The sequence below is a fragment of the Gossypium hirsutum genome, chromosome D08 (assembly GCF_007990345.1).
Source record: "Gossypium hirsutum isolate 1008001.06 chromosome D08, Gossypium_hirsutum_v2.1, whole genome shotgun sequence".
In the NCBI taxonomy this organism is placed as follows: Eukaryota; Viridiplantae; Streptophyta; class Magnoliopsida; order Malvales; family Malvaceae; genus Gossypium; species Gossypium hirsutum.
In genome coordinates, this window is record NC_053444.1 from 6,179,550 (window position 1) to 6,251,638 (window position 72,089).

The 72,089-nt window shown below is 33.0% G+C and overlaps 3 protein-coding genes and 1 long non-coding RNA gene across 7 annotated transcripts in view; 3 read left to right on the forward strand and 1 right to left on the reverse strand.

Moving 5' to 3' along the window:
* Positions 1-12,229: 12,229 nt before the first annotated feature.
* On the forward strand, positions 12,230-19,702 carry LOC107916386 (uncharacterized). Its single transcript, XM_016845658.2, has 7 exons — positions 12,230-12,760; positions 13,914-14,013; positions 14,845-14,907; positions 16,106-16,223; positions 16,517-16,599; positions 16,998-17,059; positions 18,966-19,702. Exons 1-7 carry the CDS (start codon positions 12,519-12,521, stop codon positions 19,075-19,077), a joined length of 780 nt encoding a protein of 259 aa, XP_016701147.1. The 5' UTR covers positions 12,230-12,518; the 3' UTR covers positions 19,078-19,702.
* Positions 19,703-20,409: 707 nt separating this feature from the next.
* Positions 20,410-28,229, reverse strand: LOC107916377 (flowering time control protein FPA). Its single transcript, XM_016845646.2, has 4 exons — positions 28,070-28,229; positions 27,675-27,974; positions 22,360-23,576; positions 20,410-21,933 (listed from the first exon to the last, which is right to left on the reverse strand). Exons 1-4 carry the CDS (start codon positions 28,070-28,072, stop codon positions 20,724-20,726), a joined length of 2,730 nt encoding a protein of 909 aa, XP_016701135.1. The 5' UTR covers positions 28,073-28,229; the 3' UTR covers positions 20,410-20,723.
* A 24,286-nt stretch (positions 28,230-52,515) lies between these two features.
* LOC121220240 (uncharacterized) lies at positions 52,516-56,341 on the forward strand. Of its 2 annotated transcripts, none has more exons than XR_005917401.1 (3): positions 52,516-52,597; positions 52,715-52,873; positions 53,027-56,341. It is a non-coding gene; the product is annotated as an uncharacterized lncRNA (long non-coding RNA). The 2 variants fall into 2 exon arrangements; XR_005917402.1 differs by lacking the exon at positions 52,516-52,597 and having other exon boundaries at positions 52,657-52,873; positions 53,027-53,531; positions 53,648-56,341.
* Positions 56,342-58,541: 2,200 nt separating this feature from the next.
* Positions 58,542-72,089, forward strand: part of LOC107916355 (uncharacterized) — a 13,570-nt gene continuing 22 nt past the window's right edge. Inside the window, exons 1-4 of one of the 3 annotated variants that reach the window (XR_005917403.1) lie at positions 58,542-59,212; positions 59,299-59,429; positions 59,632-59,721; positions 65,369-65,526. Coding sequence is in view for 2 of the 3 variants with exons in the window: in XM_016845617.2 (XP_016701106.1) it covers positions 70,889-71,836 (948 nt within the window). In the remaining variant the exon portion in view is untranslated. Of the gene's footprint in view, positions 59,213-59,298; positions 59,430-59,631; positions 59,722-65,364; positions 65,527-69,304 lie in introns of those variants that run through there. The other 2 variants (XM_016845617.2, XM_016845633.2) reach the window with 2 other exon arrangements.

The following is a 72,089-nucleotide window of genomic DNA, read 5'->3' on the forward strand; positions in this document are numbered from 1 at the left end:
TTTCAACCTTTAACTTGATTTTCTCTCTCCTCCAGCTTCAATTTCTTGAATCCAAATTGATATTCTAGCTCCCCATAGTCTCCTTGTTATCTTTCTCTCTTGATGGCTATGGAAATTCTTTTGATTTCTAATTGAAAATGGTGAATTTTTTTGGTGGAAGGACCAAATTGTTAAGAAAGCAAAACTTTCTTTCTTTTCTTCTCTTCTCTTCTAACGTGATTGCATGGAAAAAATGGTGGGTTGGTTCCTTTTCATCTTTCTTTCCACTTATATATACTAAATAATAAAATAATAAAATATCATTTAAAAATCAAATTAAAATATTAATAAACTAATATTTATTTATTTAATTAATCTAAATATCTCCAACATCATCATTATCTTCTAGATTTATCTCTTCTCTAAATGACCATTTTGCCCTTTATGATCTTTTAAAATTCCATCATTGAGTCATTACTTAATTTGGTAAAATTACGATTTAGTCCCTCATAATTCTTCACCTATTCAATTTGGTCCTAATTCATCCATTTTCCTTAGTTTCTAGATTATTCCAACCTTAAAATATTTGCACTATTGGTCCTTTAACTTTTTCTTATTTTCACTTTAACCCCTCAAATTTTGAGTATTTACCCTTGGGCAACAAAACTTTTCTCACTTTTACGATTTAATCCTTTCTTGAATTAATATGTCATAATTTACTTCTGAATGGTGACAACTCCAAATTACCCTTTTTATCACTTTATTTCCTTATTTTACTATATCAGGAATATTATCTTACTTTCTTACTGTAGTAATTTTCGGGGTATTACACTTTTGGGGCAAAATTTAACTATGACGAAAATCTTTGGATCTTTTTCTTCAATTAGGATAAGATCCAACAAAAATTCAAATAGATGACAACTCGACTTCAATGGGCAAAGCTATGATAAGTCAAAGAGAAGGCATTGCCCCGGCAAAGAATTTTCACTGCATCATTCATGATGTTAATCTTGGACATACTGTAAATTTCTAATATCGTGCTTTTGTTCAGATTACAATGTCAGTGCTTAACCTGGGCATATCCTGGTATGCTCATGTGAAGACGTCTTTGAACTCTTGAGGTAACTCAACAAGGTCTTGTTTTATTTCTCTGGTTATGCATGTTCCCTTAAGGTCACAATCTCCATTGTCTCCTCAGGAGGTAAAATTTTCTTCCTGCTCTACCATCCTCAACAAGTCTGGAGATATGCTACAATCTATGTCATTTTCAAAGTCATGAGATCCCTCTAAACACATGCCTCGCTCAAAAAGAAATTCTGAGTCTATAGTAGCGTCACTCATGTTATTGATATCTTGGGACCTATAGTAAGTACCAAAGAATATACAAAAGAATGTATGAATTTATGAATAATTATTTGTAAAATATGATGATAAATGAATAAAATAATGATGTGGAAGAAAATCCAAAAGAATGAAAGAATAATTAGTCGAAAAGAATGAAAGCATATTGGCTCAAAAACAAATGCAAAGATGTATTTTATTAGAATTACGACGTTCAGACATGAGCCTATTTCATAAAGGAATTATTATTTTCTCTAGGCTAATAGCAACAAGTGTGTTCTGAACATTACTCTAAGTAAGCTCTAGATGCTACAGAGATTTCTTCTACAATCCGATTATTTAGAACACTCCCAAGTTTATAAGGGTGGATATCTAACAAGGTCCCTTTTCAAGTGTATCTTCATATATGGCATTGATGTGAACATTTCCCAACATTGTATGTATATTTTTCTCTTCTTTAATTTCCTTATAGAACTCCATCTCTTTGTTGTCCATCCTGCCCTGAACCAAGGTCTTGAATTCCACGCCCTCTTGGGTCTCGTGCCCCTTCTCGTATGGAACTCACAGTGGTTCCTTGTCTTTCCATGGTTTCCTCATGAATTAGAAATAACTAATCCCCTTCTTGCCATCACGTTTACCCCATTATCAACATGATTGGGTAGCAGATTAGATGAGTCATCGAACTTGATGGTACCCCTATTGATGAGCCTTTCAACTAGCTTTTTGAAAGCGGTGCAGTTTTCTATCAAATGGCCCGTGATTCCTGCATGATATTTGCACTGGGTGTTTGCGTCGTATCCTTTAGAAAATAGGGGCTGCATGGGTTTCAAGTAGAAAGGGGATACCACATATGCATCAAATAAGCCCTGATATAGCTCTCTATATGACATTGGTATAGGCGTGAACTGAAGCCTTCCTATATTTGTCCTCATGTAAGGTTTTTGCTTTAAAGGGCCCTGATGGCGGGTGGTTTTTGTCTTTGGCTGCCCCACAGTGATTGGTTTTGAGTAGCCTTTGTTGTACCTACTTACATTATCCACCTTATTCCCCTTCTTCCTTGGGGCTTTTACAGTATCTGGGTGCTCTATTATCGCATGCTTTGTTTCTGCTGGATCATCAAGGGCAACAGGATTTGTTAGAAGATTTCCTCTTAGATTAGAACCTGGGCCTGTCGAGTAATTCGTCGACTTCGATGTACCAGTCTGATATTGTTGGGGCCTGATAGTAAAGAGTGCCCCTTGTGGACATGTATCTGGCTGAACCTGGACACTTATCGGGGTAAAACCTAGAGAATAGGCAAGATCCTCATTATCAACCCCAAAGTGGCCCACTAAGTATTTCCCTTTTTCTAACTCTCTAGCCAATAACTGGGTTAACTGGTTTATCATATTTCTTTGAAACTCTATCATCTGGTCTTTCATATCCTATTGAAATTTGGTCAATTGCTCTAGCATCTGTATTTGCATCTGCTCTAATCTCTCCAACCTTTGGTCCATTCCTTTAGTCTTTGCTTGGGTACCGTAAGGGTGTTGGTTTTCCAAATTAACTGAAATAATTTTACTCAATTAGGCTATTTCAATATATTTTAATGCATATGATGTCATGTAATGCAAATGCATGAAATGAATGCATAAAGAGGCTTTGATTTTGATTCAATTCCATTTAGAAGACTTTACTAGAAAACAAACTTCCTTACATAAAACGGATGCATGTACGGCCTCACCCTTATACTCCAAGAAACATCGATCTCTTTCTTTATTCGTATGTTTAAGATAAATCTCGCAAATTTCCAATGGATGCCACTGCTAGCTCCTTTTTCTTGATCCTGGTCACGATCCATCGTTTGCCCATCCTCGTAATTCTCATCAGCTACTTTAAGGAAGTTGGAATGTCAGCGGCTCTTGAATAATTCGCTTGAATCCTCGGGCCACCAAGTAACGTTATGTACTCCTTTATCACACTTCTTTTGTTGTGTTTTTTGAAATATATTCGGGCAGCCATATTATCTTCCACTTTATCAAGAAATTCGTTTTCCATGACAAGCCCTCTAATTTAGTAATCAAACTTGAATCAACACCTTTTTTTATGATGAAAATGCAATGTAATCAAAATTCCATGCAAACACAACAAAACACAACCAATCAGTATCAGGTATAAAAACAAACAGAACATAATCAAATACCTACTCGGGTAGCTACTAAGGGTTTGGTGTAGTTCTACCTAAAGCAAGTTCCTAAGGTTCACTATATGAGGTTCGGCTTCTAGGGAAAAGGTACCCGAACCAGCAGATTCCTCGATCCTCACCCATTATAGGCTCATATGGATCGAGTTCAGTTCAGGGGAATACATTTCCCTATGGCTGCACAGAGATGAAAATCTCATGAAGACATAGGTACGGATGTATCCCGAGATCTACTATTCTGCACGGAGGTGAAAACCTCACGAAGGACTAGTTTCTCACTCCCACTTAGAGGGGTAAAATTGACAAACCTATGCAATGCCAAAATGCAAATACACATTAACATATTTGGACCAACCAAACAAACATATTATGATCAAAATCATGAAAATAATGCAAAAGGAGGAATCGTGATTTTAAAACAAAATTTGACTTCTCGACCAAAAGACAAAAATTAATCAATTTATGGCTCGACTCTCTAACCATTCTCCAGTGGAGTCGTCAAGCTGTCGGAACTATTTTTTATTTGTTTTTAAAAATGAGAGTCGACTTTGAAAAACGAAAATAGAATCGCCACCGATCTTTTATTGAGGTGTGATCGGATCACCTTGAAAACGCTTTTGGTCTACGAGTTTCAAAAAAATGAATTCGGGAGTCAGTTACGTACGAGGAAAGGTTAGCACCCTCGTAACGCCCAAAATTGGTACCTAATTGATTAATTAATATCTTATAGTCGAATGATAAAAATCCAAGATTTTAAAAAATAACTCCCCCTTTTATTAATACTGTATATTTTTTAAGGAAAAAACATTTGGATAAATTTGAACGAGTGTAAAAGGCTTTCTCGCCTCGAGACAACAAAATGTTGTACCCCGTAAGTTAGGATGCAACATTTGAATTTCCAAGAATAAGCTAACCTTCAAAAACTTTATTGAAATTTATCGATTTTGAAAAATAAGAAATGTTTAGCCATTTTAGTTCGACGAGAAAATCGAAATCCCGTAAGTTAGAGTACGATCCCTCGAAGTTCCAAAGACGACATGAAGTTTGCTTTTAATTTTATTAAAAACATATGTTCTTGAATATAAAAAAAGGTCATTTCGAGTTAACAAGAAAACCGAGACCCCGTAAGTTAGGGTACGATTTCTCGAAACTTCGAAACGCATTATAAAGCCGACTCAAAACGTAATTAGTTAATTAGCTTGACATATAGGGAAAAAAATGATCACATACATTTGAATTTGGCTCACGACACGATAGCGAGAAATACGAGTGTAATTGTATGCATGGCATAATAATACATAGCAATAATATAAATAACAATGTAAATACAAAAGAACAAATTACATATATATAGCAATAGTCTCACATCATATACTATGCCAACATACACAGGTTAATGAATTAAAAGTCGATCAAGGCACCAAGCAAATTAACACACATGAAATTATACAAGTTTTAAAATAACTAAAAACGAATAGCATGAAAGAAAGGAAATTACAATCGATAAACCATGTGTTAAAATAAATTTAAAACAAATAATATATACATATGAGAATTTGAAAAAATAAAAAAAATAAAAAAATAGTTAAAAATAAATACTACATAAAATAATAGTATTTAAATAAATTTTAAAATAAATATTATATAAGAAGAAAATCAAAATACATAAAATAATATACATATATTAATTTAAATAAATAATATATACGGAATGAAAAACTTCATATAATAGTATATATAGTAACATGTATAAAAAGCTTAGAAAAATAATACATATAAAATTAAAATGGTAATACAATAAATTTAAACAATGTTAATAATAAATTTAAAATAATATTAAGCTTAATCATTAAAATAATATTAATTTTAAAATTAAATACATTAAAAATAAGGGAATAAAATTTAAAAAAAATCAAGCACATTAGATTAATAGGGATTAAATTGAACTCAAAACAGAATTAAAGGGAAAAAACGAAAAAAACAAAATGAAGGGCCAGTGCATAATGCGCGAATAACATGAGGGCCAAATGGGATATATTCCTTTCCCTCAAAACGCTGCGTTTTGGTATGGACCGAAATGAGACAAAAATAAAATGTCAGGCAAAATTTAAAAAGTCGTGAAAGGATTAATTTGAATACGTCATAAACGCAGGGGACCATTTGCGCAAAATTCCCCATGCGCTATAACACACGTGGATCTGGGACCAGCGGGTCGGGTCATCGGGTCCATGGCCACCAAACGGCATCGTTTTGAGGCCATTGAAGCGGCCCCTAAACGATGTCGTTTCTTACATCGTATATAACCCATTTTGAAACCCTAAATCAACAACCATTTATCAGTTTTAAAACAAACTTTAAAAAAAAGCCGCATCCCAAAACGCTGCTCAAAAATCAGGCCATTCTAAGGCCTTTTTAATCTCGCAGAACCCCGATCGCGACGGAGCTGGCAGACTCAATAACACCAGGTAGGGGTGAGCATTCGATCGAATCGAGTCGAATCGAATCGAAAATTTTCGAGTTAATCGAGTTTTCGAATCTCATTTTATCATCCTAACTTTATTTGAAGTTTTCTCGAATCGAGTCGAGTGAGATGGAATTGGAATCGAATCGAATCGAATATATTTGTTCGAGTTAAATTTTAAAAAATAATTTTGGGTCCTTGTAACCATTGTCACCCATCGTAATAAAATTTGTCCACCTTAATCAAATTTTTTATTAACTTTCATCACTTCATAATTTATTTATTAATTTTTTATATATTGGTTAGCTTCTTTGCTTGCTTAGTTGTTTCAATTATCTTCAGATTCTTGTCACTATATATTTTAGAATTAAAAAATATATTAAATGTAAAAATATGATTTTTTTAATAAAAGTTATTTTAAAAATAAAATGTGAAATTGATACCAATATAAAATTTTAACACGAATATTTTATGGCATAATTAATAATTCAATTTAATATAAATATTCAATATGATTAAACAATTCAATAATATAAATAATATAAAATGTGAAATTAATTTAATAATATAAATAGTAGATATAAATAAAATTATTACTATTTATGTTTAGTGATTTTTTTGGGATAATTTTGATTTTTTATTTGAGAGTAAAGGGTGAGAAGTAAAAGTTTAGGGGAAAAATAAAAAGTTTTGGGGAATAAAAGTTTGAGGGAAAGTAATTAGGGGGGAGTAAAATTTTGGAGGGAAAATATTAAAAAAAATTGGAGGGGGGAGGGTTTGGGATAGATGGGAGGTGGGATGGGAAGGGAATAAAAGTTTTAGGGGAAAAGTGGAAGGGAATAAAAATTTTGGGGGGAAAATAAAAGGTTTTGAGGGTTTTTGGGAGTAAAATTTAGAGAAAAAAATAAATGGGAGAGTAAATTTTGGTGGGAAATAGATTTTGGGTAGATTGGGGGGTTGGGAGGGGAGAGGAGTAAAAGTTTTGGGGGGAAAGTGGGAAGGAGTAAAAGTTTTAAGGGAAAAGTAAAAAGGTTTGGGAGTTTGGGGTAAAATGTAAAATATTCGAATTATTCGAATTATTCGAGTTATTCGAATTCGAAAACTCAACTCGATTCGAACTCGAAATTCAAAAAAAATATTCGAGTTGATTCGAATAACTCGATTAACTCGAATAACTCGATTCGTTTAACTCGAAATTCGATTTTTTTTCGATTTTTTCGAGTCGAATCGAGTTTTGCTCACCCCTAACACCAGGTAATTTCTATCTTTTAACTCTTCCTCCTCCCCTTTTCTCTCTTCCTTTTTCACGATTAATAAAATAAAGAAAAACATATAAGAACATTCAGAGAAAAACAGAAGGAAAAGAGAGAAAAAAAAAACCTTCTCTCAAAATTTTTCTTTCGAATTCATTTCATTCCACCATTTACAAATTTAAATAGACCTTATATAGCCGAAAATAAGAGAGAAAAACAATCAAAATCAAATCTATATCTTTTCCGTTATTCCCCCGTATATTCATATTATTTTTCTATATCTTTCTTGTTGCGTGGTTGTTTCAGCTGCTGTTGTTTGTTGCAGGAGCCAGTTGGAGGCGAGACGCACGCGGGGGAGGCCGATGCGTGCGCGGAGAGGAGCCTGGCTCGACTGCGGCGCAAATTGGGGTTTCTGGATGCTTCAAGCAAATGGGCCAGTTCGAGTTGGGCTAGGGTTTGGGTCTGGTGTTAGGTTATTCAGGTTTGGGTATTAGGCCTGCTATTGGGTTTGTAAAAAAAACTGAATTGTTTTCGGACTTTTAATTTTTTTTACAGGCCCAGGCCAAAATTGGGTATTACATAAATAATTTTAAAATTGAGGGTAACATAAGGCAAAAATTAAAAATTTATCATACTTCTAAATAATGAAAAATATAAGGAAAAAAGAGAGGGAGAAAGTGGCCCATTATATATAGGTATGGGTAACATAGGGATTTAAATTAAAATTTTACCATTTTTATATAAGGGAAACAAAAAATAACACTCATAAATAAAGTTTATATACGGGTATATAGATTATATATTATATTTATAATATAATAAATAAATATCATATCATGTTGAGCCGAAAAGTTTGTCCACAACCTGGCCTAAATAAAAAAATTGGTTCAAAATTTTGTTCAAGCTCAAATTTGAGCTTAATATTTATTTCAAATTCTCTCATATTTCAAATATAAGTCTTTGGATTTAGACGGATAATACAACTCATGAACACCTCTAGTTGAAACAAATTCTCACACCAAGTTAGAAAACAAAACAAACCTTTGATTTCAAATCTCCTTAAATAAGGAATAAAGAAAACTCCTTAGGGTCTCGAACCTGATATATTATAACTTTCTTTAACAAATATATTATCTTATTTTTATTAAAATTTACATAATATAATACATGTCAAAAATTGTCAACCATAAATAACATTAAATTGACATAACTTATTGAAACGTTAGTTGCAACTTACGTTGCAACAAGGTCTGACGATAATTGATTGCACTAACAATCTTCTCATTTTGGATATTTACGTAACATTACAACAAAACAACACACTCCCAATACAAATTAAAAGTATAGGAAACTGGACATGTTGAATCGAAACATATTACTTCTGTCACTATACATCCACAAAATTACCATGCATTTTAAGAAAGCAAGAATAAGTCTATTCAAAACAATTACAAGAAACCAAATAGAAAATTGTTAAGACATGTTAGAAGTTGTGTGACCCAAATTTTTACTAAAATAAATACAAGTGGCAAGATAGGGGAATCTACGAGTGCGAAGGTCGAAGTTTACTTCCTCTATTTGATGTTGATTAGAATAAGTTGTTTTAGCCTTATTACACTACTTCTATTTGATTTTGATTAAAATAAGGTTTTAAACCTATAAATAGACACCTCTTGTATCATTCGAATTCGACATAGTGAATTTTTTCTTCTCTACCCGTGGTTTTTCCCGAAAGGACGTCCACGTAAAATTCTTAGTATTCTATTTTTCTTTATTTTCTTTGCAATATATTGCCGTTCTATTTTTTCACAAGACATAACGACATGCTTCCATCCACTAACTCCCACTTACTCAACATTTCTCCCCCCTTTTGTAAAATAACGAAGGGAGAAACTTTTTATTTATCAGCAACCTTTAAATTAATTTTGTATCAAAGAACTTTAATCCTCTCTCTATTAAACAAGTTGAGCTAATTATTGAGGAACTTCAACTAAGCCTTAAGATGTTCAAACATTATTGTCATGTTCATTATTTTCTCGATCATTCTAGAAGTAATAGTCGTTAATGGTACAACATCATCGAACTCACTAGTATGGTTCGATAGGGTTTATAATAGGTTCACTTGTTGCTTTTTTTTATTACAGCTGGAGGTGCAATAACTTTTGCCTATTTCGCAATTGTGATTGTTTCTTCAACTTCAACATTAACATTATGTTATTCTTGTTCTATTACTACATTGATGTCTTTAGTAGACTCTCTAACATGAGAAACAACCTCTGGTTATTATTTGCCAACGAAATTAACTTCAATCATCTCATCAAGCAATTAATATCGTCAAAGTTTTATTGCAAAACAATTGAGGTTTTCAACTCTTTTAAAGTAACAATGACAACCTCTTCTATCTGGTCATCATCATCACTAATAGCGATTAACTTTTTAGTAATAATTTTCTCAAACGTATAATAATTACTAACATAAACTAAACCCATAATATAAGAAACCATCAACACTAGAAAACAACATTATCACTCCTTTTTGACAAATAAGTTAAAGTAATGACTCGTCCTCGTTAAGATACCATTTTCAACTTATAATACCAATAAAAGAATATAAAGTAACATCCACACCAACAAGTAGGTATTACTGTCATCAAAACTTGGATCAATGATACTTTGTGACAATAACAATTTATTGCAACATTAAAAACAAGGTTTGACTATTTCTCTTTATCCTCAGAAATTACAAAAGATATCTGTGTATTCATGTCATTAATGCTTATCATACTTACAATAACATCTAATTTAAATATAAAAGTTTTACTTTATATCATAAAATATTTAAAATAATTATAAAATTGAATATTTGTTTGGAAAAAAAATAAATTAAATACTAATTTAAACATTAAAGCCAAATTTAGATTCTAAAAAGTGTATTTACCCTTTAGTTTACAACTACAACCCTTGCTTAAAAACTATTTGTTTTTTTAACTAACAAGTATGATGAATTATACTCCTTTATTGTCATAAAAATGTCACAATTTAAAATTATCGAGGTAAACTTTTTTAACTTTAACATAACTTATTTTAAATATTTTAATTAATTAAATTTCACCAAAAATAAAAAATAAAAACTATTCCATTGAATTGTTCTTACATCATTGAATATTAAAACAAAAAAAAAAAACAAAGTTAAAATTTAGAATAAATTACATAATTAGTCATTTAATTACAAAAACTTTCAATTTTGTCATTAAAGTCTTCAATCACTTTTGTTCTGGTCATCCTTCGTTGAATTATCAATGAAAAAAAATGATATGACCCTTTTTAAATTGGTATAATAACATATTTAATTTTCAACACTTAAACATTCTATAATTTTAATCCTATAAATAATTCAATAAATTTAGTACTCCATAGTTTTATCAATTTGCTCTTCAAATACATCTATTAGTCAAAATCAACAAGATGATGACAAAATAAATTCAAGGATAATTTTCACATAACAATGGTTAAAACTGACTGTAGGAAGCTAATAGAAAAAGAATGGGATGATATGAATATTGGACTTAAATTTAGTCTTATGAAATGGAATAAAGGTTTGGGGAACATCAACTTGGTTATTGAAGGACTTGAAAAGAAGGTATATGAATTTGATTTTTTTTTTGTTTTCTTCTAAAGATATTTCACTTAAAACATTGTCCAAATCTAGTCTAGATAAAAAATATTAAATTTGAGCTCGGGCCGATTCATCTATATTTTTTTATATAAAATAAATTTTTAAAAAATACAATACATCAAATATATTAAAAATATTAAAATAAATATTTATCAATAAATTAAAAATATACAAAAAAAATTACACTTAAAATAACATTAAAATAATTGCAACTTAGCAAGCAAATACCTCTAAAATAATAGCAAAATTAATAATAAAATAAAAGTTAAACAATATCCAAACAATAATAACAAAATAATTACTCAAAGACCCAATCTATTTAATTTTTTTTTCAAACCCATTCCTCGAAGTTATAATTTTACTTAAAATCTTACTTTTTGAACGGGTTAATATGACATAGGGTGAGTTTGGATGGGCGATTGGGTGTGGTGCGGTACGTTTAGCTTACTTTTTGTCTCACGCTATAGTATCACTACAGTATCTAATCTCACCGCCACCGCTATTTTTACACTAACCGCAGATAAACGCACTGCCTATCCAAACTCACCCGTAATCAGTTATAGTAATAACTAGTGGTAGTTGCGTTAAATGGGTTTGTATTTGGTGGTTGCTGGTGTTTGATCAAAATGAAAAACATATTTTTAATAATTTAAGTAGCAGTTTGCATGCGAGAATTGAAAATGGAGGATAGCTTGTTTTCTGAGTTTTAGGAAAATTGATTTAGGGAAAGGAAATGACAACATTTAAAATTGATTTAGGAAGATATGATTAAGGATTAAATTGATAAGATTTGTAAATATGGAAGGTTTAATTTGTTGAATTATTTAGAATTAGAATTAAATTTATAAAATGTGTTAGAATTGAGAACCAAATGGGATTATACCAGTTTAAAAAGGTCATATATCATTTGATTTAATGGAGCATGATTAAAATAGAAACATCGAAAATATTAGTAGTTAAATAGAAAATTTTTATAATTAAATGATTAAAATAAAAATACACTAATAATTGAGCGACTAATTATATAATTTCTTTAAAGTTTAATTATAACAATTAAAATGGGACAAGTTTAGTGGGAGAGATGATTTCAACCAAACCTCATAATTATTGGCATCCATTTGTCCGTATAATATTTTTCTTTGTCTCTAATGCATAAATAAAAAAAAAGAATAAAAAAATCTATCAGAAATATAAAAATGAAAAAGTTACTTCAGATATTTTGTGAGGGGAGGGCTACGTAAATATATATCTCTTTATTTCTTGCAATTTATTATTACAGCTCGGTAATAAAAGGGCAAGCGGATTAAATATAAAGAATTAAAAAAAAAAGAGCATCTTAAAGCATGCTAAAAAGAGAAAAATCTGTCACTTTCTCGGGAAAAAAGTGAAAAAAAAAGATTCGCATTTTTAGGTTGGCAATTGAAGAACAACTCTCCTCCATTTCTATCCCTTTGCAAGAAGCCACGCTTTCCTTCTCCCTTTTGTTCTCTGATTAATTACAATTGTCCCAGCAGACATTTAACATCACAATTATTCCAAATAATAGATAAATTTCCAATTCATTAGTTCACATCGTTAGAATTCGAGAGAAACAGAAAGGATTTTAGCTTTTTGTTATATATGATTAATGGCTGCGAGTGCGAATCCGACGGGGAATCATCAGGAAGGTTCGTCGAACCAGAACGTAACGCCTTCTCCTCCTCCAACTGCCAATGGTCTTGCCGTCAATTCGAACAATAGTGGGGGCAATACATCGACCGCCGCCGCCGCCGTCTCGGCTGACACGCAGTCCGCGTTGAGGCACAACCCTGGCATCTCCCTAGACTGGACTCCTGAAGAACAAACGATGCTCGAAGATTTGCTCGTCAAGTAAGCTTAAGTTCCCTCTCCGTCTTTAACACTTCATTTTGTACCTCTTTTATCGTTTTGTTCCTTTCGTTTGCTTTTACTTGTGTGGAACTTGTTACTCACTCTTTAATTTAATAAGCTTAAAAAAATCATTGGGAACTGGAAATATCATTTACACATTTATTATTAATTTTCAAATTTTATACATGATTCAAAGATGTACTTGTCTTTTTTGATGTGCGAACTTTTCAGTTTTAGCGACTATTGTTTGTTGCTCAATTATGATTTTGTAGGCTTGAGGGAATTGAAGAGATACTTTTGTTCTTCCTTTATTCCTTTGTTCCCCTTGATGAACTTGCATTGTTTCGTACTTTAAAACCAAGGAGTTCTTTGCACAAAAGACATTTGGCTAACTATAATTGGACATGTCTTCGTTTTGGTAAAACATGCTTCCATATTACCTTGTTTTTCTTCCTTGGTCAAACTTTATGCTAGATACAGTATCATGGACTCTCCGTTTAAGTGATGTGGTTTGAGACAAACCAATAAAATATTGTTCCATAATATTCTTCAGTCTTGGGTTGAAAGATGGTTGGTGAGTACAATAGTGTTGCTTGAGTTGCTATGAATTAGAATACTAGCGTTTGCCAGTTTCAATTCATTACGAGGAGCTTGCTGTCTAACACTATCCAATAATTCGTGGCATTGTGACCACATAAATTTGTGGAGTGGCTTCTTTTTCACCATCTTGATGTTTAGTTCAATAAAAGCTATTTCACTTGTTACTTGCATTTATGTTGTTGTGATATTCTAGAACTAGTAATATTTCCAAGGCATAACTATTAGCATGCTGGTTCCAGTTAAAGTGGCCTGTTTCTTATTTAGTTTATAGTTGATCTGGTGGTCGTCCATCTAAACTCCTCATATAACTGTCCCGTCAGAAATCTAAAGTATGCTTAATTGTGATGCTGGCTTATATAATAGCTTCTGTTATATATGTTACTTGTTTTGGTAATTTACTCTGCCAAAAATTACTAATGTGTTTTCTCTTGGTTGAGTTTTGGGCATATTTGCTTTTTTCCCTGTTTATTTTTTGGGTCCCATATTGTTTTCCTTGTATATTTCTTCACTTGATTTTGATTACTGAAGGCTTGATCAATATCTCTGTTTGCAGGTATACCTCCGATTCAACCATAGTTCGCTATGCTAAGATCGCAATGCAGTTGAAGGACAAAACAGTTCGGGAGGTGGCACTGCGTTGTAGATGGATGACTGTAAGTTGGTTACAACTTGATTTTTTTAAATCAAATGTTTCATTTAATGTGAATGTCAAGAGTTTCTCTTTAGAGCTCTTGTGTAAAGGGATGTATTTGTGCTGATTTTATTGGAGGGAGAACCCAAAATCTGGTATGTTTGACATGTAGTCCTTACCATAGGGTAGAGACAGGACTACTAATAATGAGGTGGGACTTACTATAAGCTTATTGATGCCTAATTTATATTTCTAAAATGCATTAAATTGCAATGACATTAAGCTCAATTCCAGCTTTAAGCTTTGTCCTAGGCTTTTTTAAGAAATGAATTTTAGATTATGTTTCATATCATATTAAAAATTCTACTTATCTAGAGCTATAAGATTCTAATTAAAGTTCAGTGTATTATAGCAGAAAGAAAGATGTCTAACATTCTTCAATGGCATGATAATAATCGTGGATCATTATTCATGGATAAAACAATTAGCTACTGATTGTGTTTATGACTGACTTTTCTTGATTCCTTGTTTAGCTGATTATCTGCCTTCAGAAAACTACTGTATGAGATAGGTTTTCAACTAATTCTTATGTTTTTCTCCTGCTACTTCTTGATGGATGCCTTATCTTTTTCTATTTCGTTTCTCATCTGGAAAAGTTCTATAGCTCATTGGAAAAAAGGTCTATAGCTAGTTTGGCTGCTAGCATTCCTCTTTAAAAAAATTGTTCTATTCTGTAATTTTGTATGGCATAATGTCTGTAGAATGTGTCATAATCATTTTGTTTGTATTTGTAGTAAATATGCATATATTGTATTTGTGTGCCAAAAAATCACCTAGTTGAATATGCTTGCAGAAAAAGGAAAATGGCAAACGAAGGAAGGAGGATCATTCAGCAAGGAAAAATAAAGACCGAAGGGTATTTTTTTTTCAGAATCTTCATGCTAGTACAATTTATATGTTCAATGTACTTATACACTGCTTTATATTTCACAATTGTTCCTTAAAGTATGTCTTCGGAAGAAAGTTCTTTCCCTGTGATCGTTTCCTGACTGAAATTACCTAGCCCGTTGGTAACTTTTGTAGTTTCTTATTCTCTCTATGAATTCTAAATCTGTTTCCTATGGTCACTGAGTTTTTAGTTTCTAAATCTGTTTCTCTATGAATTCTAAAGCCCGTTTGGGCTTTCTTGACATGACAGTTGCTTCAAATATATATATCACTCACTACTCCTGTGATTGTTATACACTCATCATCCTTCATTACACATGCATATTGAAGTTCTTGAAATAAAGGTGTGCCTGAAATGATTCAAGCAGGAGGCAACCAGATAACAAATTAAGGTTACATAAGTAGCTGGTATATGTAACACAATTATGTAATTTCCACTGTGCCTTAGGTGCATGTTTAATTGACTATCTGATAAATAAAGCTTAAAACCTTGGGCATAACTAGATATGGTTGAAAGTTGAAACTTGTGCAGAGAAGGTCTACTCCATAGCGTGTTCAACCCAGATAGATCTTTTGCATGATATTCCACACTAATTCTTTCTTTTGTTTTTTTTTCAAAGAAATTTCTTTATGGTATTAGGAGTTTTTGTCAATGCTCTAGCTTATCATTGTTAAGCTCAGTTGGTGATGGGAGTGGAACTGCTACTCCTTCCCATTAAAAGTTTCCTCAGCCCTACGTGTGTAATTGAGCCGAGCTGAACCCAAATAGTGGCAAGCTCAAGCTCAACTTGAAATTTGGGGATTGATACTCAGCTCGGGGTCGATTGAACATCAATTTCTAAGCTCGAGCTTGGCTTGTGACATAATTGAGCTACTCAAGCTCAAGCTCGATTAAGTTCATTCATAGTTGGATTAGCATTGTGAGCTGTTCAAATAGACTATTGTATAGCTCAAGCTGCTTGAGCTTGAGTTTGGCTCAATAATCACCAAATTGAATTTGAGTTTTTTTTTAGTCAAATTTGAATAGCTTGCGAACACCCGTGTCTCATTTACACCTCTAGTCAGTCCTCTTGTTTATGCATTCATCTATTTGCATCTCAGTTCTTTTCTTAGTAGGCTACTTTTGTTTTTGTAACCTCAAGTTTGATAGCGACATTGTTTCACAGGAGAAGGGTACGGACACTTCGGTGAAGTCTACACCTCATTTAACAACTAGACCTAATGGTCCTTCATATGCTCTACCAATGATCCCTATGGACAACGATGATGGCATCCTATATGAAGGTTTGGTTAAAACATATATTAGAGAGGACTTCACTGTTTTCCAATATAAAAATTACAGCTGGGCAGAAACTTTGAGCTGAAATGCTCAATCAGTGGAAATAAAATAGCCATGTTTTTATTTTAAAAATTATTAATTAGGATGCACGGTAATTCTTTGGAGCTGACTAGAGTCACTGGGCACGTAGAGCATAAACCTTACATTGAGTTTAAAATTTACCAACAGAAAAGTGTATAATCAATTTGCTTTCTTTACACTTTTTTTTTTAAATTAAGAATTTGAATTGTCTTTTCAGCCATTGGTGGTGTGACGGGAGAACTGTTTGAACAAAACGCTCAAATGTTTAATCAGATTTCTGCAAATTTTGCAGCTTTCCAGGTGATGCATGTAGTTTCAATAGAATTTTCTCCATAATTATGTGCTACAGAGACCTGCTATTCTTCTGAGCAAATATGTTCTAATTTTGCATTCATTAGTGCTGCTGTTGCTTCATTTCATTTTATGTGGTTGAGATCTCCCTCTCTCTCTGTTGGTTTTTATCTTGACAAATAAATCATATTTCGTAGGAGTTGAAATCTTTATATTATATTCCTCTAAAACTTAATATATTTTTTTCATCCCTTGCTTATATGTGGTCATTGTTGATTTTGATTGAAAGTGGCAACAGGGTAAAATAATGGAATGAAAGGGGGGGAAATCAACTTCATGTACTTAATCCCCTAATAGCTAATGGCTACTTTATTGATTGATATTATTACCATTTATTTTCCATTCAGGTACATGATAATATAAATCTCTTATGCAAAGCCCGGGACAATATCCTCACGATCATGAATGAGTATGTTACCTCTATGATTTGATTTTTCTGTTTTGTCCAAATTAGAGATTTCTTTAATATTTGTTTTATGCTAATAGGACTTCATCGTAATTGCATTTTTATTGCACGAGTGCAAGTCTATAAACATTCATTTCCATGTGATGTGAAATGGTATTTTTATGGCAATCATGGACTCTTTTTCTTGTCAACAGTACCATTCTATTAATTTATTTAGTTTCCTTCATAGGAAATGATGAACATGAAAAAGCAGCTGGAAGCACTGTTTTTATGGTATTATAGGGGAGGGCATTTCTCATGTTCTAATAGCAAACTAAAACTAATTTCTTAGTAATGAAAATGAGAAAATGATCCTAGTACTTGTCAATCTGAGGCAATAGCCGTAAAATTTTCTGTTGAGAGTATGGTTGGTTGTTTTGGCTTCTCAGCTTCTTTTTGGTAGCTATTTTACTTTCCTGTGCATGCTACTACACATTCATAAAAGTTTTACCTATCATTAAAGGACTAGCTATTTTTCACCATGTGAGATGTTAAAAGTTATATATCACCTGATGCTGATGCAAGATAGGTTTGGCTTGTCGGTCTAATTATCAAGCCACACTTAAGTTTGTTATGTTTTTGCCGAGCAAAGTTAACAGCCACTGATGTACAAAGATAATTCATATTTATCATTATGTAAAGATTCTGAAACCAAAATTGAGCAGCAAGTCAAATTTTTAGCCTTCCTACCTTAATGTCTAGATGCCTATGTCATTGTCATTAATATATTGGGTTTATTGTCTACCCAAAGTCAAGAACTTGGAACAACTTGCGGGATTCAAAATCAAATTGCATGAGCAATAGCTAGACCCATCCAAGGGCTGGGCTACATGTCCGACCGATAGGTTTGGTCGTCCTAAGTTGGGCTAGGACAAGGTGTTTTTATTTAAAACTTTAATGATAATATGGATATTTTTATTTAAATTTATTTATAAATATGAATCTTAATCTAAAATATAGCAAAATGAGTTATTCGGGCTTGTCTGGGTGCAGCCCAAATGAGCTTGGGTAAGAGATTTGAAAATTTTCCAGGCTCCAAGCCCGGCCCATGAGCACCTCTACCAGAAGCCATTTGGGTGATCAGTTTTTTCTCCCAATAGCTGAATTAGAGTGGAAAATGGCGTAAGCAAAACTCCTTGGAGCATGTAAATAGGCTCTGTTCTGTTCTGCCATCTGGTAGAGAACAATTTTGAAATAACATTTTGCTGAGGGGGTGTCAGTCTTGGACCCTCAAACTGTGGATGTATTGTTTCCGAGCAATACCTCAACTATTTGAGGGTCCAAGACTGACCTCCTCTCAACACATTTTGTCCTCCATGTTGATGCGTTCACCTATTATTGTTGCAAGCTATTTTGTTAAAGAAATTGGCACTAGTTTCATTTGACATTTGGTTTGTACAGAATTCATTAAAGCTAAGGTTGTAAGTCGTAATGGTCGAGGAAGTGAAAAGGTTAAGACATTTCCTGCTGTGTGTATATATATTGTTATAGAATTCATACACATCCTCTTCATGGTTTAGGTTTTGACTGAATTATATAAATTATGCAAACGCATGGGGGCTGACCCCCAGCTAAGCCTGATCCTTTATTTCTATTTTGATTTACCCCCGACTGGCTCTGGAGCTGCATAGATGATTAGTTTTTGGAACAAGGATGATGAACCTTGTGAGTGAGGACCATGGATCTTCATCTCTTCCTCTCTCAATCTCCCTATATTTAGTGGAAAGTCGGACAGAGATGATCCTGTTGTGTAGCTTCCTGTTTTGATAGAGGGGAATGATAAGAAAGTTCCATCCCTCATGAATGCATTATTTATTGTCTTATATATATTATCTGCAGTAATTCAACGATTTTTTTCATTTTTTACCAGTTTGAATGATCTGCCAGAGGTAATGAAACAGATGCCTCCGCTTCCGGTTAAGGTGAATGAAGAACTAGCCAACAACATCCTCGGTCATGCATCGCATCAGATGAAATCATGATTCGGGGCTCTTACTGATTTCTGACCATTTGTCTCAGGGCTCGGAATACTCAAGTAAAATCCGAAAGACAAGGTAAAAAAGAAAGAAAAAAGAAAAGAAAAATCTGGCCCCCTTATCATTTTATCAAAATTAAAATGGTTTTCCATGTGTGTTATTTCTGATAAATTAGAATGCAAAAGTTCCATTTTTCACCCCATGATTTATAACTTTGCTTTAACTTTTGATTAATTTTAGGAACTATTATTAGTCAGCGTAGCTTGTGAATATATATGTAGGTGTGTAGAACGAAATCCCTTTCTGTACTATCATCATTGCTTATATTAGTCACTCACCCATGCTTAGAGTTGAGTGCCGGACACCTGTTATGTGTCGACGCAGGTAAACTCATTCTTTATTAAGAATTTTTTTTCATACATTTAAAAGATTTGTGTTTCGCATGCATATCCGAACATACATCGAATGTACCAAATACACAATACGTTAAACCTTGTAAACCTTGTGTAGCTGGAAAGTTTGGAATGGTTGATATCACAGAAATGTTTGGAGGAATTACCAAAATGTAACATTCCTTCCCTACCAAGTATTCTCAAGTTTCGATGTAATAAAAATTTGAATACAGGACTGACATGAATTGCTATGTTAATTTTTATTAATTTAATGCGTGGTTGACGAAATAACTAGACAGCGTGTACATTATGTCAATGCCTAGGGGCTAGTCATTAATAGTAAAATGGATAGAACTTTTAACAAGATCAATTACTTGATTTATACTAATTTATCTATTTTTTTTGAGTAAATAAGATAAAAATACTCTTAACAGACTAATAGACCCAGTAAATTTGAGAATTGGGCTGACCCAATGTGAAATTTGGACTTTAGCACTGGATGGAGGGTGATTTAATTATTGTAAATTCCATATGTAATAGTTTCTCTCTTTTTTCGGGTTTCAGTCTATTTTGAAATTTATTTCCATTTTTGATATAAACAAATGCATGCCTGTCAAGTTCAATATTTCTAATCGAAATCGAATTTTTTGACCGGACCCTATTAAACTCGTTTAATCAAGCTCAATTTCTATGCTTCGGCATAAGTTCAAAGTGAGGTTTTTTTTTAAATATTAATTATAAATAAAAGAGTTCAACAGAAAGCAAACAATAATTAGGCCTACATGTTAGTGAAGTGCAAAGAGATTCTAACTCAGATGAATGAGCTCAAGCTGTTCAAGCTCAACTCGATAACGATTAAATTGAATTCATTTTTCTTTTTAAGCTAAACTTGAATGACTTGAGAGCATAACTATCTCAATTATACCCCTGTTCAAAAGTAATAATTAAAAAAAAAAACCAGTTATTTAGCGGATTGAAGGTAGCTATCAACATGGCAGGATTACAAGTTGTTACTCAAGTAAAACAGGAATACATATTTAAGTAGGCTTCATCACTAACATTTCTAAGAACGTATAGCAATTCAAGTATCTGAGAATGAAATCCCTTCAGCACAGTGCTAAAAACTGAGATGATCAGCTGAATCCTTCGGAAGACTGTGAATCGAACCATAGAATACAAAACAAGGTGAAATTTCATGAAGCTAGTTGTTAAAAAGTAATAAATTTTACCCAACGTATCGAAGTTGAATCCCACAGCAGTTCAAGTCCCTTTCCCTTGTTGAATTTGTTGAAGAAGAGCTGCTGCCAATTGTAATGTTGCTTGCAAGCGTTTCTGCGGATCGCCATCACCTTCTTCCGGTAGGCCGGTACCTTGCAGTTGCTGACTTCTTTGAGGTGCTTGAGAGATTGCTGCAGCTGAATTTGATGTCTGCTGCTGTTGTAACTGTTGCAGTTGAGAATACTGAGATGTTGAAAGCTCCGGAACAGGCTGGTTATTCTGTAAACCGTATCCCTGTGATTGTCTCATCATGTCGGAGTGGTCCATTGTGTTTGCATGTCGAAAACTCTCCCCCATTGATGCATTTGGAGCATTCCCAACCTGTCCTTGTTGCCCAATAAGAGATGATGCTAGTTGTGCTAATTGTTCCGGTTGAAGGGCATTACTCGGCATTGATAAAGGGACTGAAGATTTGAATTCGAGCATAGATGGCTTGCTATTTCCAGGTAAAGGAATACCAGAACTTCCAGCGGTACCAGTATAAGTTTCTTGCACTGCTCTTGGCATAAATGATTGATTCCCTTGAATTGCCGGATCAAAGCTGGGAACTTGAGAGGGAGCATTTCTGGTGACAGAAACTGGATGCTGCTGATCATGAGAAGACCAGCCTGCTCCAAACATAGCGTTTTGCTCGGGTGCATAATCACGCCTCTGTTCATTATACATGTCTGATATATTTCCAACCGAATGAGCAGATGCGGAAAGTGAAACAGGTGGAGTTGATGTGGCCACATTCCCTGGATAGGAGATGTCTTTAATTCCTTGCCTACTTAATTCAGGATATGTCATAGAAGGAAATGACCCTGAAGCTGTTGATGGCTTTGCATAAGATGCATCACCATGAAAAGGTAACGAGTTTGCATCACTTCTTTCATTCAGATGTGCAGAACCGAGAGTGGAACCAGAATGCTCTAATCTCAAAACAACACCTGAAATGCTCAGTTTCCCAGGTACTTTCAGTACTTTCTCGGAAAAATCTGATGGAGGTACAAGAAACAAAGTTGTCATATCATCTAATTTAGCAACAGCCGCTCGCTGCTTCTCTCCCAAGTAATTCATGAATTCGTTATAGAATCCCATATCGGCATCACTTTCAGGAACAAAAAAAACAACCCAAGCACTAGATGCTTGATAATAATGCTTTGCGAGCATGTCTAAACCTGTCCTTGCTGTGCAATCTAAGAATTCAGGCCTGCAGCATCAAGGTAGGGGTAATCAGTAATTCATAGAAGTCCAAAGGATTGGCAGGAAACGGAAATGGACGCCATCAGAAATACCATGTGATGCCCCATGAAGTCGGAAAGATTCATTATTTTTCAAAAGAAAAAAAAAATTCAACTTGATTTTTGGAAGAAATCTAAAAAATATTAAACAACAAATATGTGCATAAATAGTTGCAGAATTCCTCCTTCATATTGTATCAAATTGGACATTAAATAATTAAACCTTTAATCCATCGACTACAAAATGACATTATCTGTCAATTTGCGGCTTGAAACAATGAATTGAATAACGGAAATAACACAGAACAACTCCATTTCAGAGGACCTACTTTAAAGCTAATGGAGGAATTAATAAGAACAAATGTTAACTATGAGAAAGGATTTGTACTACTTACAGCAGTATGTCGAGGACTTTTCCAACAGGAAAGCAGCGAGCACGACAAACGGGTGTTCCACCCTTGGCTATTGTCCCCTCCCATTTCCACTCTTTCAAAGATGGCTGATCCATCTCCTGAGTAAATCTTTTCCTCTCAACTATGTTTGATTGTAGAGAACCAGAATCTACTGGAAAACCATCGTAAGATGGTTTCCAGTGATCATTCCTTTCTCCACGAGTTGGAGTGAAACTTGTTGGACGATCCGGGATCTGTTTACACCCCAAAGCTGCAGGTTCAAAGTTCTTATCGAAGGCTTCAGGTTGAGGAACATCAGAGAGCATCCTTGGAAAAGCACGTTTTTCTTGTTCAAGATCAGATAAAGAGTACTCTGGTAGCTCTTTCTCAGGTGGAAAGGAACCAGTTCTCAATTTCTTGGCTCCATGGACGTGATAATGGTCTTCAGGCATATCCCAAGGCTCTTCATAGAATGCACTTTTCTGAGGTAATTTTGGAGGATAATCATGGTACCTCATTGGACTTTTACTATGTTCATACATATCTTGTGGTACTCGAGGGTCAGGCTCCCCTTCCCCAAACCTCCAGGGTTCATATGTGCTTCCACCACTCCATGAACTACCTTTCCTCTTGAAACTATAGACATCAACATCACCAGAATCGTAACTTGACATATAAGGAGATCTGATACTTGCATCTTCTGTTTCTGCAAAACTCCTGTCATGCAGAAAGTTCTCAGAAGACCCCAAGCGACCATTTGACCTGAAACGTGGAGAGTTGGGGGCATTTACTGAGACCCTTCCACTGTTGGATGATCCACCCTCACTCTTTGCGAAACAAATGTGCACACGAGGATTCCCAAATAACTTCCCCTGAAGAGTTTCTTTTGCCCTGCAAGCTGACGATAAACGCCTAAAGCGAACAAATGCATAACTACGTCCTGGAAACACAGTAATCTTCTCTATCTCACCGAAGGGGGAGAAAGCCTTCCTCAAAATCCCTTCATCCACTTTCAATAAAGCTGGAAATCCTATCCATAGGACCTCACTAGGATCACCACTTCTATCATTCACCTTTGATTTGTCAAGGGAAAAATGTTCAGGACTACCACGACGTGCTCTATTGTCCCTTGGTGAGAAAGGTGACCCTCTTACTTTAGAACGTTGCTCATCTAGTCGTGGCAAGTAGTCCTCATCACGTGATGGTGTTGATGACTTATCCTGTAATTAAGAATATCACCAGGTAAGGGGAAAATCAACCCTTACTAAAGCAATCTCATATCATTTCAATCCAGATTGATCAAGTCCAAAACATAAAGGCTACAGAATCCAGTGGATGGATATGGAGCAAGAAATTAAGTTATGCACCTGCACGAGTAACCATTTCCAGTAGCAAACACATTCTACAGATGTATTGAACTATGGTATTGCAAGCTTCTGAAGCTAATGAAAAATAGCCAGCCACTGCACTAGTTCTACTCAAGATCCTACTGCCACAATAGTTAAGCTAGAAGTAAAAACACCTAATGAGGCATCGTATTGGAGATTTTTGACTAAATTTATTGTAAGACATACCTTTTTGGACGTGTGAAATGCTCTATAGAATAAGCTCTACGGATTTGTAAACTTCATAGTAATTTTCTTTTAACATTCTCATGAATTAATAGTTTTGACTTTTGAAATTTATACTTTTTTTACTATCACTATGCTCCCTTTTCAAAGGATCAACTACTTATGACCTCTAAAAAACAATAATAACCAAGCCTCTAATAGACTAATACAAAATTTGATGGGTGGCGATTTATGTTCATTATGAGCACTTGCTCTATTCAATCACATGCATACTCCAAATGTCCTAACAAATAGTACAAAAGCAACTAAACTTCCATCAAGCAAGCCCCAGTAAAGAAATATGATGCTCATAGTGCTCAGAGTACGGGTCAAAAACATTGGTAAGCTAACAACACTTTTCTTTACACAAAAAGGACATCTCCCTGCCCTAACAACAAAATATTTGCACACCCACACACATCTCATCATAAGTGAAAACTATGCCATGGGTTCACAGCACAGTAACAAACATTATTGCATCATAACTGTGAGTCTGCCACAAGCACATGTATGCCTTAAAGTTTGCTGAAAAGACAAACAAACATATAAACCTGGTTGTGAAACTGAGAGATGCATCATCATAAGTAGAAAACAAAAATCTTGTGAAAATACACGTGTTTTCATCACTTCGATCACTGAGGTTTGTAGAACAGTGAGTCAACGATAGTTCCACAGTCCTGTACACCTTGCCCAAAGAACTCTTACCACGAGATATTTTCATATTGGAGTTTAGAGTTCTGAGAATATTAAATATGGAAAGCAATGGCAGCCTGCTCATTGTATAAATTGACTGATATGCACATTGATTTTGTTTATACTTGGAATAATTCGATTATAATCTTGAAGACATAACAGCTACATTCAGGACTACCTAGAACTTCTGATTTCTTTTCTTTCCTTTTAATTGTCCTTTTTGGCAGGAATCGAATCTTGAAAAACTAGACAGGCATATAAGATAATAACTATGACATTAATGATCATTTCAACACAAAAAAGTTACTTTTCTCTTAGTAGTTAACAATTTGAACTTAACCTAAGGGGTTGTTTTAGATTCCATATAGGTAATAAGTAGAATGAAATATATAGTAAAAGTAATGACTAATTATCATGGAATTCCAAGGTTTACAAACAGCCCTCCCGCCTCACAATGCTAATGTTCACGAGATTAGCAATGTGTCCTGAGGCAAATGAATGGCACGAGGAAGACAGAGTACTCGTTTGTATCTTATGTTGCATGATGCATTGAGTGGATAGTAATTCTGGATTTATGCTGTCCCTGCTAAAATGGAAACATTTCAGAGAAAATACAGATATGAAACCTTAAAGCAAGCTTGACTGTTAGTTGGCACAGACTTTGGAGGCTTTGTAGATCAGGTAATGGCCCTGAATTTATGGCTCTTGTTGGCACTGGTTATGCCATCTGTTCTTACTACTATCTATTATCATAAATCAATGTCAATGATTTTCCTTCTACACCTTCCACTTTCCCATGCAGTGCATGATTAAGTTTTTGAAATTTCAACATAGAATGGTGCTTCTATCCAAAATCTAGTAATCATCAATTCCAGTCGTTTTTATCCATTTCTCTTGGTTCCATCTTTCCCATCAGACTTTATCTTTAAGACATTTAATTATTTCATTATTCTTGATGTGTCCATCAACAAGGGCACATATTAGTACTCAAGTAAGATTTATTGCTAGCAAAGAAAAGGCTAATGCCCCCTGAAACCTGTTAACATTACATTATCATCAGTTATTCACTCCTACTTAAACACAAACGAAGGTATGCTTCAAGATGTTAGCAGACATGGGAGTATTCTAGACCCTGTAGCACAAAAAAGGCCTAGAATAATTATTGGAAAGATAACCTACTTCACCTGAAAACCTATTTTATTTCTTCAAGCATCTGCAGGTGTGAGCATAACTATGGATTGTGGAGGTTAAAAACATATCTTTATGCAGGAGAAATAAAAGAGCTGTCTTGTGTTAGTTTTCTATTATTTCTTGAAGAAAGTTTTCAGATTGCTGCACAGGATACAGTTCCAGTATAAATAGCATTGATGATGACACTGTTATGTACATTGTTCTAGGTCAATAAACTTTATCCATCATATTCAACAATTTAACTTCCAAAAGCTGTTTTCCCAGCGAGATTAAGTGTGATGAATTGATCTAAATAAGTATTGTAGCATCTATTCACAGTACCTGTTTTGCTTGGCAATATGCATGAAACAATTGCACAGGATGGCATCAGACTGAACAACATTGAACGCATTACTAGGTTCCAGAATAAGACACCAATTAATTGGTCTGAAATTGATGAAAATTAACTGCTAATCAAGTTTTCCAAGTCGCTAAAAGCAACAACCTGACATTAAATGGATTGTAACTGTGCAATTTATGCTGAGTGCTTGGAAAGAACGGCAGAGCATATAGCAAAGCAAGGAAGAAAGATGACAAAAGAATGCATCCCTTGTAAGGAGAACCCACTTAGGGTCTTATGGTGAAGGAAATGTCTTTTGAAATCTGAGTGGTGCAATGGAAGTGAATAGCATTGTTCCAAAAACTGCATCTTGGAAGAAAATGCAACCAACACATTGTGATCATGCAAATGGGCAGAAAGAACTATTACTCTTATTTTGCTTTTTTTATGTGATTATTCTTGACATAATTGAGATTTATGAACCTGATAATGTACAGTTATGGTCATGAATACTCTAAGTCACGAAACTAATTGCCAGACCAGAAAAGTTTTGTAGGATGTTTATGTAATTGGGAAGAGCATGCTAAGCCTTATCAAACATCTTCACACATGATGCTCACTTCAGTTTTTATCAGTTGCTATTTACAGCAAACTTTGCAGATGAAATGGTGCTGTGGTGGAGGATATTAGTTTCTTAAAGTTGCTGCTATTGAGAGAAGTAAACAAATTGTAAAGAATTTCCTCACGAAGAACTATATAATTTAAGTGAAATAGAATCTTGAGTATGATGTTTTCCCTTTATTCCTGACATGATGTTTGTTGTTATGGAATGAATCTCCAAGAATATAAGCATCTGAGGTCATTTGGGTTGTGGAGCTATAACGTTTCCATTATCTCTAACCAGAAAATTTGATGGAAATTGCTAGGAATTCACAACCAATTGTTCAATTAAATGGACTGCAAACACTATTTTCTTTATTTACAGGCTCTTTTGGTTGCTAGTTTTGCTGTTTGCTTGTGCACTCTCAAACTTTCTTAAAAAGAAAAAGGCTATTGAAACACAAAATCACATTTTATTTACAATGACCAATCAAATACTTGTAAAAGAAAAGACGAATCAAATAACAATATTAAACACACCCAAAATAATTGCTCAATTAAAAAAAATTGCATTCTATTACGAAGCAAGTTGAACTTTTTGTGTTAAGGAAACAGGGCTATTGCTTTTCGGTTCCATAAGCAGCAAAGCAAGCAGCTAAACTAATAACAACCAAACAGAGCCTTAGTTTAAAGCCAATTTAATATCCTTTTCCCAATTCTATCTTAATCTTCAGCTTCTATTTTTTCTTTCATGTGGTTGAATTATGTTTATTTAAAGGTCGTGAACTTCTTTTAACTTCCCTGGCAATCATCAGCTACTAAACACACAAATTTGGAAGTTCAATCAAACTTAAATTAATTCCAGAAAGACAAAAAAGTAATATTAGTAATGGTTCAAGACTAACCGCCTTGGCAAACTCAATCCTAAGCGGATTCCCCGCTACGGGAAAACCTTGGAGCGCCTTCATGGCGGAAATAGCTTCTTCTTCGTTCATGAAATTGATAAAAGCGTAGCTTCGACCAGGCTGGAATGCCACGCTCTCTAGTTCGCCAAACTGCAAGAAGTGGTCTGTGAGGTCCGGCTCTAGTATACTGTGCGATAGATTCCCTACCCAAAGGTGTCTCGAAGGAGGCGCATTAGCCCGACTTGAAATCCCCGACGGCGGATGGTCACGCCGCGATCTGTCCCTGCCTCCGCGACCAGACTGAAAACAATTCATTGAAATAATAAAACGATGAGAGATTATCAAAGTGAAAATATGATAAAAGGAGATAAGATTGGAGTTGGCAGATAACTGACCATGGCGAATTCTCAGAAGAATTTAGATTTTTTTTTCTCGGATCGATTTAGGGTTTGAAAATCAATAAAATTGGGACAGAGATGTAGGGAAAGAAAGTTCTTCTTTGTTAATTTTATTTTTTAGGGTTTGGGATTTGCTGAAAAATAAAATGTTTTTTAAAAGGGTGGCGACGTGGCAGTCCTAAACTCCCACCATAATTTTCCTTTATCTTTTCGTGTTTTCCCTTTTAGTTTCAATCAAATGGTAAAGCCGTAAAGGTGATTCCAAAATTCTATTTTTAATTTTTAATTTAAATTTATATAATAAAAAATCAACAATTTAATTATTAATTTGAAATTCAAAATAACTAACAGTAGGGGAATACAAATTATCGGGGGTGTGGTCCGATGTGGTATGTTTAGCTTATTTTTTGTTTCACGTTATAGTATTGCTACATCATCTAATCTTATCGCCACCGTTGTTTTTACACTAACCGCAGGTAAATACACTGTCCATCCAAATCTACCCTTAGTCCTGTTTTGATTTTCCAAATCGAATAAATTAAGTGAATATCTTTAAATTAGTCAAATTACTACATTTCATTCAAATTAGTCAAAATTTTTTATATTTTTCGTGATAGTTTTATCCTTCATGTTTGGGGCTTGTAATTGTTCTTTTTAATAATATCGCCTTCAAGGTTTCAATCTATATTCTCACATCTCATCGGGAATGCAATGTAAATTTTTTTGAACTCATGTTAGATTTTGCCATAAGATTCTCATATTTGAATTTCAAATATTACTTTGAGAAGTTGGTTAGTATTTTCCATCGTGTCAAGGTTTCATAATATATGAAATAATCTCACTATTATGTATTCCTCAAGTACTCTTATGTTTTTCTTTCTTTTTGACAATTTTACCATTATTTTTAATGACTTTAATTCATTTTACCTAAACTATAACAAAATAACAACAACAACAAATAAATCAAATTCCTTTTGATATATATTCAAGTAACATTTCAATTATATCATCCGGTAGAATTAACCAAAGACTTTGTCCCCCTTGATGACAATGGGTACAACAAAAGACCTAAGCAAAAGAGTCGATTACCTTTTCCATTACAAAATTGTCTATTTAGGCCTAGACAAATTATACAAATGTTATTGCATATTTAGGCTAAAAATGTCTGTTCAAACACAAGTATATATGTTTTTTGAATTCAACATGATGCACAAATCTAACAAATACCATAATGCCTACACACAAACGCAAAAGCAATGAGCACGACAAAGTTTCAAACCAATTTCATTATATATGAAAACAAAATCAATAGCATTCATCCAGATAGATTTCACAAAAAAGCAACAAAATAGTTTTATTAATGTCTATCAGAGAAGCAACTCTACAACAACAATGGCCTTCCAAGTGCCCTAATGTTATTTCGAACTAAGACTCTTAAGGCTTTAGTACCCGTTTAAGTGAGGCCTCTTAAGGCCTCACTTCTGCTTTTGGATAGACCTTTCGAAGGCCACAATGTTGTTTATGGCGAAACCTCTTAAGGCTCTAATGCCCTATTGGGCAAGGACTCTTAAGGCCTCAACTCGCTAAAAAGTGAATACTTACAAAGAAAAATCACCTCCAAGATGTCTTATTTTTCCTTTTAGGTCGACGTTAGCAAATTTGCTTTTTAGGCATGTGAAGACCATCCACAAGCCTCGCCAATGAATCAACTCAAGACATGCCATTTTATAACTTGCCTTTCATCTAATGGGGCAATTGTTAAATCCATTTCCGCACACTATACCATCAAGGCACATCGTCACATCCTAATAAAGCACTCATACCTGTAAAACCACTCTATATAATCTAAGGTACCATTTTAGTGGAACCCGCAACAAAGCTCCTGCTCTTCTATAACAGTATTATCCATCACAAAAAGAAGGGTTTTAGGAAACCTACTAAAACTCTGCCAAATTTTCCAAAGCTCATGAGATCCTAAAACTACCGTTCCAAGTAGCTTTCACATCATTTAAGGTGTGAACCATCCCCATTTTAACGTTTTTTTGCACCTCTACAGTGTAAATTGCCATTAAGAAACCACTTAAACTTTTATGTTGTAACATGTAACAGCCCGGTTTAGACCTTAGTCGGAACAGTGGTTTCGAGATCACAAATTTGAAGTTGTAAAGTTATTTAATATTATTTTTGGTGTTTATAGCATGTTAATTGATATGTGTGAAAATTTCGTGATTTAATTTTACCGATTGGATAGTTAATTTAATAAAAGAACTTAATTGTGTAAAATGCAACAGTGACATACTAATTGTTTAAATGTTTATTTGCTATGATTAATTAATTATTAAGCCCTTAAGTGGTTATTTGACCCTTGGTTATTTGAGTGGACGGTTTTGGGTTTATAATATATGGATTTCATATTAAATTATAAATGTTAGTTTTGTAAAATTAGTGAAATATGTTAATATAATAAAACATAAACAAAAACAAAAACCATGTATTAGTTCATCTTTCTTTCACCAAAACAAGAAAAGAAAAAGGGGGTTTTAAAGCTTTGAACATTCGACCTTGGTTCAAGCTTGAATCAAGGTTCGTTTTTGCTCGATTTTTGATAATTTTTATGTTTTTGAGATTGTTGCTTTGAATACTAGCTAGCCCATACTTGAATTTTTGAATTGGTTGTGTATTTTGTGATTTTCCATCGATGAGAAATTTTTGTTTTTGTTGTTTGATAATGAAAAATAAATATTTGTTGATAGATTATTAAATTTTGTTAAGTAATTTTTGATAAAAATCTAAATTAGGGATTTATTTGTGAAATTTGTAAATTTAGGGGTTGAAATGCGAAATAAATGAAAGAAATGGGCTGCTAGGGACCCTAGTGAAATTCGGCCAAGCTTGCGTGTGGTGAAATTTTGAATATTTTGTGTTCTGTGAAATAGGGACCAAATTGTGAAAAATGTGAAATGTTAGGGGTTAAAATGTAATTTGCCCATTTATGTGTTTTTGAATAAATTTGAATGAAATGTGTTATTAAATAGCCAAATTTGAATTTATATAGATCAAGAACAAAAGAAAACATAATTAGATCGGGAAAAATCGAAAGTGGTCGAGTAGTCGATTCCATCCGTTCGTTTCTGTACGAGTAAGTTCATAAGTAAATAAATGTTGTAAGTTTTAAATGTATATGTTTTTAAATATGCCGGATTGGTATGTATGTATATTTGACATATTGCCGAATTGTTATAAGCATGGTGTGATTTGTATTGTGATCGAATTGATTGAATTACGACGTCCGAAAGTCCCGTACGAACCATAGGAATAGTTAGGATACATATGTCATGACATAGGATTCCGATATGAGTTATCGTGTAAGACCACGTCAGGGACGTTGGCGTCGATTTGAGATTTACGTGTAAGACCCTGTCTGGGACAGTGGCATCGATATTTGATTGCATATAAGACCACGTCTGGGACGTTGGCATTGTATGAGCTTTTTGAGTTTTCCGAGTATCCTTATTGATTCTGAACGGTTTAATGGGAAATATTGAGAAATGAGTGATTATGTAAAAATGTATCCGATTTAGGTACGTATGATTTGTTTATGTAATTCAGAAATGAAAAGTGAGTATGTATTAAATAACTATATGTGAGATATATGACAATGAATGATGCTTATGTAGTAAATTTAATTATATGAGAAAAGTGAATGCAATTATATGGTTGAAATTGTTTATATTAGGCCTAATTGTATTGAACTGTTAATAATCTTATAATGATTTATTTGCTTATGACTTACTAAGCTTTCTAAGCTTATTGCGTGTGTGTTCGTTCTTTGTTTTGTAGACTTTGGAAAGCTAGTTACGAGCTCGGGGATCGTCAGGAAAGTTCATCACACTATCAACAGTTATTTTGGTACTTTAAAAGTTTAAATCATAGTTCTATGGCATGTATAGGCTGGTAATTGTTTTGGTTGCTTTTGAAAGTTGTATATATTTAGCCATGCAAAAATGGATCAATCTTAATGCTAATGTTCTAATTTTTAAGTAATTTTTTGGTCATGATATATATATGTGTGTGGGTAATATTGATATACGAATGTGTTTTGATTATGGATTGTTAATGATGTTTAGGTTTATGCATTTTCAGTCATGGTTTATGTTATGTAGTGTATTTAGTATATGAATTCGGTATGAAGTAGAGATATATATATGTGGCTTATGATTAGTTCACTTAGGTATTTGCTTATTACTTGAGTTTATTATGGAGAAAGGTTCCATTGTATATATGCTTGTAATGTTTGGAATATAATTCGGTAATGGGTGATGAAAAGCTTGATCTATATTCGGTTATGAAAGTAGTTCACTTTAGGAGTGTGTTTTTGGTATATGAAACATAGATTAAATAATGTTATGTCATTATTTTGGATTGATTACTTAGGTGCTAATGGTGATAGTAAATTATGGATATATTTATGGTAGCTTGGTTGGTTATAGATCATGTGAATTCGGGTAGCTTGAATGGATAGTAAGAGCATCAAGATAATGTTAATATTAAAATAAGTATGCACATATGTGTGTGCTTGTAAATTTGGTTTTGATATGCGGTTTATTTTGGTAAGCTTATGATCTTTATATTAGTGTAATCGAATCAATGACTAGATAATAGGATGAAAAAAAAATGAAGTTAGGTATAATATAAATATATATAAATATGCGAATTAGGTGTGCAAAGGAATGTTAACTGTGTTCATTGGATTATTGTGTTCATTTTTGTTTTTAGGGTAAGAGGCGCACTATACATATTTATATACATCAATAGTATGTTTGGTCAGGTTGTAATGTTGCTAAAGTCGCATATGTAATTGCATAATAATTATTGTAATATGGTTCGAATGGCTTTTTTTATGTGCTTGTGCAAAAATTAGGAAATGTTATGTTTGATATTTAACTAATGAAATATACGATTGCCGTTAATATTAAAGTTATGTGGTTCAAACATTAATCTGTATTAAGTACATAAAATTTGGCTTTGTTGCATATTAGTTAAATTTGAATATGTGGTTATATAGATTATATTAATATGGTCGAATTTTAAAGCTAGTTTGTATATGTGTTATAAGTAATAAAGCATGACAAATTTTATATAGTTACGTGTTCTTTATATGCAAAAATTTAATTTACATGATTTTGGTGGATGATTGATATTGGATATAGAAATTGATATAACCATGTGTATAAATATAATAAATGACTATGTGAAACTATGTTTTGTCCGGTAATGCCTCGTAACCCTAATTCGGCGACAGATATGGGTTAGGGGTGTTACATAACAAGTATAAAGTTTAATTCAATATCTCTATGATTTTATATAAAAATCATTTTAGTGATATAATGTAACATCCTCAAAACCCCCTTGATCGTAAATAATATGAGATAAAATTTTAGCGAAATAAGGTATAAGATTAACGAAAATGAAAGTTACAATACATCAAAAGAGAGTTAAATCAAGAAGCATGACATGATTTATTAATGAAGGGACTAAATTGCAAATATGCAAAAAGTTTTATGCCACAAGCATAAATGTAACATCCCTCCAATTGATATATCATAAAAGTAGTAATAAATTGAATGATGTACAATTAATTTTTTGGTAAAATGATAAAATTATATAAAGCGGATAAAAGAGAATATTGAGGAGTTTTAAAATGATAATAATAATAATTAAGAAGTAGGTTTTAGTATATTGATTTAAAGTAAAGGCTAAATCGTAAATATGTGGAAAGTTTTTGGCTTAAGTTTAAATATTCAAAATTTAGGGGATCGAAGTGTAAAAATAAGAAATTTAAATGACCAAAAGTGAAAATAATCCAATTTACTAAGATATGGAATTTGCATGTAGGGACCAAATTGAATAGGTGAAGAATTCTAAAAGATTAAATCACAATTTTACCAAATTAAGTGATGAATAAGGATGAAATTTTGAAAGATCATAAAAGGGCAAAATGGTCAATTAGTAAGAGGGAGAGTTCTAGAATGTAATGATGATGTTGATGATATTTTGGTGATTTTTTAATTAATTAATTAGTTAAATATTATTTTATTAATATTTTGCTTAGATATTTATTATTATTTTATTTAGAAAAATGGTAATATAAAAAGAGGGGAAGGATGAAGGAAATGGATCATCCTTCCAATGTAAGTGAAAGGGTGAGAAAAGAAGTTTTTTTCTTTACAATTTAGTCATTTGCCTTGAAAACCTACCTTTTTACCCAAAATTTTTGAAAATTTCCTTAGATATTAAAAAGAGAAGATGAAATAGAGATTCTAGAGAATATGCTTATCAATTTAGAAGCAAGAAAATAGTAGAAGAAAGTGGAGAAAATGAGAAGAAAAAGGAAGGAAAGTGGTGAAGATGAGAAATGCATGGAAATGAAGAAGAAATGAAGAAATTCTTGATAAAGGAGGTAAGTTTCATACCAAACCTACTTGTATTTCAATAGATTGAGTTAAAGGTGTTTTGAGTGAGATGTATGAAACATGTATTTAATCTAAATACTAGAAATAGAAAGTATTTGATCAAGAATAGAGACTTAAAAGACTAAATTGGTAAGAGAGAATGTGATTTGTATGGTGAAAAGTACTAAAATTAAGAAATGAATAGGTAATCTACACATAAACATAAGTGTATAAATTGTATAGTAATCAAAAGTATGTCAATTATGTGTGAATGAATGAAAGATAGTTCAAAGAACCATGAAAAAGAAAATATTTTTTTCATTAAAATAGTTTGGATAGCAGTAGTGACTTAACTTTGAAAATTTACCAAAAAATATAGAAATTTAGTTATAGATTGAATTAAATATGTAATTAAATCTTATTTAGTCTAGTTTCATATGGAAGAAACGGTGAAAGAAACGAAGTTTTATAGTTTTAGATATATTAATTTTTGTGAAACAAGGTCGGAGTGGATTTGGGTTCCCCTGTTCTGACTTTGGAAAATCATAAAAAATTTGTAAAAAAAATTATTAGGCTTTTAAATTTATATGTTTAAATTCTTAACGAGTCTATGTTCAAGAGAAACAAACAGAAACATCATCCAAACCCCGTACTAAGAGATAATTAATTTTTAGTAAAGAAAGGTTGAAGCTATCAAATAGCAGAACAAGGACAAATTTGAAGAATTTACTATACTTATTGGCTAAGTCATAAATTCTGAAATTTTTATGGTAAAAAGATATTTGAGTATAGTTTCAAAAACATCAAGGAGATCTTAATTTTGAATTCTGTAGCTCAAGATATAAATAATTTAGTGACTATAACTCAAGTGGATAGCTTTGATATGAACACATAAGTAAATAGTGGAATTATAGATAATGCTACATATAAGCATATTATATACTAAAGGTTAAAGATTCTAAAATATATATACGTAAAGGATGTGGAATGGAGAGGAGAAGGAGGAAAAAATGAATATATATATATATAGTAGATGAATATGAAATGTTTCGAAATGGTTTTAAGTGATGGAATGATTAATACATGTGAGTATGTTTAAACGAATTGATAAAATAATAAGTGAATAATTGTTAATTGATGTGATATTGAAATCTTTGTTAAAATTTTATGAAGAATTAAATTGATTGGCATAGAAATAAATATGAAATATATGTAAAGTAGGTAAACTACTTTTGAAAGTGCAAGTCCTCCAATGGTCTTATTTGTAAAGCTTTAATATTTGTGTTAATTATATATATATTTATCTTTGATTGAATATCATGTTTTTATGAGGACTTGATATTAAAAATAGATATAAGTGGATGATATGTAAAATGAAGTGGCAGTTATGACATTTGAATATATATATTCAGGTAATGATATATAAAAATAAATAAATAAAAATAAAGCGTGGAACTTGTAATAAAATGGAAACGATGTCACGATGACAAATTCGCCATGTCACGACGTGAAAAACCCAACATCACGACGACAATTCAGAAATTTTTATTAACTTTACAGTTTGGCCTTTTGATCAATGGTGGATGTTTTAATGAGCTCCTTTAACTCATTATTAGTTCTATCGTAAATTCAATTATTACTAAAATAAGTTAATGATCTATATTAATTAAATAATATAACAAATTGATCTAAAATTTTCAGTAGTTACTTCGGCAACGAATGTGGCATCCTGATACCTTGACTCGATGATCAGGTCGGGTATGGGGGTGTTACATATAATAAATAGAAGGTGTACTTTCATTTGTTCAAAATTTTCTTCAACCACGTCCTTATATATATTATAAGTAGAATTACCCTTTTGTTTTCATGCTAATATGATCCCTATTACCTACTTATTTTATATTGTTTTCAGGAAAAAAATATTATTCAAGTATAATCTAGAAAAATCCTATATTTTATTTTTATAATTTTTTTTATAATTGGATAAAATTTAATCATGAAACTATCTTATTTATTGTATTATAAGGGGAGGCTCCACAACTGGCATTGCAAAGTTTTATATATTTAACATTAATATCATTATAGGTTCTTATTATATATATTCTTTTTTATACAATACCTGGAATTAACCATAGCCCCTCCCCCAACCCTTAAATAGGAGGATAATGCGTTTCAGTGCATTCTAACCCATGTCCTCCTACACTGGCAACAATACCAATACAAATCGAGTTAAGATCCAATTGGTATCTAATATATATATTTGATAAAAATCAGACTGGGCTTTATTTAATTATAAAAACATAATATCCAACATATTAAAAACAGAAATAAACTAAACAAAAGAAGGTCCAACACTTAAGCTTTGGCCTGGAAGGAAATTCAAAACTAAACTAAGAGTATTATAGAATACCATAATTATAACCCCTATTCTGCCCAATCAGAAAACTGATGCACATCTTGTCTGCTAGGCTGGCATTTCTTCTTCAAGACGTTTTCACAATTCCAAGGGGAGCATTTAACACTTTGTCTATTGATTTTCCCATTTCACAACTTCCCTTTCTTTCTTTTCTTCTCCATCCATTTTCAATCTGGTTCTCGCACACTGTCATTTACTCTCTGAAATTTGGCATATTTAAGAACACTATCCATCAGGTATATCTCCTCCCTTTTCTTCATTGATTCTCTGGCTAGTATATGTTGTAACACCCCTTACCCAAGACCGTTGCCGGAGTCGAGCATGAGGCGTTATTTAACTTAACTTACTAGTTCGGAGCATAAAAAATTGCTTTTAGAATTAATTTCACTATTCACAACAAAACTGTCCACCTGCGCGACTATCACTAATTTAATTATAACTCGAGTTAAGAAACTCAAAATTTAAATCTGTAAATTTTCCCTTAAACTAGACTCATATAACTTCTTACCATAAAAAATTTTAGAATTTTGGTTTAGCCAATTAATATAGTTTATTCATTGAAGACTCCCCTGTTTCACTGTTTGACGGTTCTGACCACCACTCACTAAAAATCAATTATCACAATGTACAGATTTCATATGGTGTTTCTGCTTGTTTCTATAGAAAATAGACTCACTAAGGAATCTATACATATAAATCATGACTCATAATTCTTTCAGTACAATTTTTTAATGAATTTCTAAAGTCAGAACAGAGGACTTCAAAAACCATTCTGACCCTATTTCACTAAAATTCAAATATCTCAAAATATAAAATTCCTTTGCCTACATCGTTTCTTTCATGTGAAAATAGGCTTGATAAGATTTAATCCTATATATCATTCACTCTCTAATTCCATTTGGCTACATATCAGTGGTAGCTTCGGCTACATATCAGTGTGACACTTATGTGCTAATTCTCTACGTATCCGTGTATATTCCGAGTGTTCAACAGGATTAATAATGAGTTAAAGTGAACATGAAATGAAGTTTGTATGTAGGTACATTTGAAAGAATGAGCATATGTGATAAATGTTAAGTGTATAAATGTATGTGCAAGTGAATTGGTAAGATTGTGCATGTGTAAGTGATTGAAATTGCTAAGAAATGTATTGATTAGTTATATGTTAAAAATGTTAATTATTAAATGAGTACTTATTGTTTACATGTAACTTACTAAGCTATTAGTAGCTTACACCTTTCTTCCTTTCCTTTGTTTTATAGTGTTTTGAGCTGGCTCGAATTGGGGATCGTCGGAGCCTCGTATAACACTATCAACAAACATTTCGGTATTATGTGATTTCAAAACGTTTAAAGTTATGACCTGTATAGAGACTTATTCATTTTGAGTATGTTCATATGATATGGCTAAAGATTAGCTATTGAAATGGTTAGTAAAGAACATGTTTTGGTGTTATGTATGCTTAAAATGATAATGAAAACAAAGAAACTATAAAAAGTAAAAATTTTGTAAAAAAGCAGTTTTTGGGACAACAACAGTGATGTGAATTTGAAAAATCACCAAAAATAGTAGAAATGGAATTAAAGAGTGAATGATATATAGGATTAAATATTATCAAGTCTATTTTTACATGAAAGAAACGGTGTAGGCAAAATGTAATGGCCCAAATTTAAGATTATCGGAACAGTTGTTTCGGGACCACAAATCTGATGAGGAAAATTTTATTTTTCTTATATTTTTATGGTCTATGATTTCACAAAATGATTTGATGAAAATTTCGTTCGAAAATTTTGACGTTTGGACACTCAATTTAGTCAAAAGAACTAAATTGTAAAAAATGCAAAAGTTGAGTTCTACATGTTAGAGGTGTCCAATTGTTATGAAACTTTAAATTGGAGGTCTTTATATGGTAATTATACCATTGGCTAAGTTGTTAGACAAAAATGGATATGAGATAAGTGAAATAGGAAAATTTTAAGTTAGGGGCAATTTGGTAATCTAGTAATTAAAATGAATTAAAAGGGAAAAAGATGACAAATTATGCTCATCTTCTTCATTTGGACGAAATCAGCAAGGGGGGAAGCCATAGTTAGGGTTTTTAAGCTTTCAAGCTCCATAGTAAGTGATCCCAAGCCCTATTTTTAATGTTCTTTACGTTTTTGGAGTCCCGGTAGCTTAATTTAGCTTATTCTAGCAATAATTTAACCTAGGGTTTATATTTGGAAAAATAATCATAGGTGAAAAGTGTTTATTTTAATGTTTTATGATAGAATATAAAGCTATAAATTATGTTAAACAACTTTTGTTAGCCGATTTTAAGCAAAAACGAGTAAGTTGACTTAATCGGTAAAAATCTCTAATGTACATAAGTAAGTGTTAGAGTGAGAATTTGATGTTGTCATAGAAGAGAAAAATGTTCAGCATGTCATAAAACATAAGAATATGAGATGAAGTTTAATTTCTGGGCCTTGGGGCAAAAATGTAATTATGCAAAATTTTAGGGGAAAATCATAATTTTGAAAAAGTTAGAGTCGAGGGCTATTTTGATGAATGTGAGTATTAAATAAGTTAAATTTTCTATTTTAGATCAAGAAGAACGAAACTCGAGGTTAGACAAAGGAAAGAATAAAGTTGAAGACTAAGTTGGTGAATTGGGCTATATTCGGTACCGAGGTAAGTTTACGGTAAATAAATGCAATATTTCAATAATTTTTATTAATGCTGCTATTTTCCAGCAACTATGAATTTATTTCATGAATTTATTTGATGATGGTCCAAGCATGAAATGATAGAGAATTAAAATTAAATAGTCCCGTTGATACATAAGGATGGTACTGGATACGAATGTCATGACATTTGGGTAAAGAGGTCCCATGTAAGACCATGTCTGGGACATGGCGTCGGCACTAAGATGAGAGGTCCCATGTAAGACCATGTCTGGGACATGGCGTTGGCACCGAGATGAGAGGTCCCCCGTAAGACCATGTCTGGGATATGGCATGGGCACCGACATGAGAACATCCCATGTAAGACCATGTCTGGGACATGACTTTGGCACGTTTTTATCAGAGAGACCCGAGTATCCTTATTATTTCAATATAGCTCAACGGGCTAGTAAACGAATCATGTTCATGAAAGTTCAGTTAAGAGCATAAATGACAAGCTCAGGTAAGTTATAAGAGTTATGAATTTATTATATTATCAAATGATGCAACAAGAGAAGAGTAAGTTATGCATACAAGTATACTAAGAAAACAAGCAAGAGAACTAGAATGAGATTAACTAAAGAGTAAACTAGAGATATAAACACTTGAGTTTAATTATTTGTGTTTAATGTTGTTATTTATTTGCTAGTAAACTTACTAAGCTTAATGCTTACTTCTTTTATTTTTTTCTTTCTCTTATAGTATTGCAAAGCTGCTTCAAGGATCCTAAAGAAGTCGGAGATCGTCTACACTATCAAGAACAATTGCTCGGTATTTTATGATGAAACACGTTTGAGTTATGGCATGTATAGCGACTTAGTTATTTTGCATGTTTGTAATTATGATTTTGCTAAAAAATGAGGTGTAAGTATTTGATGATGAATGGTTATTAAAATGGTTAAGTATGAAGGTGTTTGTGGTTATAAGAGTCTAAGTGATAAATTATGCATGGAAATCATGAAAGGGGTAAAATTTTGCAAAGAAACAGAATTCAGGCTGCACAGTGACGTGACTTTGAAAAATCCCCTATGATAGTATATAATGAGTTAGAAGGTGAATGATATATACATTGAAATATTATTAAGTCTATTTTCATGGAAAAATAACGGTGTAGTAAAAGGAATTTTATATTTTAAGGTATGTGAATTTTAGTGAGACAGGGTCAGAACTGTTTTTGGAGTCCCCTGTTTTGAGTTTAGAAAATCACTAAAAATGGTACAAAAATATTTATGAGTTTTATTTTATGTTTATAGAATCCTTATTGAGTCTATTTTCTGTAGAAACAAGCGGTAGCACTATATGAAAATCCCACAATGAGAAATTTTATTTTTAGTGACAAGAGATCAGGGCAGTCGATTGGTAAAATAGGGGATACTTTAACTAATAAAATGTACTAATTGGCTGAGACAAAAATTCTAAAAATTTTATGGTAGGAAGATATATGAGTCTAGTTTCAGGGAAAATTTACAGAGTTAAATTTCAAGTTCCGTAGCTCAAGTTATAATTAATTTAGTAACTACTGCGCGATTGGACAGATTACTGTAAATAGTGAAATTAATTTTCAAAACAAGTTTTGATGCTTCGAATTAGTAAGATAAGATAAGTAATGCCTCGTGCTCGACTCTGGAAATGGTCTCGGGTAATGGGTGTTACACAAAAGAATTTTACAATTTGAGATATTTGAATTTTAGTGAAATAGGGTCAGGATGGTTTTTGAAGTCCTCTGTTCTGACTTTAGAAATTCATTAAAAATTGTACAGAAAGAATTATGAGTCATAATTTATATGTATAGATTTATTAGTGAGTCTATTTTCTATAGAAATAAGCGGAAATACCATATGAAATCTGTACATTGTGATAATTGATTTTTAGTGAGTGGTGGTCAGAACCATCAGCCACTGAAACAAGGGAGTCTTCAATGAATAAACTGTACTAATTGGCTAAACCAAAAATTATAAAAATTTTATGGTAAGAAAGTATATGAGTCTAGTTTTAGGGAAAATTTACGGATTTAAATTTTGAGTTTTTAACTCGAGTTATAATTAAATTAGTGACAGTCGCGCAGGTGGACAGTTTTGTTCTGAATAGTAAAATTTATTCTAAAAGCAAATTTTTTTGCTCCGAACTAGTAAGTTAAGTTAGATAATGCCTCATGCTCAACTCCGGAAACGGCCTCGGGTAAGAGGTGTTAAATTTAGTGGTATTAGAGCTACGATTTAGTCGATTCTCGGACTAACGTAGCGAGTGTAATAGACTATCTATACATGCCATAATTGAACAATGATAGTGTGACGACTTCTAACATCTTAAAATGTTTTCTTTTATATAGTAATGGATCCTAATCGAGTTGCAGCTGATGATGCTCAAAGTAATGCGCCTGTTTCCAAGCAAGGGATGGCGCCAGTTGAAAGTCAACCCGAGACTCAGGGTCAAGGAGATGAGGCTCGGGAAGCTTTTCTCCATGTGATGAGCAACTGGTATACTGAATTTGTTAGAACTAATCCTAATGCTCAACCTCTTCCGCCCCCTCCTATTCCTCAAGCTATTCCCATAGCTCCTCAACAAACTGAAGTGTTAAGATTGTCAAAGCCTCCAATGGACAAAATTCGAAAGTATGGAGCCGAAGAGTTCCGAGCTAATGTAAATGATGATCCTGAAAGAGTAGAGTTCTGGCTTGAAAATACCATCAGAGTGTTGGATGAATTATCTTGTACTCCAGAAGAAAGTCTCAAATGTGCTATCTCATTGTTGAGGGATTCGACTTATAATTGGTGGAAAACTTTAGTGTCAGTGGTGCCTAAGGAGAAAGTTACATGAGATTTCTTTCAAGAAGAATTCCAGAAGAAGTATGTAAGTTAGAGTTTCATTGACCAAAAGAAAAAAGAGTTTCTTGAATTGAAACAAGGGCACATGACGGTAGCCGAATATGAACGAGAATTTGTCAAATTAAGCAAGTATGCCCAAGAGTGTGTATCTAATGAAGCTACATTGTGCAAGAGGTTTGAAGATGCATTAAATGAGGATATCCGATTGTGATAGCCCGAAATAGGGCGTAATCGGAACAGTGGTTTCGTAACCACAAATCCAAAGTGAAATAGTTTAATTTTATAATTTTTTAGTAATTACCGATTGATTGAAATATTGTGTGAAAATGTGGACAGGAAATTTTAATGATTTAAGTCTAATTGAATTTTTAGGACTAAATTGAGAAAAAAATGCAAAGTGTGTCTAATTAGTGATTCAATGACTTAAATGAATTATTGCATGAAATTGGAAGTGTTTATGTGGTAAATAGACTATAAATTAGTGTTATGGACACATAAGGTTAATTCTAGAAAAATATCTAAGTAAATGGGTCAAGGGCATTTTTGTCAAAATTGAATAAAAGACAAAATAGGATGAAAATAAGTGTTCATCTTCTTCAAAATTGGAGCTTGCTGCCAAAAATTCCATGTTTCCATAGCTAGGGTTCTTGATTTTTCTAAGCTCAATTGTAAGTGATTTCTTGCCCTGTTTTTAATTATTTTCGTATTTTTATGCTTATTGAGGCTTGAATTTCATGTTTCTACCATTTATTTTAAATGGAATTAAAGTTTAAAAATTGACTCATTCATGATATAGTTGTAATTTAATGAATGATGTTAGATAATGAATGTTTGAAGTGTTAATTACAAGTTTTACTTGATAAATTTCAATAAAAATGTTGAAAAAGGACTAAATTGTGAAAGATAGTAAAGTGTGCGTACAGTTGTGATTTGGTGAAATTGAGGGCTGATATGAGAATGAAATATGATTTAGTGAGGTTTTAAATTTAAGAAATTTAATATATTTTATCAACATTCCATTCAAATACCATTCATACACAATATTTTGGCAAATTTACATTTTTTCCATAACTTTTCAAAAATTACACTTTCATCCCAAAGCTCGTAAAAATAAAATTCACTAAATTTCTTAAATTTCAAACCTCACTAAATCATATTTCATGCTCATATCATCCCTCATTTTCACAAAATCACAACTTTATGCACACTTTACTATCGTTCACAATTTAGTCATTTTTCAACATTTTTATCGAAATTTATCTAGTAAAACTCATAATTAACACTTCAAACATTCATTATCTAACATCACTCATCAAATTACAACTATATCATGAATGGGTCAATTTTTAAACTTTAATTCCATTTAGAATAAATGGTAGAAACATGAAATTCAAGCCTCAATAAGCATAAAAATACGAAAATAATTAAAAACGGGGAAAGAAATCACTTACAATTGTGCTTAGAAAAATCAAGAACCCTAGCTATGGTAACAGAAAATTTTTGGCAGCAAGCTCCAATTTTGAAGAAGATGAATACTTATTTTCATCTTATTTTGTCTTTTATTCAATTTTGACAAAAATGCCCTTGACCCATTAACTGAGATATTTTTTTCTAGAATTACCCTTATGTGTCCATAACACTAATTTATGGTCTATTTGCCACATAGACACTTCCAATTTTATGCAATAATTCAATTAATTCATTTAATCACTAATTAGACACACTTTGCATTTTTTTGTCAATTTAGTCCTAAAAATTCAATTAGGCACTAAATTATTAAAATTTCCAATCCATATTTTCACACAATATTTCAATCAATCGGTAATTAATAAAAATTTATAAAATTAAACTATTTCACTTCGGATTTATGGTTACGAAACCACTGTTTCGATTAGACCCTATTTCGGGCTATCACAATTCTCCCTCCTTAAGGATTTTCGTCCCCGAAAATTTTACCAGTAAATAAGTTAGGATATTGTTTCCTCATAGCCTCCTCGGTTTCCCATTTCCCTCTTCCACTCCATGTCGTTTCCAAAACACTTTCACTAAAGCAATTTCTTTGTTTCTCAACCGTTTCACTTCTCGTGCTAAGATTCGAATCGGCTCTTCTTCATATGTCATATCCGATCGAATTTCCACTTCAGTCGGTGAAATCACATGTGATGGGTCCGATCGATATCGCCTCAACATAGGAACATGAAACACATTATGAATCTCTTCTAATTTCGGTGGTAAACACAACCGATAAGCCACTGGACCGATTCTTTCTATTACTTCATACGAACTAATAAATCTTGGACTTAATTTACCCTTATTGCCAAATCTCAAAATTTTCTTCCATTAAGACAGTTTCAAAAATACTTTATCACCCACTTGAAATTCAATCTCTTTTCTTTTCAAGTCCGCATACGACTTCTGTCGATCCGATGCAGCTTTCAAACAATCGCAGATTATCTTCACTTTTTCTTCTGTTTCTTTTACCCAATCGACTCCATGCAACCGATTTTCATTAAGTTCAATCCAAAATAATGGAGTCTGACACTTTTGTCTATACAACGCTTCATAAGGTGCCATTTTTATGCTCGATTGATAACTATTATTATATACAAATTCCACCAAAGGTAGATATCTTTCCCAATTACCTTCAAATTCCAATACACAACATCTCAACATGTCTTCGAGTACTTGAATTGCTCTTTTAGATTGTCCATCGGTTTGGGGATGGAATGCTGTACTAAAGTTCAATTTAGTACCCAATTCTTTTTGTAACTTCTTCCAAAACCTTGAAGTAAACCGTGGATCTCTATCAGATATAATAGACATAGGCACACCATGTAATCGGACTATCTTAGCAATATACAATTCGGCTAATTTGTCAAGTGAAAAATTCATTCGCACAGGATAAAATAAGCTGACTTAGTCAATCGATCAACTATCACCCAAATTGAGTCTTTCTTTTTCGGTGACATTGGCAATCTAAAAACAAAATCCATAGTAATTTTATCCCACTTCCACTCGGGCACCATAATAGGTTGAAGTAATCCTGAAGGTACTTGATGTTCATCTTTTAATCGTTGGCACACTAAACACTTTGTCACATACTCAGAGATATCCCGTTTCATACCCGGCCACCAATATAATTTCTTTAAATCATTGTACATTTTTACACCACAGGGATGAACTGCCAAATGACTACCATGCGCTTCTTGCAAAATTTTCTGAATTACATCAACATTTTTCAGCACACATATTCTGTCACGAAACATTAAACATCCATCTGAATCAATCCGAAAATCAGAATTATCATCCACTGCACACTGAGTCTTTTTTTTTTGCAACTCATTATTCACGTTTTGAGCCTCACAAATTTCTTAAAGAAACAACGGTCTACCTTTTAACTCTGCAAACAATGATCCATCCTTAGTCAATGTTAATCTCGTATTCAAAGCCCTTAAAGTAAAGAGAGACTTTCTGCTCAAAGCATCAGCAACTATATTGGCTTTTCTCGGATGATAATCCATTACAAGTTCATAATCTTTCAACAATTCCAACTATCTTCATTGTCGCAAGTTCAGATCTTTTTGTGTCATAACATATTTCAAACTTTTATGATCCGTATATACATGACATTTCTCACCATATAAATAATGACGCCAAATTTTTAAAGCAAAGACAATAGCAGCCAACTCTAAATCATGAGTAAGATAATTTCATTCATGCGCTTTCAATTGTCGAAAAGCATATGCTACCACTTTTACTTGCATCAATACACATCCAAGCCCATTTAACGACGCGTCACTATAAACAACAAATTCCTTTCCTGACTCGGGTTGCACTAACACTGGTGCCACAATTAAACACTTCTTTAATTTCTCAAAACTTTGTTGACACTCCTCGGTCCATTCGAACTTAACATCTTTTTGTAACAATTTTGTCATCGGTGAAGCTATCATCGAAAAACCTTCTACGAATCTACGATAATATCCGGCAAAACCCAGAAAAATCCTAACTTCAGATACATTTCTTGGAAGCTTCCATTCAACTATTGTCGATATCTTATTCGGATCCACACGGATGCCATCTCCCGAGACAATAGGTCCCAAAAATCCAACTTTACTAAGCCAAAATTCACTCTTGCTAAATTTAGCAAACAATTTCTTTTCTCGCAGAGTCTCTAGCACAATTCTTAAATGTTCGGCATGCTCAACTTCATTTCGGGAATAAATAAGAATATCATATATAAAAACCACGACAAATTTATCCAAATAGGGCCGAAAAATCTGATTCATCAAATCCATAAAAATAGCTGGAGCATTAGTCAGACCGAAAGGCATTACAAGAAACTCATAGTGGCCATACCGAGTTCTGAAAGTAGTCTTTGGCACATCTGACTCTTTAACCCTCAATTGGTAATATCTGGATCTCAAATCAATTTTGGAAAACACTGTGGCATCCTTTAACTGATCAAACAAGTCATCTATTCGGGGTAACGGATATCTATTCTTCACTATCACTTTGTAAAGTTGACGATAATCAATACACAGTCTCAATGTTCCATCCTTTTTCTTCACAAATAGCACGGGAGCACCCCACGCGGAGTAACTTGGTCTCACAAATCTTTTATCCGTCAACTCTTGTAATTGCACTTTTAACTCTTTCAGTTCAGTTGGTGCCATTATGTAGGGAGCAATCGATATTGGAGCGGTACCGGGCATTACTTCAATACCAAATTCTACTTCTCTAATCGGAGGCAAACCTGGCAACTCTTCTGGAAACACATCTAAATATTCACATATCACCGCCACTGATTCGATCTTTATTTCAGACACTTTTGTATTCAACACATAAGCAAGATACGCTTCACAACCATTTTTTAAACATTTCTGAGCAGCCACGGCAGAAATCACAATTGGCATCATATTTGACTTATCTGTTTCAACCCGAAGAACTTTACCGCTACTACACTTCAACTCAAGAATTTTCTGACTACAACCTATCTTGGCCTTATGTAATGTCAACCAATCCATTCCCAAAATAACATCAAATTCATCAAATGGCAATAACATCAAGTTGGCAGGGAAACAATGGTCTTGTATCATCAAAGGATAATTTTTGCATATTTTTTCAACTATCACATGTTTGCCTAAAGGATTCAACACTTTAACCACATACTCAGTCAATTCAACACACAAATTCTTATCAGACACTAAATTCATGCATACATACGAGTGAGTAGAACCAGGATCAATCAATGCAAGAACATTAGTGTCGTGAAGAGAAAATATACCGGTGATCACATCAGGGGAAGATGTTTCCTCTCTAGCTCGGATGGCATAAGCTCTCACTGAAGCTCTCATTTCGGATCTTCTGGTAGTGTCTTTTGTTACACCTTTACCACTAATTCAGTCCCCACATTTCTCGGTGGTCTTCCTCTAGTAGTCACACTGTTCGATCTCACATTCTGAAACTTTTCTATCTCTTCTCTTTCTGGACAATCTTTCACAAAATGATCTTGAGATCCACATTTAGAACATGCTCAGCTGATTAAATAACATTCTCCCAAATGTCGTTTTCCACAGTGTTGACATTCCGGTCTAGTAGGTTTAACACTACCTACACTTGCCATAGAGGTCGATTGAGCTTTAGAACTTGAATATTGTCTTCCTCGATCTCTTTGAAAATTTACACTAAAAACATTCGATCGAGTATTCATTTCTCTAGGCTTCTTCGCTTGAGACTGAAATGACTTGCCCATTGATCTTTTTCTTGCATCTCTTACTTCACTTTCCACTTTTCTTTTCTCTTTGCTCAATTCTTCAGCCTTGATAGCTCTTTCAACTAGTACCACTAACTCTTTAATTTCAAGGATTCCCACTAATAATCGAATATCCTCATTTAATGCATCTTCAAACCTCTTGCACAATGTAGCTTCATTAGATACACACTTTTGGGAATACTTGCTTAATTTGACAAATTCTCGTTCATAATCGGCTACTGTCATGCGCCTTTGTTTCAATTCAAGAAACTCTTTTCTCTTTTGGTCAATGAAACGCTGACTTACATACTTCTTCTGAAATTCTTCTTGAAAGAAATTCTATGTAACTTTCTTTTTAGGCACCACTGACACTAAAGTTTTCCACCAATTATAAGCCGAATCTCTCAACAATGAGATAGCACATTTGAGACTTTCTTCTAGAGTACAAGATAATTCATCCAACACTCTGATGGTAATTTCAAGCCAGAACGTTACTCTTTCAGGATCATCATTTACATTTGCTCGGAACTCTTCAGCTCCATACTTTCAAATTTTGTCCACTGGAGGCTTTGACAATCTTAAAAATTCAGTTTGTTGAAGAGCTATGGGAACAACTTGAGGAATACGAGGGGGCGGAGAAGGTTGAGCATTAGGATTAGTTCTAACAAACTCAGTATACCAGTTGCTCATTATATGGAGAAAAGCTTCCCAAGCCTCATCTCCTTGACCTTGAGTCTCGGGTCAACTTTCAACTTGCGCCGTCCCTTGCGCGAAAACAAGCGCATTACTTTGAGCACCATCAGCTGTAGCTCGATTAGGATCCATTACTATATAAAGAAAACATTTTAAGATGTCAGGAGTCGTAACACCCAGTTTTCTAACTTAACTTACTATTTGAACTTTTTGCGTCATTTTACACTTCAAGTATGAACTTAGTATTTCATTTCCTTTCCACTCCCGTTTCTTATGCATATCACACAAGATATAACAATTACACTCAACCATAGTCGCAAGCTAGTTCTTTTTGAAGACTAACCACATGATAAACCATTTTAATAAAGATTACAAACTTTAAACCTTACCACCCTTTTATGATCACAAGTATATTTCCATCTAGGCATTTACCATCTCAATGCATAATTTTTTAAATTTAATGTGGCGTAATCCAGCCACAACTTGGCCAAAGCCTAAGCATACACACCAAACATGATAGCCAAATAAACATATAGTATAAGCATTATAAGCATGGATAAGCACCGGATTTATTTATGTATCAAACTTATCAACATGAGTTAATTCACAGACCATTTCTGACATTGCTACATACCAAATCATATACCAAGTATACCACATACACATACTATGAAACTTTATTTTCTCACATGAACTTTAACCATAACTAATAATGGACAATTATAAACATTATTTCTTTTCAATCGTTTATCGATTATAATTGAGCATACGGCCAATTATACACAAATCATTCATATGTTCTTCCAATTTTCATCCTCCTCCTCTCCATTCCACATCCTAAATGTACATAGCACTCTTAGAAATAACATTTTCTATAGTTTTACTATTCACTTACATGTATACTTAAAACTATCTCTCCGAGTCAGAGTCACTAAATTATTTTTACCCAGAGCTACAGAGCTTCAAATTAAGAATCGTTAATTTTCCCCAAAACTAAATTCACATATCTTCTTACCATAAAATTTTCAGAATTTTTGGTTTAGCCAAAGAGTACAATTTATTCTTTAAAGTTTCTCCTATTTCACTGCTCGATAGTTCTGACCTCTCTTCACTAAAAAATAATTATCTCATTATATAGAATTTTAATATTGTTTTTGTTTGTTTCTCTTGAAAATATATTCACTGAAGATTCTAAAAATATAAACTTTATCCCATAATTATTTTTTTACAATTTTTTACAATTTTTTACAATTTTCCAAAATCAGAATAGGGGATTCCGAACTCATTCTAACTCTGTCTAACTTAACTTCAAATATCTCAAAATATATAACTCTTTTGCTTGGTTTGTTTCTTTTATGTGAAAATAGATTCATTCAGCTTCAATTTAATATATTATTCAGCCTCTAATTCAATCTTCACAATTTTTGGTGATTTTTCAAAATCACACAACTGTTGCTGTCTAAACTGTTTTATTGCTAAATGTACTCTTTCCTAATTTCACTTTTTCGCTTTCAATCACAATTCAATTCAAAATTCACTTTTCCATTTATAAGTTGATATTCAATTCAATTCCACACCTATATTAATTATTGAATTACACATAGTCAATTTCCCGATGAACACTTCGGAATAATAACAGATACTCGGTGGATTCATCACATAGCAACCACCTTATTAATCAATGATGTCTGGTGGAATCAGCAAATAGCAACCAGCTTAATAATCAATGATGTTCGGTTCACATAGTAGCCTGCACATAGTACTACACATGTGACCATTACCATCCGATACACGTAGTAGCCTGCACATAGTACTACACATGCGACCTATCATTCCGGTACACGTAGTAGCGTGCACATAGTACTACACATGTGACCATCACTTTCACTTTTACATATTGGCCTACACACAATCTGTGCCACACATGTGACCATTTCTGTCACTTCATTCGTATCCCTTTTTATTCAAAAGGTTCATTCAAGAATTTTTCACTTTTTCTCACTTTTCTTTTTATCGATCAATTTCAATTTCTCGTCTTTCTTGATTTATAACAATACATTTAACTTATATAAAATTCACACTATTCATTCCAGTCCAAAAATCATACTTTGGAAAAATTACATTTTTGCCCCTAAAATTTCACAAAATTACGATTTTGCCCCTAGGCTTGTAAAATAAATTTTATTCATTTTCCTTGCATTTTAGGCCTAGCTGAACCATTTTTATAACTATAGCAGTCCACAATACTCACTTATTCACACACTTGTGACATATTTTATAACTTTTACAAATTAATCCTTTAGGCATTTTCATCGACAATTAATTAGTACAAATCGTTTATCACACTCCAAACATTCATATTTTTCCATAGAACATCAAAGTACATGCATATTCTCCATGGGAAAATTTTTAAACATCAACTCTAGCTCAAATAAATGGTAGAAATAGGTAAATCATATTATGTTAATATCAAAAACGTAAAAATAATTAAAAACGGGACAAGGATGGACTTACTATTGAGCTTGGAAGCTAAAAAACCCTAACCATGGCTTCCCCCTTGCTAAAACTTGGCCTTCTGGAGAAAATGGACAAAAATTGACTTTTAATTTTGTTTTTAATTCATTTTAATAACTAAATAACCAAAATACCCTTAATGAAAAACTTTGGAAACATGCCTAACCATACCCATTTTTGTCCACCAACTTAAACAATGGTCTAATTACCATATAAAGACTTCCAATTTAAAATTTCATAACAATTAGACACCTCTAACATATAGAACTCAACTTTTGCACTTTTTACAATTTAGTCCTTTTGACTAAATTGAGTGCCCAAACATCAAAATTTTCGAATGAAATTTTCACAAGATCATTTTGTGAAATTTTAGACCATAAAAATATAATGAAAATAAATTTTTTTCTCGTCAAATTTGGGGCTAGTCAGAATAGTGGTTTCGGGACCACAAATTTGACGATAAAAAAATATTTTCCTTATATTTTTATGGTTTATAATTTCACAAAATGATTTCATGAAATTTTGTTCGAAAATTTTGACGTTTGGGCACTCAATTTAGTCAAAAGGACTAAATTGTAAAAGTGCAAAAGTTGAGTTCTATCTGTTAGAGGTGTCCAATTGTTATGGAATTTTATATTGGAGGTCTTTATATGGTAATTAGACTATTGGTTAAGTTGGTGGACAAAAATGGGCATGGTTAGGCATGTTTCCAAAGTTTTTCATTAAGAGCATTGTGATCATTTAGTTATTAAATTTTTATTAATAAATTTAATTTTTTAAATTTTTATTAATTATCGATTGATTGAAATATTGTGTGAAAATATGGATAGGAAATTTTAATGATTTAGTGCCTAATTGAATTTTTAGGACTAAATTTAGAAAAAAAATGCAAAGTGTGTCTAATTAGTGATTAAATGACTTAATTGAATTATTGCATGAAATTGAAAGTGTTTATGTGGCAGATAGACCATAAATTAGTGTTATGGACACATAAGAGTAATTCTAGAAAAAATATCTAAGTAAATGGGTCAATTAATTCTAGGAAAATAATTAATTGAATTATTTTCGTATATGTGGAAAACTATTTGCTGCTCTTGGGATATATTCAAACGTTAAGTTTCTAGATCTAGACATTATTTGCTGGATATCATGTATATATGCTTCGGTATGTGATTTTTCCTATCTATTTTCCTTGCATTTCTTGATGATTGATAATGAATCACATTCAATAATGATCTTGGACTATTTCATCTCTATCCCGATTTGGATTGCTCTACGGCAGGTGAGTGCCTCCGCAGCGAAAGCTGAGCCTATCTGGTGATGAATCTCTAAGCAAGATATTAGGGCCTTTCCTTCACTGTTTTAACCACTATCCCCGAAGCCGCTTGACTAGACCTTTCATCATATGTTGCGTTAAAATTAATCTTCACTGTCTGATCAGGTGGGTGTTTCCATTTACTGACTTTCTGGGTAATTTAATTGTGTTTCTTTTTCACTCCCATCTAACTCTCTCATGTAGCTCTGGATAAAATTTGCAATTTCTTTCCCAGATCTACTAAATTTCTCATGTAATCTACTATTTCTTTCTCCCCAGATTGCCCATAACGCGCAATAAAATAGTTTGCACAGGGAAATGTTATTCTGAGCAAACACCCAGGTTAGCCATTGTAGAAATTCTATATTAGATTCCTGTAGAAGCTTTTGGAATGATAATTATGTCCATACTATCACTGATACAAGGCATTCCCGGAAGATATGGTCCATCGTTTCCATTACTGATTCACACCTGGGGCAAATTGCATTAGTAATTAGCTTCCTGTATTGCATGTTAGCTCGTGTAAGCAAGTAATTCCAGAAGGTTTTCCAAACTGTAATCTTAATCTTGGAGGGTAGATTTAATAGCCATATTTTTTTTATAAAAACTACTGTAGTCGGTTTGTACAGCATAAGCACTAGGATCTTCCGACCTTTGTAATAGTTTATAGGCATTACGGACAGAGTATTCTTCCGAGAGTTCACCACTCCAAGCCAGGAAATCATCATGAGGTGTTTTTGCCAGAGGAATATGCAGAATCTTCTCAGCTACTTCGTTCGTAAAGGTATTGACAATCTTCTCTCTTTTCCAGTTTCTGTTATTAACATCAATAAGCTCAGCAACTTTAAAGTCACATAAATTGTTAACAATCGACGATAATCTATAATTTCTTGCATCCAGAATCCATGCATCATGAAGAACTGAGATATTCGTGCCCCTACCCACCTTTCAGTAAAGTCCCTCCCCCAAAATTCCTTTTTCTGCCCATATTCTTTCCATGTATACGGGCTATTATTCCCCAAGCGCGAATTTAAAAAAATTCTCATTTGGAAAATATTTTGCTTTAAGAACTTGCTTGATTAAAGAATTTGTACTATTTGCTTTGCTAATAATGAAGTATTAAATTGGGTCATACTTCGAAAACCCATTCCACCCTCTTCTTTCGGTCGACACAGAAACTTCCACTAGCACCAATGAATTCCTCTTTTCCCATATCCCTTTTGCCACCAAAAGTTAGCAAAGATATTTTCGAGGTCCCCATAGAAAGATTTTGGTAGAAGAAAATAAGACATAGCATAGGTGGGTATTGCCTGAAGCACTGATTTGATAAAAATCTCCTTACCCTCTTGTGATAATAATCTAACACTCCAGCCTTCAATTCTTGCATGGACCCTCTCTTTAAGATTCTGGAAAGATTCTTTCTTTTGTCTGCTAACCACATTGGGAAGTCCTAAATATTTCTTCAGATTTATTGAGCTTTGTACCCCTATTAATGCCGAAATTTCGTATTTTCTCCCCTCCAATGTGTTCGAACTATAAAAAATCATAGATTTGTTAAAATTCATACATTGTCCTGAGCACTTTTCATATTCCTTCAAAATACCTTTTAAAACCATTGCTCAATTACGTTTTGCTTCTCCAAACAATATACAATCATCTGCAAAAAGTAAGTGTGATATCATTGGGCCCTGCCTGCTAGCCTTTACGCCTTATAACATACGCTCTTTTGTTTCCAATCTCATCAACGATGAAAGTCCCTCACTACAGAAAAAAAAGAAAAAGGACTTAGAGGATCTCCTTGTCTCAACCCTCTAGTAGATTCAAAAATTTTTCCCCTTCCTCCATTAATGTTTACTACATACGAAACTGTGGTAATGCATTTCAGAATCAATGCCACCCATTCCCTAGAAAAACCCATCTTTAACATTATTTCCTTTAAAAAATCCCATTCAACTCTATCATAGGCTTTGCTCATATCTAGTTTCACTGCCATATATCATTTCTTCCCTGTACGTTTTAGTCGGAGAGTGTGAAAAATTTCATAAGCTAAAAGCACGTTATCAGAGATTAATCTACCAGGGACAAAAACACTCTAAGTTGTATCAATACATCTCCCAATTACTTCTTGAAGTTGATTGGCTAGTGTTTTGGCCACAATTTTGTAAATAACTGTGCCCAAGCTAATAGACCCGTAATTAACAAGATTTGTAGGGTTTAGGGTCTTTGGGATCAGCACTATATCTATTGAATTGAAAGAGCCAAAATTCTGATTTTCATTCAAATTTTCCAAATAAAAGGTTGTGACGTCTTTACATACGATGTGCCAGAATTTTTGAAAAAATAATGCGGGAAAACCATCGGGTCCTGGTGCTTTAGTAGACCCCATACCTTTCAAGGCCACATACACTTCGTCTGCTATAAATGTTGATAGTAGAAAAGTATTAACATCTTACGGAATACTGTTGTCAATACTCGTTAGTAGATAAGATGGGTTTCCAACACCGTTTGACGTAAATAGCTTCTGAAAAAATGATGTAGCAGCCTCATGTATCTTAATCTCATCAGTAACCTTTCCTCCTTCATCAAGTTCCAGCCTAGATATTGTGTTTACTCGTTTACGATTTGAGGCATATTTGTGAAAAAAAGCTGAATTCTTATCTCCTAATTTAAGCCAGTTTGCCCTTGCCCTCTGTTCCCAGTACATTTCCTCTTTATCAATCTCCATATTGAGATGAATTTTAGTATCAATAATCTTTGCCAACGTATCATCATCCTTTTCTTTCTCAATCAGTATCTCTAAGTCCTTAGTAAGCTTCCTCTTGAGCCCCTCTCGCATTTTTTTAATTTTTTTGCCCAGCTCTTTAAATGTATCTGTATTCTCTCAAGTTTTTCATTTGCGTGCCTGCTGCTAATTCCCATGATGTCTTAAGTTCTTCCTCTATAGACTCCTCCATGGTCCACCATGCCTCAAATTTAAACCTTGAATTTCCCCTATACAAGTTACCGTTGTCTGTATTCAAAAGAATTGGGCAATGATTAGACAATGAGTGGGTTAAATGTTGAACGTATCCTGTTGGAAATAGCTGCCTCCATTTTTCATTCGCCACACCTTTATCAAGCCTTTCTTTTATATTTGTTTCCGACAAGTTTCCCCTTTCCCATGTAAACCAAACCCCTTAATACCCTATATCCTCTAATTGGCATTCCTCTAATGTCTCACGAAAGGCCTCCATTCGTCTCTCCTCCCTTGGTATGCCCTCACCTTTTTCAAAAGAAAACATATGATTTCATTAAAATCTCCACTTATTAACCATGGAAAAGATTGTTGTTGACCCAAGTTTCTTAGCAGACTCCAAGAATCATTCTTCTTATGAACATAAGGTGAGCCATAAAATGTCCATCAAATGTCACATTCTCATTGGGTAAAACTTACACCTTGAATGATAAATTTTGCCTTATAATATATACACTATAGCAATATGATGTTACAAAAAAAAAGTCATGTTCACATTACAATTTTTGGCACATGACACTCTTCATTTGAAGCATTTATTTACAATTTGGGTTTACTCTTTTACTCTTTGCCTTTTACTTTTTTTTAAGTTATTCCATGCCTTTTGTTTAATTTTTTAAATATTTTTTATATGTTAAATATAAAGTTCATTTGAAATAAATTATCTCTTTATTTTAAGATTTTACTTAATTGAATTAAGTTTTAATATTATCATATTAAAATTAATGAATATTAAATTGTTAAGCTTAAAATATAGTTAAAATAAAGACTCATATTAACAACATTTATCAAATTAAATTTATATTTTCAAATATAATAAGATTTAAAGAGTAAAAAAATATAAAATTACAAAAAAAGAATATTAACTATTTTGACATTAAAATAAATTAATTCAACAATATATAAAATAAATAACTTATAAGAAATTATAATATTATTTAAATTATAATATATTAATAATAATATTAATATTCAAACCATGATGAATTTTTGTATTGGTTTAATTTTTTTTTTAAAAATTTGAATAAACATTAATATAATAGACTCTAAATTAGTTAAATAGTTTTAAGAATATTTTGTAATACTTTTTTCAATTTATTAATGATTTTCAAAAAATCATTAAAAGATTTAAACAAAAACTAATATATTCAATATTTAATTATATCCATGAATCATGTAACAAGTCAATAGCTTACATGCATTATATTAGCCACCCATGAATCATGAAAAACTCGTCATAGCTTCCATGCATAATATTAACCACCATAATTTTTTTAGGGGATCGAAATTAAATTATAATTTTTAAGATAATAAATATATAATTTCACCATTTTAATAGCTTACATTTTTATAATTTTTAAAAGATTAAATTAAATTTTTATCATTTTTAAGGGGCGAAAGTGTAATTTAATTTTTATTAATTTAAAATTGTAAAAATTTTAAAGGTCCTAAATGACATTTTTTCTATTTTAGGGGGTCAGGGCCCTACCAACCCCCTAGTTACGCCCTTGTTTCTAGCCCCAATTTTTCTTTTTTGGTAAGAAGGGTATGGCTAATTGTTAAGTTAAGCTTTATTTGATAAATGTTTTGATACAACAAATATAATGTTTTTGAATAAAACTTGATAAATTTCAAGTAACAATTTGTTTCAAAATATTTTTAAGAGATAAACTTTTAAATCTATCTTTCAAACACTTAGAAAATGTTTTAGAAAATGTTTTCAATTTGTCCAAAATGATAATCAATATTTCAAATAATTTTATCAAGTGTAAAATGCTCCTAGGATCAAATGTATCCATGCCTTCTATGTAGGTAACAATACTTTGACCCAAGTATCGATACCCTTGCCTAGTATTGATACCATTTTAAGGTTCGATGTTTTGGAGAAATAAAGAAAAATTGCCTGAATATCGATACCCTCTTCAAGGTATAGATACATCATAGCAAGTATTAATACATTCCCTATTGTATCGATACTATAGGATTTAACGGTCACTGAATTTAGGCATTAAATTGCCCGAGTATCAATACCCCCAAGGTACCGATACCTTTTATTGCAGAAGTCATTAATGCTCTTGTTTTTACACCTCAATGACTCAATTCAATTTCCCAACAAACCCAATGGTTGAAAATCAATTAGAAGCCAAAAATACCAGGCTTCTAAAGCTTCTACAACAACAAGAGAGATTACAAGAGATTAAGAGCTTTAAGAAACATCATGAAATCTATTACCGACCATTTGTGCTTAAATTCTTCATCCTTTTATTGTAAATACTTGTGAACATTCATTGTATTCACTTAGCTCAAATGTTTTTATTAGGTGTGTGCTTTATTTTCAAATATTCTAATCTTGTAAGGATTGTTTCTTTGCTTACTTATTTGTTTGCTTTTTTGAGAGGGTTTGTATCTTAAGATTTGGATAGGAATCTTAAGGGAACTATAATGTTAAACCTTGTCTTCAAAGGTTCACCAAATTAGTGAATTTAAGAAAATCCGTAGTGGTGGAAAGCTAAAGTAGTGGTGTAATTGGGGTTGAACCACCCTAAAATCTTTGTGTTGATTGTCTCATTTTATTTTCCTTGTTTCCATAAAATTTTAAAGGTCAATTCACCTCCTCTTGACTATTTCAGTTTATCAATGAAGCTAATACTTACAAAAATTAACGGAGATTCATACAAAAATCACTATAATGGATAATGCACCATGGCACTAAAATGTCATGACAAAAAAAATTGACTTTGTAAATTTTTTAGACAAAGTGCAAAGAGATTTTTTTTTTGAAATAAAGTTCATTTAATAATTGGGCCTGAAAGACCAAATCAGAGAAGTCTACAAAAAACCCAAAAAACACTAAAGGAAAATTCAAACAGCAAAAAACAAAATAACAAACAAAAAACAAAAACATAGCCCAAAACAATAATCTTCTTCTCATTTCTGCAGTTTTCCAAGCTCTTCGCAAATCTGAAATCCCCCAAAAATAAACGGCTAAATCCTCTAAATTCTGGCAGAGATTCAGCTAGAAGAGGAAGCAAGTTGAGATAGACAACCAGATTACCAAGTTTCTCAACCCAACAACATCATTGAATAGGAAATTATGGTGGTCGACTGAATCGTCTATCAGAATCAGCCATTTCCAAGACTTTTATTAGCACGTATTCAAGCCAGAACGAATCATCATGCTTTCGCAAACCTTCAACAACCATTGCATGTGCTGTCATGTTCCCTTCTCATGCAACAAATTAAAATCGACAAGAAGAAAAGTTCCCCGCCAAATTTGTCGCATCCCAAGTGAATGGTCTGGATTCCGAGTAATCTTCGCTTTTTTGTTGTATGTTTTGAATACCCAACTTTGAATCACTCTCTAGAATGACTTTTGTGAACCCTAAATCTAGCGCAAATTGGAGCCCATACAGTACTGCAGTCGCTTCAGCAATCACCACTAATCGAACCAGGTTATAACCTTTAAACCTCGATCCCATTATAAGGCATTCCCCATTTCTTATGATAAAACTTGAATTTGCATGTTTGTTTGCAACAGAAAGTCCCGCATCGATGTTAATTTTCACCTACCCTTGCGGAGAGGGCATCTATTTTACCATGGATCGTGGTTTAGGATGTTGTAAAGTCAATGTACTACCCCGATATTTTATACCAAAACCCCTAATAAAGGTAACAACTTCATCTGTACTTTGCTTTTTTTTCTCATGGATATATTTGTTTCAAGAAAACCAAAGTGCCCAAGTTGTAATATCAATCTCATTTTTTCTATTATTGGCTGAATTCTTAAAAATCCAGTTTAACCACTCGATAAAGTTTGAATCTGCTATTGAACTTGGCCACTGAAAATTTAATTTGGACCAAACTTGCGCAGTAAACAAACAATCACGAACAGCGTGGGTAGAGGATTCACAAAGCTATCGGTATTGCCAACATTTTTTATCAGTGATCAATCTCCTAAAATGTAAGTTCTGAAAAGTAGGCACATAATTTTTGCAAATTTCCATATTAAAATGAAAAATTTTGAAGGATACGTTAAAATCCATATTTGCTTAAATAACTTCTGCTCATTTAAATTCAAGTTTGGGGGATCTAATAGCATCTTATAACCACCTTTCCAGGATATATGCTTGAATTCTCACTAGACCAAACTACATTATTAGATTGATTAGTAATAGGAATAAGAAGACTCATAATTTGATCAGCTTCTTCCACTGTAAAGGTTGAATAAATGAGGTCTCTATTCCATCAATTAGGGTTCTGCAAAATCAAATTAGTCACAAATTCCATTCCAACCACCCTGCCCGTAGAAATAAGACATTGATCTTTCCTGGAACTCAATAATCTTGCCATATTGACACATATATTCCAAATCCAATCCTCCATTTCAATCCAGAGCCTAAAGTTCTTTTGCGCACTAGATACTTTCCATACAAGCGATGGATTAGCTCCTAAAGGAGCCTCTATAAAATTTGATCCATTAAAATAGTTTGCTCTAAGTAAACGAGCTGCTAGTGAACTCGAGTTTTCCATTAGACACCAGCCTTGCTTCGCTAGTAGTGCAATATTAAATTTTGATAAGTCTCGAAACCCCACCCCCTCCTCTTTTGGCACAAACAACTCTTTCCATGAACACCAGTGAAGACCTTTTCTTCCAGCTTTCTTTTGCTACTAGAAATAGGCTATGACAGCTTCCAGCTCTTTACAGAACGACGACGGTAGCAAGAAATAAGTCATAACATACAAATGAATGGCCTAAAGCACAACTTTGATAAGAACTTCCCTCCCACCCATTGAAAGTAATCTCGAACTCCAACTAGATACCCTTTGATTAACTTTTCTTTAAACTCCTTAAAATCCCTCTTTTTATTACACCCCACCATTAATGGAAGGTTGAGATATTTTTTCATATTAATGCTCAAATTAACTTTCAAAATCTGACACACCTCCTCTCTTTTATTCTGTTGACATTTGAGCTGAAAAAGATCCCAAACTTATCGAAATTAATCTTTTGACTCTAAACCTGGGCATAAACCTCTAGATTTTCTTTAAGCGCTTTAGCCCAATCAACTGTTGTATTGCCAAAAATTAGGCTATCATTGGCAAAAAATAAGTGGGTAACTTGAGGAGCGTTCCTATTTATACGAAAACCTTTAAGAACACCCATTGTAGATGCCATTCGAAGAAGAGCCGATAAACCTTCTCCTCAAATAAGAAATAAATAAGGACTAAGAGGGTCCCCTTGATGGAAAGAATGAATTACCTACCTCCCCATTCATAACCATAGAGTAAGAGACCGAGGTCACATAACACATGACTTTCTCAACCCACTGATCCGAGAAACCCATCTTTTGAAGCATAACTTGCAAAAAAAAAACCATTCAACATGGTCATATGCCTTACTCATATCAAGTTTTAAGGCAAATGATCCCTCTCTTCTTACCCGTTTTCTCTTCATTGAGTGTAAATTTTCATATGCTGCTATGATGTTGTCGGTAATGAGTCTTCCTAGAACAGAAGCACTTTGTGCCTTGTCAATGCAAAAATGAAGGACTTTTTGAAACCTATTCACAAGCATCTTTGAAATAATTTTGTATAAAATATTACAAAGACTAATGGGCCTAAAATGAGTCATGAAACGAGGAGAACTAAACTTGAGAATCAAGTCAATTCTTGTACTCTTTATTTTAGCCGTGTTATGAAGCCCATGCATCGTCTCAATGCAAAAATCTGCCACATCTTTACCCACAATATGCCAAAATCGTTGATAGAAAATCACCACTAAACCATCCTCCCCTGAAGCCTTTAAAGGGTTCATAGCTTTTAAAGCCAAACACACCTCTTTGTAATTAAAATCCCGCTCAAGATCGTCGTTCATCGTTTGAGAAATATATGGCTCAACACCTTCCAATATAGAATTCGAGTTTCAAACACCTTTCGATGTAAATAAGGTATTAAAATAATCTATGGCCAGCACTAATAAATCAACATTACTCTCATGAATATGACTGTCTCCATCCATTAGTTTTTCCACCTTATTTTTCTATTGATGATCCGTTGCCGATCGATGGAAAAAATTTGTGTTTCTATCCCTATTTTTTAGCTAATCCGCTTTGGCTCTTTGCTCCCAATAAAGAATATCCCTATCAGCCTATGTTAAGTGCCAATTTAGTCTCCACAATTTCTCTCAAAATCTCAACCGTAGGAATATCTTCATTCAATTTAAGCAACTGTTGTTCCAAATCTTTCCTCGTTAGAGACCTCTGTTTTTTAATTTTGTTGAACCATTTCTTAAGGCCCACTCTTACTACATTTATCTTACTTGACTTGCAAGAAATCTCTTAGAATTTGGGTCACACCACTCGAACAATCTCTACCTTGACACGATCTCTTTCACAAAACCCCTTAAGGGTATTCTTCAACAATGAACACCAACTAAGTCCAGGGAAATCTCGAACTTGGTTATAGGAAGTGACTTAATCATCATATCTGTAGGATTATCATGAGTACTAACTTTTCTCACAACAATATCTCCACTAGCAATAATATTACGCATAAAATGATACCGAACATTAATGAGCTTAGTTCTCTCATGAAACATTTGATCCTTCATAAGGAAGATGACACTATGACTATCACAAAATATTGTACTGATCTGAAGGTTTTTATTGAGTTTACTAAAGAGTCCCTTTAACAAAATAGCTTCTTTACAAGCCTTGGTAATTGCCATGTACTCAAATTTAGTAGTGGACCAAGCAACTGTAGTTTGCAAAGTGGCTTTCCAACTAATTGTGCAACCTCCAATAGCAAAGACATACTCAGTGAGAGATATTCTTTTATCAAGGTCTCTAGCAAAATTGGAATCAGCATATCCAATGACTCTGTCTCTAGTTCTTCCAAATTGTAAGCAAGCATCAGTAGTACCTCGTAAGTATCTAAAAATCCACTGAACTACTTTCTAGTGTTCCAAGATTCGTCATATATCTACTAACTACACTAATTGCATTTGATGAGCAAACCATAACATACATGAGAGATCCCACTGCACTAGAATATGTAACACGTATCATGTAATCAATATCATCATTTGATTGCAGAGACAAAGTTGATGAAAGCATGAAGTGGGCTACTAATGGAGTACTAACAGGCTTGGCATTCTGCATATTGAACATGCAAAGAACTTTCTCAATGTACCATTTCTGACTTAGGTACAATTTACATGCTTTTTTATCTCTAAGAATCTCCATCCCAAGTATCTTCTTTACTGCTCCCAAATCTTTCATCTCAAATTCTTTACTAAGTTGGCCTTTGACCTTTCTTATCTTTCCTTCATCTTTGGCTATTATCAACATGTCATTAACATATAAGAGTAGATACACAAAAGAACCGTCACTATTTTTCTTAAAATAAACACAACTGTCAAAGCTATTTCTTTTGAATTATATGTAGTCATAAAAGAATCAAACCTCTTGTACCGCTACCTTGGTGACTGTTTCAAGCCATAAAGGGATTTTTTTCAACAAGCAAACATAGTCTTCCTTTTCTGAGACCATAGAACACTATGGTTATTGTATGTAAATATCTTCCTCAAATTCTTCATGTAAGAACTTTGTTTTTACATCTAACTACTTAAGCTCCAAATTTTACATGGTCAAAATTGTAACACTCCTAACCCGTATACGTCGATAAATTAGGGTTACAAAGCGTTACAAGATAAAACGCAACTTAACACAGACATTCAGTAGAATTCAAGAATTTTACATTTATGTTAAATTAGTAAAATATGAAGTAAGTATAATTATAAATTTTTACTTTAATATTTTATAACAAAACATAACATTTCAGTTCAGTTAAACCATAAGAAAAATAAGCTAGTTTCATATGGCTATTAATTATATATATACAGTACATTAAAGTACGACTCCCAAAATATTATTTAGCCTATACATGCCATAAGTTAAAATGTAACGTTTTAATACCGAGATAGTAGATAGAGTGATGATCTTCGCTAACGATCCTCGAGTCTGCAGCTTGGTTTTTATCTATAAAAAAATGGACAAAAACAATCAAAGTAAGCTTTTATAGCTTAGTAAGTTTATAGCATATTTAAAATACATATAAACGAACATATGTATAAACATTATATGCTTATAATCAAGTTACTGACATAATCATTAATTGCATATACTAATTTCTAATATACTTATCATTTGCATTTCATCGAATGCATATCTAAGATCTTTCAAATACATATGTCAAAAGCTTATATTTTTATTTATCAACTACATGAACCAAATGCACATTTATACTTCTAACCCACATGTGCCGAATGCATACATGTATATTCAACAATTTTCATAATAACAAATAAATGTGCCTATTCACTAAACACATAGATCCAAACATTATATGCTCATCAAATACATATAAATAAATGTTCATATACTATCCATTATATATAACCCAAAATCATTATATATTTATATATATCAAATGCATATAATCACTTAATTTAACATATTCACCGGCACTTAGCCTGCTAGGCTTATAGCCTGATTCAGATCACCAGCACTTAGCCTGCTAGGTTTATAACCTGATTCAAATCACCGGCACTTAGCCTGCTGGACTTAAAGTCCGAATCATTTCACCGGCCTTAAGCCTGCTAGACATAAAGTCTGAAATAATTCACCGGCATTAAGCCTGGTAGACATAAAGTCTGAAATAATTCACCGGCATTAAGCCTGTTAGACATAAAGTCTGAAATAATTCACCGGTATTAAACCTGCTAGGCATCGAGCCTGAATACCACGTATATGAAATTGGTCTTTCACAAAATTCTTTATAAGAAAATCTAGATATTCTTTATATCTCATATAAATCTTTTCAATAATCGTATCTCAGCAAAAATTGAATTATATTCCAATCTTCGTAGCAAAATACATTCGAATAACATATCTATAGTTCATATCATTAAATTCAGCTCATAGAACTCAATACATGCATTTGATTATTATATATATTTTTATACAATAAGCTTCAAATTATAGAACTCAAAGCATACATTGGCTAACATACATATAATTCATATGATTAATTTCAACCTATCAAATTCAATACATACATTCGGCTAACATATATGTAATTCATTAAATTTCATTCAACTTACAAAACTCAGCATATATATATATTCGGCTAAAAATATATAGAATTTATGCAATTTATTTTATCTTATAAACTCAAATATACATTGACTAACGCACATATATATATATACAATTCATACGTTTTATTTTAACTTATAAAATTCAAAACATATATATACATTCGGCTAACATATATATAATTCATTAAATTTCATTCAACTTACAAAACCCAACATATATATATTCGGCTAAATATATATAGAATTTTTGTAATTTATTTTAACTTATAAAACTCAAATATACATTGACTAACACATATATATATACAATTCATACATTTTATTTTAACTTATAAAATTCAAAACATATATATACATTCGGCTAACATTTTTATACAATTCATACCATTATATTTTTGCTTATAGAACATATATATATACTAATGTAATGATGTTTATTTGCTATTAGACTTACCTCGGATATCAGCGGACAAGATCGACTATTCAATTACTTTCGTTTTCCCCCGATCCAAATCCGTTTTCTTCGTTTCTTGATCTTAATCCAAACTTGAAAGTGTCGAACCCTTAACAAGGTAAATGACTTTCTTTTCTTCTCACATTCGGCCAAAAAAATGAATAACATGCATGGCTTTTATTTTATGTTTTATTATATTAACATATTTAACTAATTTACAAAACTAACCTTAATGATTTTTACTTTAATAATTAACTAACCATGTCCATAAAAGTCCACTGAAAATTTCAATGGTATAATATCAACATAAGGACCCCACATTATAAAATCCATGGCAATATAGCACTTTAACAAATTGCTAGCCACTTTTGCATTTTACACGATTAAGTCCTTTTATAAAATCGAGCACACAAACGATAAAATTTTTACACGAAATTTTCACACAAGTAAATTCACACATAATAAACACATAAAATAATATTAAAATATTTTTTAGACTCGGATTTGTGGTCCCAAAACCACTGTTTCGATTAGGGTCAAAATCGGGTTGTTACAAAAATACCAAGTAAGGCTCGAATCGAACTATGATTCACAATTGGAGAAAACAAATCTGTGAAGTCTACACTTAGAATTTAACTAAAACCTTTTGCAATCAGCCTTGCTTTATATCTAGGTTTTCCAATTCATGGGGTCCTTTCTTTTTTCTTGAACACTCATTTACAACGAACAACCTTTTTACCCTTAGGAAGCTTCATTAGATCACATGTTATGTTTTTATGGAATGATTCTACCTCTTCTTGGATGATAAACATCCACTTTCCTGAATCTTCACAACTAACTGCCTTAGAATAAATAGATGGCTCTTGATTTGCATCTATATCTTTAGTTACGTTTAAAGCATAAGAAACTAGATTAGCCTCAGCGTACCTCTTTGGAGGTTTAATTTCTCTTATAGATCTGTTCTTGGCAATAGAATATTGTGGTGAAGAAGCAACTCTACTCTAAGTTTCTATTCTAACATGAGGAGTATACTCTGTTGTAGATTTTGGATCAATTTTTAGCTCCACCTGCTTCACATGTGTGCTTAGACTTTGCTCATCTTTATTGGAAGTGTCTTTAAAAGATAAGTTAGGCAACACAATAATTTCATCAAAAATAACATCTCTGCCAATCACAACTTTTCTATTTTTAGGACACCATAACTTATATCCTTTAACACCAGACTTATAACCAAGAAAAACACATATAATGGATATAGATTCCAATTTTCCATTATCAACATGAGCATACTTAAGACACTCAAAAATTTTCAAATCAGAATCATCAGTAGGATTACTAGACCATACCTCTTGTGGAGTCTTTTTCTCAATGGCAATGGAATAAGGCCGGTTAATAAAAACATGCAGTAGACGTCGCTTCAGCCCAAAACAACTTTGGTAAACAAGCACTCAACAACATATATCGAACCTTTTCCATGATTGTTTTATTCATCCGTTCTGCAATATCATTTTGTTGTGGAGTATGATGAACTGTCAAGTGTCTCACGATCCCTTTTAATATGCACAATTCATTAAACTCATTAGAACAAAATTCCAATCAATTATCTATGCGGAGGTGTTTTATCTATTTTCTTGTCTACTTTTCGATCATAGTTTTCCAAGCCTTAAACGTGGAAAACATATCACTTTTCTGGTTTAAGAAGAATGCCCAAACCTTCTTGGAAAAATCATCAATGATCGTCAACATATAATTAGCGTTACCCCTCGAAGGCATTTTAGATGGTCTCTAAAGATCAAAATGAATATAATTTAGTGTCCCTTTGTGTTATGGATTCCTCTGGTGAATTGAAATCTATTTTGCTTCCCAAAAATGTAGTGCTCACAAAACTTTAGTTTGCTAATGCCTTGTCCATCAAGAAGTCCTCTTTGCTAATGCCATGTCGTTCTCACTTATATGCCCTAAAGGCATATGCCAAAGTCTAGTAACATCATCATCTGGCAAGGAAGAGGACGTGACGGCTACATCACCATTAACAATTGAACCTTGCAGAACATATAACTTGGTAGTTTTTCTCTACCCTTTCATCACAATGAGAGAACATTTGTTAATCTTCAGAATCCCACTTTCAGCTGTATACTTGTGCCCTTTTGAATCAAAAGTACTCAATGAAATCAAATTCCTCTTCAATTCCGGTACATGTCGTATGCCACTAAGTATTCTAAAGACTTTATCGAATATCTTAATTTTGATCGTGTTAATACCTGCGATTTTACATGAAGCATTATTTCCCAAACAATACCTTCAAACACTGTTTAATATGTTATAAACCAATCCCCATTGGGACTCATATGAAAGGTGCAACCAGAATCAATGACCCACTCATCGCTCACTTTAGGGTTGTTGGCAGAAGCAACTAGGAGTTCACCATCGTTGTAGTCTTCTACAACATCGACTTCATCGGATTATTTTAGTTTTTTCCCTTTTAATTCGTTACCTCCCTTTTGATCTTATTCTGCAACTTATAACACTAAGACTTAATGTGCCCTTTTTTCTTGTAGAAATTACAAGTTCTACCTCTATTTGAAGATTTCGATTTACCCTTAGATTTACTGTAAGAATTTCGTTCTTATGTCCTCTCACAATTATCATTAGTATTTCGTTATTATCTCCTACGAACAATGAGACCCTCTCCCTAAGAGTCGAGTCCAAACACAAGATGCTTCATCTTGTCATACGATGTTAAGGAAGCATAGACTTCACAAATTGTGAGAGATTCACAGCTATACAAAATCGTATCTCTAAAAGTTGAATAAGACGATGGCAACGAACAAAGTAGAATAACCTTAAATCTTCTTTATCGTACTGAACCTTCTTGGCTTCTAGGTTCGAAAAAATTTCTTTACACACAGTTAAGTGTTCGTGCATAGACGCACCTTCCTCCAAATGATGAACATAAAGACGTTGCTTCATATGTAACTTGCTAGTTAGGGTTTTCGACATGTATAGTTGTTGTAGGTTTACTAGTTACGCTTCTTCTCTTCCTCCATCAATGTCGAAGGCATCTTATCTATCCCTAGCAGAGCATCCTCCAAATTCATCTACGCAAGAACTATCTGCATCTTTATCTACCATAACGAGAATCTGGTGTTGAGATACAATAGTGGAATATCATACTTCATTGTCGCCATTACAGTGATCGAAAACAAGCAACCCGAAAAGCTCTGATACTAATTTGTTAAAAACTGAATGTCGATAAAGGTAATGTAGAAAAATCGCAAAGAAAAAAAAAGAAAAATAGAATACACAGATTTTACGTGGAAACCCTTTCAGGAAAAAAACCACGGGCAGATGAGAAGAAAATTCACTAATGTCGAATTCAAATGATACAAGAGGAGTTTCGGCTACATCTATTTATAGGTTGAAAAAACTTAATTCTAGTTAATGTCAAATATATTATGCTAATAAATGCTAAATATATTATACTAATAAATACTAAATCTTCTAGAAAGAAAATATATTTTGTTTAACTTGACTTGCAAGTAATCTCTTAGAATTTGGGTCACACAACTTTAACATGATGTAATTTAAACTGTCACAACTATTGTCATAATAGTGACCAAATATTAATGAATTACGATTACTTATTTTATTAGTGTCACATATAAAATTCGTCCCAAATAATGACAATTTGCGATAAAAAATTTTATTGTCACAACTATATCATCACTAAAAATCTTAATTGTTGTAGTGATGTCCCATGTGTTTTTATAGAAATATCATGATCAAATTTCATTATAATTGTTTTATATGTTGATATAATAAATTATTTAAAGAAATTGTTTAAGATAAAAAAAAAACTTTGAACAACAAAGTTTTATCTCGGCTTGAAAATTGAACACTTATGACAAGAAATTGTTCGGGTTTTCTTAGCTATTGCACCTTCACAAAATTGGGAATTACATCATATGGATGTCCATAATGCCTTCCTACATGGTGATATTGATGAAGAGGTTTACTTAAAGCTTCCTCTAGGTTTTGCTCCTGATAAGCCTAGAATGGTCTGTCGTTTGAGCAAGTCTTTGTATGAGTTGAAATAGACTCCCCGGTGTTGGTTTGCGAAGCTTATTACTACACTAAAAGGGTATGGATTTCTTTAATCATATTCTGATTATTCTCTCTTTACATACACCATGGTATTTATACGCATTAATGTGTTAGTTTATGTTGATGATTTGTTTATTTTTGGGAATGATTCCGCTACTTTGAAAACTTTTAAGGAGTATCTCAGTTCTTGCTTCCATGTGAAGAATCTTAGTATTTTGAAATATTTTTTGGGATAAAGTTAACTCGTAGCTCTTTTAATTGAAAAATCTCTGCCCCTTAAAATTGAATAATCCATAACTTCAACTCTCAAGAAACTAACGTCAACAACTTTAAATCCCTTTTTCTTTGCCTTTTTCATTTATTTTTCAATTTTTCCCTTTACAAATTGCTTCTGCCCACACTTTCGATCGAGTTCGAGACTTGACAATTCTAAGATTATCACCTAAAATTGTAGATTGAAATCTTCACAAGTAATTGTATACTAAAATCTTCAAAAAAAAAAGCATAATAAACATCCTATTAGACGGGTTAGAAAATTTGAAAAAGTTGATATTCTATATTAACCAAACAATTATCAAAATTGAAAAAAAAAAGGATCAAATTAAAAGTAACCCAAAAGGTTTGAGCGTGTTTTGAATAACCAAAGCTTGAGATATGTCAGTCGGTGATGGGAAAATTGCCACCGGTAGTACCAAGAGTGGAAGCTGAAGTGAAACATGAATGTCACTAAGCATCTCCAACATTAGTGATGTTCTAACTCCTACACACCTTCACTTCCTCCAAGTCCATCTCTCTTGCCGTATTTTTTGGTCGATAATCACCACCACACCGACACTACTCCTTCATTCTCTTTTTGTTGCAATGTTTAAACTCTCACAATAATATTAGTCCGTCATTCACTTTGGAAAAGTGACCAACGGTCGATCTTATCTATTTTGCTGGTGGTTTAAAAAAAAATACAATTTTAGGCTAAAAATACAATGGTCGATTTAAAATTTCCTTTTAAAAAAGGAATTGTATGTTTAGTAGGCATGCAAACAGACTGACTGTATATAGCAAACTCCCTTTTAATTCGGACACCATTCTTGCTTACAACCTCTAGAATCGAGATTTTTCCTCCATGGAATCACTAACTTTCCTGCTTGTTTCCCCTTCATTCCATCTCTTTTCCCAGAAACCAAACACCCCTTCAAAGTTCAATCTCCATTCCTTACTTTTTACTCACCATTTTCTTGTTTTTTGCCAAGACCAATCTCAGCTGGTTTTGCTTTCAATCTCAAAGGTAGCCTTTTTGTTTTTCCATGATCAGTCCTAGGAAACCATTTTTGAAGGTTACAAGAGATTGAATAATCGATCCCATTTGAATGCAAAAACTAAGGGTTATATATTATCCCTTGAAGTTGCTCAACGATGGCGTTTCATTTCCCCATTAGAGCTCAATCAGCTCGAAATTCCGCCATTTATGCAGAGAGAATAACCGAAGAACCTCCCCCTCAAATAAACAACAAACACTCACAAACCACCGTCACGTTGATGTACCAAACCAACATGGCTGGCTATTGGCGTAACGTTACCATCATTTGGTGCAAGAACGTCATGAACTATTCTCTCAACATCATGGTGAACAACACGGAAGGCGACAACGTCCATTCAACTTGTAAGATCGAGCTTAAACCATGGCATTTTTGGAGCAGAAAAGGGTACAAATCATTTGAGGTTGAAGGCAAACCAGTTGATGTTTATTGGGATCTTTGTTCAGGCAAATTCACAAGTGGCCCCGAACCAGTTTCGGATTACTACGTTGCCTTAGTTTCCGATGAAGAAGTTGTTTTATTACTAGGAGATTACCGTAAAAAAGCTTACAAAAGAACCAAATCAAGGCCAGCTTTGGTTGAACCAGTACTATTTTACAAAAAAGAAAACGTTTTCGCCAAGAAAAGCTTTGCGACGAGAGCTAAGTTCTACCAGAAAAGGAAAGAACACGACATCGTCGTCGAGAGCTCGACGACCGGACTAAAAGATCCCGAAATGTGGATTAGTATGGACGGGGTTGTTTTAATTCATGTGAAGAATTTGCAGTGGAAGTTTCGAGGGAACCAAACGGTTCTTGTCGATAAACAACCGGTTCAAGTGATGTGGGATGTTCATGATTGGTTTTTTAGTAGCCCTGGAACTGGGCATGGATTGTTTATATTTAAACCCATACCGGCTGAATTAGCCGATTGTAGTGATAAAGAAGGAAGTAGCCATGGCGGTGACAGTGATACCAGTACTGGAAGCTTGTATTATTCGACGAGAAGCCCTACAGTGACGACGGCGGAATTCAGCTTGTTTCTTTATGCATGGAAGATTGAGTGAATTGTTTTTTTTTTTTTTTATTTTAATGTTGCAATCGCTAGGGAAAAAAAACAAAAATGTGCAGGCAAATTCTGCGCATGTATATATATGTTGTATTCTTTGAGTATTGTAAATTATATACTCTTATAATTTGTTTGGAAATTAAAGTTAATTAGAAGATAGGCAATTTGACCCATTCAGAGATGTATATATATATATTGAAAAGTGAAATCAATTAAAGAAAATTCAAGAAACAATACAAGATAAAGGAAGC

What these genes read in the sequence shown, in the direction of transcription:
- LOC107916377 (XM_016845646.2), bottom strand. An exon ending in GGATTGAGTTTGCCAAGGCG is followed by an intron (nt 23,577 to 27,674) that starts GTTAGTCTTGAA and finishes TCTTAATTACAG; the next exon opens with GATAAGTCATCAACACCATC. An exon ending in AAAGTCCTCGACATACTGCT is followed by an intron (nt 21,934 to 22,359) that starts GTAAGTAGTACA and finishes TTGATGCTGCAG; the next exon opens with GCCTGAATTCTTAGATTGCA.
- LOC107916386 (XM_016845658.2), top strand. Translation starts at nt 12,519, where the DNA reads ATGGCTGCGAGTGCGAATCCGACGGGGAATCATCAGGAAGGTTCGTCG. An exon ending in CTCGAAGATTTGCTCGTCAA is followed by an intron (nt 12,761 to 13,913) that starts GTAAGCTTAAGT and finishes CTCTGTTTGCAG; the next exon opens with GTATACCTCCGATTCAACCA. An exon ending in TGATGGCATCCTATATGAAG is followed by an intron (nt 16,224 to 16,516) that starts GTTTGGTTAAAA and finishes TTGTCTTTTCAG; the next exon opens with CCATTGGTGGTGTGACGGGA.